The sequence below is a fragment of the Bos mutus genome, chromosome 19 (genome assembly GCF_027580195.1).
Source record: "Bos mutus isolate GX-2022 chromosome 19, NWIPB_WYAK_1.1, whole genome shotgun sequence".
Taxonomy (NCBI): Eukaryota; Metazoa; Chordata; class Mammalia; order Artiodactyla; family Bovidae; genus Bos; species Bos mutus.
The window spans coordinates 53310203-53371405 of record NC_091635.1 but is presented as its reverse complement, the minus strand read 5'-3'; the positions used below and the strand labels follow the sequence as shown (position 1 = coordinate 53371405).

The 61203-nt window shown below is 43.1% G+C and overlaps 2 protein-coding genes across 11 annotated transcripts; both read right to left on the bottom strand.

Moving 5' to 3' along the window:
- Positions 1-13462: 13462 nt before the first annotated feature.
- On the bottom strand, positions 13463-29700 carry VEZF1 (vascular endothelial zinc finger 1). Of its 10 annotated transcripts, XM_070357257.1 has the most exons (9): positions 28832-29190; positions 27240-27334; positions 26812-26919; positions 26036-26256; positions 23416-24110; positions 22588-22651; positions 21364-21565; positions 20096-20248; positions 13463-16850 (listed from the first exon to the last, which is right to left on the bottom strand). In XM_070357257.1, the coding sequence occupies exons 4-9, from the start codon at positions 26039-26041 to the stop codon at positions 16423-16425; spliced, it is 1548 nt and encodes a 515-aa protein (XP_070213358.1). In that variant the 5' UTR covers positions 26042-26256; positions 26812-26919; positions 27240-27334; positions 28832-29190; the 3' UTR covers positions 13463-16422. The 10 variants fall into 10 exon arrangements, with proteins under 10 accessions (XP_070213358.1, XP_070213362.1, XP_070213360.1 ...); XM_070357261.1 differs by lacking the exon at positions 26812-26919; XM_070357259.1 differs by lacking the exon at positions 27240-27334.
- A 15099-nt stretch (positions 29701-44799) lies between these two features.
- On the bottom strand, positions 44800-48563 carry SRSF1 (serine and arginine rich splicing factor 1). The gene is made up of 4 exons (XM_005911403.2): positions 48250-48563; positions 47652-47836; positions 47117-47289; positions 44800-46914 (listed from the first exon to the last, which is right to left on the bottom strand). The coding sequence occupies exons 1-4, from the start codon at positions 48441-48443 to the stop codon at positions 46720-46722; spliced, it is 747 nt and encodes a 248-aa protein (XP_005911465.1). The 5' UTR covers positions 48444-48563; the 3' UTR covers positions 44800-46719.
- Positions 48564-61203: the final 12640 nt, after the last annotated feature.

Genomic DNA, 61203 nt, shown 5'->3' with positions numbered 1-61203 from the left:
CCTCCTCCAGGGCATCTTCCCGACCCAGGGATTGAACCTGGGTCTCCTGCATTGCAGGCGGAGTCTTTAACTCTGAGCCCCCAGGGAAGCTGCCTCCCTCTCCTACTCCCTTAGTTTCCCTGCTTGGCCCTGGTTCAGGCCCCTGCATCTCTGTGCATCACAGCACAGGAGAGATCCCTTGGCTTTCAAGCCCTTGCCCTGCTGCCTGCCTCAGGAAACCTACTGGTCCTTTCTCTCTCTCTCTCTATTTGCTTCATACCTACAAATGCTGCAGAATGTGCCCTGATAAGAAACCCTCACCCCAACCTGCCCTCAGGCCATTGCCCTATTTCTCTCTTGCCCGTTTATCAGTAAACTTCCTCTGAGAGAAACCAACCTTGCATCCCCTCTCTGCTTCCTCAGTCCCTTTACAACCCTCAGAATCCAGCTTCATTCCCCATCATTCCAGAGTCACCTTTTTCCAGGAGGCACCAGCCAGCTTACAGTAATTTCAACCCATGGGCCTCCTCCCCACCCGTCTCTTGCTACTGAGGTGCTCTGACCACCTTCTTGAGGTGATTCTTTCCCCAAGGCCTCCTTGGTTTTTCTACCAATTCATTCCATCATTTCTTCAGCTCTGCCTGCCCTAGGGACATTTCTAGGGCACAGTCCTCTCCACTTTTCCATAAATCCCGCCATGTCCAGGGTGCTCTCACAGACACCAAGCCCTGATCACCCCACCTGTTGCTGTGTGACTCTGGGTTGCTTATCTCCCTCTGTGCCCTGATGGGTATTTGGAGCTCACAACAGTGCCTACCTCAAAAGACTGTGGGGAGGATCATACAAATTCACACACGTGACGTGCCCAGAACAGTGCCTGGCACCTTAAATGTTCAGCGAGTGCTGGTGACGTCCATAAGGAGTGTGTTGGACTTCACGGGCAGTCCAGTGGTTAAGACTCTGAGCTTCCACTGCAAGGGGGGCAGATTCCATCCCTGGTCAGGGAACTAAGATCCCACCTGCCCTGTGGCACGGCCCAAAAAATAAATCTAAAATTTTTTAAATTAAAATATAATGTTAGGAAAAAAAGAGTGTGTTGAATGTCCGTTCCTGGGTCTGCCACCTCTCATGAATTCCTGGTTGGACAGGCTGCCCCACGGCCACCTCCCCTTCAGCATGGCGGCTCTGGGATCCTTCATCTCTGCCTCTCCTGTGGCAGAGTCTCTACCCAGAAGAGCGCACCTCCCATTCATCCCAGTTACCACTTCACCCACCGCCTTCCTGCTCCCCCACCTTCACACCCCCAGGCGCCTCTGGCACTCCCCTTGAACCCTCTTGCCTTGCATAACAGGTTGCCCCCACGGACTCCTTCTGTCCAGCCTGCTGGCCTCTATAGAGCGCACAGTATTGTGGCTGAGCTCAATGAATGAGCTCCTGGGAGGTCAGTCGTGTCTTCTGTCTCAGTGCCCACACCTTCCAGCCCAAGGCCTCGCTGGTCCCATGAGTGTGTAAATATTTGCCAAAGGACTTACTTGGGTCGGGTCGTGAGACCTGCCTGGTGTGCCCTTAATAAAACCAGGTTTTCCCTTCGCTGGTAACTGTTTGTAAGGTCCCGGGCCCTACCTTCCTGTACGGAGACTGTCAGCTTCTCCTCTACAAGGTGATGGGGTGGAGATTGTTCTTGTTTAGTCCCTCAGTGATGTCCAACTCTTTTGTGACCCCATAGACTTCAGCCCGCCAGGCTCCTCTGTCCATGGGATTCTCCAGGCAAGGATACTGGAGTGGGTTGCCATGTCCTTCTCCAGGGGATCTTCCTGACCCAGGGATCAAACCCCCATGTCCTGCATTGGCGGGCAGGTTGTTTACTCAGCCACCAGGGAAGCCCCAGGGGTGGAGATTAGGTGTAGATAAATGGAATTCTGTGCAACCATTAAAATGATTTTTAGTCATTACACTATTAGATGTGGGGTTGGGAGGTGGAAGGGAGGTTCAAGAGGGAGGGGACATATGCACACCTAGGCTGCTTCATGTTGATGTACGGCAGAAACCAACACAATATTGTAAAGCGATTATCCTCTGATTAAAAATTTTTTTAAAGGAGAAAAAAGAATATTACATGTCTACGAAACTATTCAAAATATTATATGGGAAAGGTAGGCTACAAAACAGTATATTCGGAATCTGCGGTGGTTCAGTGGTTAAGACACCATGCTTCCACTGCAGGGGGTGCGGGTTCAATCCCTGGTCGGGGAAGTTCCACATGCCTTGTGGTGCAGCCAAAAAAGAAAAGAAAAGAAAAAAACAGTATATGCAACATGAGGCTATTTTTTGTTTGTTTGTTTTTTTCTTTTAGTTAGTTATAGGTCTAACTATATGACAACATGTTAACAATTATTGGATGAGGGTTTATAGATAACTTTTACTGCATTATGAATATTTCCCCAGATTTTCCAAACTTCCTACATTGAACATACATTCCTTTATTCATATATATATGTAGACTTCCAGATCATTATGTGTGGGGATTTCTCTGGTGATCCAGTGGTTAGGACTCTGTGCTTCCTTTCCTGGGGGCATGGGTTTGATCCCTGGTGGACTCTAGCCAAGGAACTTAAATCCCACATGCCAAGAGGTGCAGACCCTCCCCTGCAAATCATTACGTATGATTGGAAAGAGGAAAGTGAATATAAGTATCTTTCCTTCATAATTTTGTCTAACTTAGGCTATTTCAATCCAGTTCCATGAGCATTTTTGTTGACTTCCCATATGCCCATACTGAGATCCCAAAGATGAACAATATGTAGCCCCTTTTCACTCCCTCAAATCAAAGGGCAAGGTGGATTTGAAGCAGCTAGCAAAATAATACAAGGCAGAGTGTGACACTAAAATTAAGGTGTAAGTAGAGGACTCTGAGGCTACCCAGGAAGCAAATGGTTAATTCTCATGGAGGACCCATCAGAAGGCCGCTTTGAAGAGCTGGCTTTCGTGCTGTGCCTTGGAGATGAAAAAGGTTTTAACTGAGGATAAGGGTGTTCCCCATCCGAGTGGCAGAGCATAAGAAGAGGCACAGAGGTGAGGACATTGAAGCATATTTGAATGTGGGTGAATGTCCACAATGGCCAGAGTGTGGGGTAGGTGATGGATCATGTAGCCAGGTGAAGCTGGAAAGGTGAGGAGAGTGTGCAGTGGAAGGCCTGGCACACCACACCAAGGAATCTACAGAGAAGGCACAAGCTTGAATCTAAAAATAGAATATTAACATTCATTTTTATTTTCTTGACAATTCCAAGACTTGAGACGATGAGGTCCACCCGTCCTGCACCAGACCAGCTGCTGGGAAAAGCCAGCTTGGAGTTAAGCATTTGCTACAAAACATTCACAGAGGTTAGAGGTTCAATCCCAGCTTGAAGTAGCAGATTGCTTCTTCCTCCTGATCTCCCTCTAAACCCTTAAGTACAGTGTAGCAGCTAAGTGCCCAGACCTTCGTGCCAGTCAGACCAGGGTACTAATAAATTCCTGCTGTATCTGTTTACAAGCTGGGTGACCTTGGGTGAATTACTTAACCTCTCTGAGTCCCTCATCTCTAAAATATCACCTTTCTCCTCACTAGATAAAAAATAATAATAATAAATTTTCTTGAACATTTACAATGTCTGGTCCTGTTTTAAGTACTTTTGCACACTTTAGCTCATTTAGTCTTCAGAAAAACCCCAAGGTGCAGGTGTTATTACCATATCTATTTTACAGATGTGGAAACTGAGACACAGGGAGCTCAGAAGTGTTTCCAGGATCCAACAATAAGTAGAGCAACAATCATCCAAGACATGGCCCCAGCCTGTGTCTCTGGAGCCCACGCACTTCACTGTACTCCTGGAGATAATTACAAAAACTAGGGACTTTCCTGGTGGTCCAGTGGTTAGGAATCTGCCTTCCAACGCTCGAGACCCTGTTTATACTCTAGGAAACTGAGACGCAAAGAGATTAAGTAACTTGCCCAAGTTTCTTCACAGAGCCAGGAGAGGAGCTCAGGTGGTCTGGCTGCAAAGTCTATTCCTTATCACTCAGATACACTTCATGAATGATGACAATTTAACTTATTGTCATGCTTTTCATTCCAAGGGGGCTTCCCTGGTAGCTCAGCTGGTAAAGAATCTGCCTGCACTGCAGAAGACCTGGGTTCGATTCCTGGGTGGGAAGATCCCCTGTAGAAGGTAAAAGCTACCCACTCCAGTTTTCTGGCCTGGAGAATTTCGTGGGCTTGTGTAATCCACAGGGTCGAAAAGAGTTGGACACAACTGGGCGACTTTCACTTTCATTCCAAGGAGGCCTGCCTGTGATCAATTTCACCCTGATGTTCAGATCTGATTCTCTCCAGGATGGAGATCCATGGAGGATGTTGGGGATGGGGCAGGATGCATATGCCTGGGGGCCTTGGGCAGCAGGGCAACAGGCGGAGGAGCCTTTGGGCCTTGCTGTCCTGGGGAGGGCTCCTTTGTGCTTTGGGGAAGGGACCCTTTGGAGCACCAGTAAATGGCCAGGAAAAGGAAGGAGAGGAAGCAGACACTACCTCTAGCCCCTGTGCCGGGCTCTGGGCACTAGGGGAAATGGCAAAAATGTCTTCTTCACTGGAAGAGACTCCCTGGATACAGCTGTACATACCACAGCTAGTTCCAGGGTGGTGAGTGGAGGACCCTAAGGGGCTGAGTGATTTCTTTGAAGGAGATTTCACTCACCAGGTGTCTCTTTAAAAAAAAGACAGAAACCCCTCCCTCAAGCAGGGCTGAGCCCCTTGGGGCACGAGGACCTATGGCAAGATGGGGTCCTAGGGTCCAGACCTTCAGCTCAGGTCCCGCACTTGAGGCTGTAAGGCCGGCTCCCCTTGGGGCTCAGTTCAGCTCCATTCCCCAGGGAAATGTCACATGGTGGTGGCTGGTCCGAGCTGGCGAGAGGGGCACAGCTGCAGGACCCTGCACACACTGCAGGACCACTTCGCCAGAAAGCAGAACTGAGAGTTCAAGGAGCAGCAGGATGCACTAATTCGTTTACTTATGCAGTCATGGATCCTTTCTTTTTCAAGAGCCTACAGATATGTATATATATGGGCTTCCTGTGGGGCGCTGGTGGTGAAGAACCCACCTGCCAATGCAGGAGACATAAGAGATGCGGGTTCAGTCCCTGGTTTGGGAAGATCCCCTGGAGGAGGGCATGGCAACCCACTCCAGTATTCTTGCCTGGAGAATCCCATGGACAGAGGAGCCTGGCAGACTACAGTCCACAGGGTCATAAAGAATCGGACACAACTGAAGTGACTTAGCATGCAGGCACATGTACATGTATAAATATATACATATATTTATACATTATATGTATATGTATTTTGGGCCCCACTGCATGGCTTGTGGGATCTTAGTTTCTCGACCAGGAATTGAATCCCAGCCACAGCAGTGAACGTGCTGAGTCCTAACCACTGGACTGCCAGGGAATTCCCAACAGCTTATAATTTATTGTTACTAATATTTATTTTGATGCATAGATTGCTCTGAATTTGGCCATTTGCTGACTCCTGTGTTCTTTTTAAAAAAATATTTGAAAGTGAAAGTCGCTCACTTCAGGTCTGACTCTTTGTGACCCTGTGGACTATAGTCCATGAAATTCTCCAGGCCAGAATCAGTTCAGTTCAGTTCAGTCTCTCAGTCGTGTCCAACTCTTCTCGACCCCATGAATCAAAGCACTCCAGGCCTCCCTGTCCATCACCAACTCCCGGAGTTCACCCAGACTCATGTCCATCGAGTTGGTGATGCCATCCAGCCATTTCATCCCCTGTCGTCCCCTTCTCCTCCTGCCCCCAGTCCCTCCCAGCATCAGGGTCTTTTCCAATGAGTCAACTCTCCGCATGAGGTGGCCAGAGTATTGGAGTTTTAGCTTTAGCATCAGTCCTTCCAATGAACACCCAGGACTGATCTCCTTTAGAATGGACTGGTTGGATCTCCTTGCAGTCCAGAATAGTGGGTAACCTATCCCTTCTCCAGGGGATCTTCCCAACCCAGAACGCAGGGTCTGCATTGCAGGGAGATTCTTTACCAACTGAGCTTTGAGGGAACCCCCCCCAAAAAAGTATTTATTAACTTATATATTTGAATATACTAGGTTTTAGTTGTGGCAGGTGGGATCTTCAATCTTAGTTTTGACATGTGGGATCTAGTTCCCTAACCATGGGTCTAACCTGGGCCCCCTGCATTGGGAACATGGAGTCTTAGCCACTGGACCACCAGGCAAGTCTTTCCTGTGTTCTTCTGATACATCCCATCTTCTTTGATACATTCCCATCCTGACTTTCTTGCACAGAGATGTTTTCACCATCACTGTAAAGACTACATCAGACCATCCATCAGTGCTAAATCTAGGGGGACGTGTTGATGAGGAGGAGGATATTCGAATGGTCTTAAAGTGCTTCTCCACAGACTTCTTATTAGTTGCAAGGGGGAAAACAATAATTATACAATGGAGAAACTAGGCAACGCCTTGACTGAGTGGTCGTCATCTTGGAAGGACAGAGGCTGTCATGTGCCTGCAGATATGATATCCCAAGGAGACGTTGCCTCGGCAGGATTCCAGCTGAGAATGCATAATATCAATGTAATCATGGGGGACATCAGACAAACACAAAATGAAGAATGTTCTATTTTTTTTTTTTTTTTAAAGCAGGGGTCTGTAATTAAAAAAAAAAAGTCCAGCTATATAAATGGCCTAGGTTTAAGGAGATTAAAAAGACAGAGCAACTAAATGCAACACCTGACCCTAAACTAGACCTCGTCCTAGGAGTGAAGATGCTGTCAAGGACATAATCAGATCATGACTGAAATATGGATTGTAGATTAAATAAATGTATTATATAAGTGTAAATGTATAAAATTTCAGAGAAGTACTTGGGGGAAGGTTCATGATGTATAAAACCATGGAATGGTTCAGAAAAAAAAAATGTAGAGAGATAGAGCACACACGTGAATAAGTAAGGGATAAAGTGTTAGCAATAGGTGAATCTGGTTAAAGAGTATAAGGTGTCTCTTGTACTATTTTCACCTTTGCAACTTTTGTAAGTTTGGAATTATTTCCAAATAAAAGTTTTCCAAAGCTGTTTCAGGTTTACTTTGTGGCTTTTGCTGCCCAAGCCCTGCAATCAACTTTTTTTCCAGTAGAGCCTGGGGATCAAGAATATTTAAGCACATAAAAAAAAAAAAAAAACCCATATATTGGGAGAAAATATTTGCAAATAATAGGACTGATAAGGGATTAGCCTTCAAAATTTATAGTTTATGACACTTAACAGCATCAAAACAAACAGCCCACTCAAAAAATGGGCAGAAGACCTGAATAGACATTTCTCCACATGGCTGCACATGAAAAGATGTTCAACATCGCTAGTTATTAGAGAAATGCAAATGAAAACTACAATGAGATATCATCTCACACTGGTCAGAATGGCCATCGCCAAAAAGTTCACAAACATCAAGTTCTGGAGAGGATGTGGAGAGAAGGGAACCTTCTTGCACTGTTGGTGGGAATGTAAATTGGTACAGCAACTATAGAGGTTCCTTAGAAAACTAAAAATGGAGCTGTCATATGACTCTGCAGTCCCACTCCTGGGCGTATATCTGGAGGAAAAACAGAAAGGATGCAAGCACTCCAGTGTTCATTGCAGTACTGTTTACAACAGCCAAAACATGAAAGCTACCTAAATGTCCATCAACAGAGGGATGAATAAAGAGGATGTGGTACATACATACAATGGAATATTACCCAGCCATTAAAAGAATGAAATAATACCATTTGCAGCAACACAGTTGTACTTAGAGACTGTCATACTGAGTGAAGTAAGTCAATCAGAGGAGAAATATTGTATGACATCCTTTATATGTGGAATCTAAAAAGAAATTACGCAAATGAACTTACAAAACAGAGAAAAGGACACAGACTTAGAATAGGAATTTGTGGCTGGGGGAGGGGAGGAATAGTTAGGGAGTTTGGGAAGGTCATGTACACTTATGTATTCAAAATAAATAACCAATAAGGACCTATTGTATAGCACATGGAACTCTACTCAATGTTTTGTGCCCGTCTGGGTGGGAAGGATGTTTGGGGAATATGTATAGCTGAGTCCCTTCGGTTTTCACCGGAAACCATCAAGACATTGTGACAGGGCTATGTGTGCCTGCGAGCTGCATCGTTTCAGTCGTGCCCTACTGCGTCTTTAAGTCGTGCTGCGACTCTTAAGGACTGTAGTCCACCAGTCTCCTCAGACCATGGGATTCTTCAGGCAAGAATACTGCAGTGGGTTGCCATGCCCTACTCCAAGGGATCTTCCCAGTCCAGAGATCCAACCCGCATCTCCTGGGTCATCCTGTCTTGCAGGCTGTTTCTTCACCGCTGAACCACCGGGAAAGCCCGTTAATCGGCTATACTCAAATACAAAATAAAAAGTTGAAAAAAAAACCAACAAGAGCAACAAAAATAAATGAGAAGGAAAAGCACCCCTACCATGTAGAACAGCACGACAGAAGGCAGGGAAATGTGAAGTGTAAGTGTAGATGATAGAAAGGGGAAATGCGTCTTCTGAAAAGCTAACCCAACAAACGGCCCCCAGGTAAGCCATAGCCTCGCCCGGGGGAGACAAACCGCAGCCCCCAGCATCTTCCCGCAAGCCTCTCCCCACTCACCCTCACGTGTGTGATTTAGAAATAGGATACAGCAAGCTGACAGATTCGGCCATCCTTCAAGGGGCCAACGTTATATTCGGAGGCACATTAGAGAACTTGATTTTATCTGTTTACATACAAGGTGGTACAACTTTTGTGCAGAGTGCAGAAAGCGAAGCAGCGTTGGGAACTTCCAGCCCGAGTGGAGCAGCGCTCCCTGCGAATGAGCACCCTCCCCCGACCAACCAGAATACAGGCGACATCAGCCAATCCCGACTCGGCAGTGCCCTGGTCGGGGCGGGGCTGACACGCCCAGAGTTGTTTGTTTGCCTCGGCTCCCCACCCGTCCGGCTCTAACCCTAGTCTACCCCAGGGAGGAAATCGCGGAGACGAGGCCGGCAAAGTAGATTTGGCCAAACTGTGGAGGGCATCGGACTTTGGGCACTGCAGTAGGTGGACAGACCCAGCCCTGCAAAAGCCACATTTTCCGCGCGCTCTGCAGGACGCCTCTCAGAGCGCTGAGTCCAGGCTACCTTCAGGAGAGCAGGTGGAGCCGATGAGGGCAGGTTCGGGGGCGAGCGAGCAGGTCTGCGAAGGATGTCAGGTTTCTCCCCCACATCCTGCCTGGGTAGGTGGTGGCCCTCCCTTTCCTCTTGGGAAGGAAGGAGGTCAGGCCCGTGCCAGGCTCGCAGCAAGCTATAAGAAGAACAAACTCTTTGTTACGATGGTTCGGTTGCCTAGGGAAACTGTACAGCCAGTTTCTTTGGATATGGCGAATGCTGGTAAATGCAGTGAGAAGGAACGACTTCTCTGAAGCACGATGCACCATCCCAGAGAGGCACACATGCTGACATTTTTCCAGGTCTCCCAGCCTGGTTATTTCCTCGGTGTAACTGGAGCCCTCCCTGCCACATATTCGGCAGGCTTCAGTTAGAAGCGGTTTAGATGTGTCTCCCATCTAACTTTCTCATTCCCTGAGATGAGACTCCAGTTCCTATGCTGGATGCCAACCCTCAAAATCTCAGCGTCTGAAATGGGGAAGTCATGCAGGAAGGCAGTCGGCTCCTTTGCTCTTTGGGTGAACGCAGTTGGTGCCTCTGAGTGAACTGATGGTGCTGTTACTACATAGGGTATAAGACACCCAGGTGCAGGTGGGGGATATTGAATTTGAGGCTCTTTCTTCTCTATCAGGAGAAGGCGATGGCAACCCACTCCAGTACTCTTGCCTGGAAAATCCCATGGATGGAGGAGCCTGGTAGGCTGCAGTCCATGGGGTCACCAAGAGTCAGACATGACTGAGCGACTTCCCTTTCACTTTTCAGTTTCATGCATTGGAGAAGGAAATGGCAACCCACTCCAGTGTTCTTGCCTGGAGAATCCCAGGGATGGGGGAGCCTGGTGGGCTGCCGTCTATGGGGTCACACAGAGTCGGACACGACTGAAGTGACTTAGCAGCAGCAGCAGCAACCTCTCTATCAGGCTTTATACAAAGCACTTTACACGAATTACATCTTCAAAATCTTTACCATATTGCAACTGTTATCCTCTTTGCTTCACAGCTGAGAAAACTGGGGCCACAGAGGTTACATCTCTTGCCCAAGGTCACACATTTCCAACTGGCATAGCCCAGATTTACACCCCAGGCCTGCCAGATTCAAAGCCCCTGCTCTCAACTGCAACCCTGAATTACAGCACCTCCCAAGCTGTCGCTTATGACAGGCCTCACCCTGCTCTGAATCTTCAGGGGGCTCTCTCACCTGTGGCTGCTGTTTCCGGGCTTGGTGTTCACAGCGCCTTGTTGTTTCAGGCTTCCTAAACACTGGGACCCACTGATACACAAGGGCAAGTCGGCAGCAGGGTGCCATGGTCCCACAGATTTGGAACCAGAGGTTTAGGGGGTATGGCAAAATTTCTGGAATATATAGTCCGACTTTAGAACTAGCCTCCCTTCTGTGGAGCTCTGGACTACCTCCACTTTATTTGGATATCTCCCAACTCCTCCTGTTATACCAAGGAGGAATGAACCAAGTGTCTAAATAAAAGTTACAGGGAGGGTTTCGCGGGGAGAAACATTAGATTTGCAGAATATCCAGGGGTTCATGACAGAGCACATGCGTTGGCGGGCTGCTTGTGGGAGGACATTCTAGGCCTAAGGGACAGAATATACAAAGATTCTCCTCCTTCCTCTTTCCACAGCGCCACCCTCTCCCCGGTTTTCTTCCTCAGACCTCCTTGACAGCCACAAAGTTTCTGGTGTTGACACAGTGGCAGGACTTCCCTTGCATGGGGCAGGCCACCCTGGAGTCAAGGCCTGCGCTTCTAAGATGAAGCTCTGGGATTCCAGGAAGGTGGCTCCCTACCTCCTCAGCTGGAAGTGGCTCCCGAGTGCCCACCACAGGAGGAATTCCCTACAAATCATCTGAATCTTGCCTCTCTCTTCAGCTACTGATTTTGTCCTTTTTCTGACCAAGAAGAGCATGTCTTCTTTTCTGCCCCTTGACTGGAGCTGAGATCGGCACAGCGGGCTTGGCCTCACAGCCTGTCTCAGGCCCTCTGAGGAATCACATCCAGCCCAAAGCAGACGCATGGAGAGGGAAGGGCGGGGTGGGGGTGGGGGGGGCACACCACAGGAAGCACAGGGCATTTTCTCCAAAATCTCTCTCTCTCCCTTCCCTGGGCCTCATTCTAACCTCCAAGTTCCCAGTTTCCCTTCTCTCCCTCACCTCATAAGCAAAGCTGATTTCCCTCTGGCTCTGTTCCCACCACTAACAAAGCTAGGAATTTCTTGGCTCGGGAGCAAAGGCCTTGAGGATCCAGGCTCTTTGGAGCCTGATCTCTAGTGGATCTAGGCTGACTCTATAAGAACTGTGGTGGCTTTGGTGGCCCACAAGGTTGACCAACATTTAGCTTCCCGTTCGTCTCCGGGGCTGGCTCCCCTCTGCACAAGCAGTCTCTGGAACTGGCACGTCTGCTCCCAGCCTGGGACCCAGGCAATGACTGCCAGAGCCGCTGCACAGTCACCAGAAGGACATGTTCTTTCCCTTCCCCTTGGTCTTCTCATCCTCTCCAGCGGCTGTGCCAAGTCGCTCCCTGGCAGAAGAGAATGGTGTCCTCAAATGTCTATCACTAGCCTACTAATTCTTACCCAGGCTCTTTACAGATGTACTGAGGGGAAAAATGAGATTCAGGTGGAAGGGCTGACACAGCCAAATGCAGGTGGACCTCACTTTGAGAAAATTCCATAAACAATGTAAACTTAGAGACACTCCACACAATTCTTCCTGCACGGTGGGCAGAAAGGATTCACTCCAGTAAGTGACTTCAAGTTCTTCTTTGTACTCTTCAAAGAGGTGTTTAAGGATTGGGAAGGAGGTGGGATATCAAGTTAAAGATCATCAGGGATGAAGAAAATTCCTGACGTTATGATGCAAGTCAGAGGTGATACAGAATCTGAAGTGTGAAAATCCATTCCCTTAGCATGACAGGCAAGGGTTTATAAAGGAAGAAAGAGTACTTGACCCTCAGGGTCCAGGGCCAAGATATGAGTCAAGAGCCTGTCTTGGGAAGGCGAAAGCTGACTAGCCACCCCTTGGTGGGGTGGTCCCAGCAGACTGCTAACCACACACAGACCTGAAGCAGAGCCCTAACCCTCCCTCCATTTCTTTCTTGGGAACTACGTGGACCTTCGACTGCCTGAAAGTGAGCAGCCAAGAGAAGCTGTAGTCCAGATCAGTGCACAAGCTCAGTCAGTATTCAGCCCTGAACCATAACACACTGAGGTCTGGCTCCCCTTTGTGACAGGACAGGAGGGTAGGGGGGGAAGGAGATTATCCAGTAATCTGCCAGGGTCAGATCAGCTGTGGGGGAGATTTATAGGCCCAGATGGGGACAAATCGCCTTCTTTCAGGCTACAGGACTCTTTAAGGAGGAAACGGAGAGAGTGCACAGCTGAAGGCCAGATTTTATTAGGGTTGGGAGGGGAAAGTTCAATGGTAATTCATGAACACATTGGACTGTCCTTTAGTCCAATGTTACTTGAGGATACTATAGGGAAAACCTCCTGAATCCAAGTCTCTTCAGAGAGGACCAAACTGCAGGACTCCCTGAGAAGAGCAGAAACACCTGGACAGTAAGCACTGTTAACTAGCAACTCAGTGAAATGACACTTCCCATTCCAAACAAAAGCAACGTAAGCTCCAGCTGTTTTCACTGGGTCAATAAAGAGACTAAAATCGATGATCAGAAGAAGTTTGGAAAGCCTCAATCATATACAAAACAAATGTAGGTATCCAAAGCTTTTTATTAAATGGTGTCAGATGCATCTTGATCTGCTGTCTGGAGATACTGCCACTTGGGAACATGGCGTTCTCTCTCTTAACAGCCTTCTTGGAGGCAGCCATCAGTTTTACATCTTTGTATTATGCCCTTTACTGCCTAACAGTGCCTGGCACATTGTTTGCACTCAGTAGACATCTGATGAACCTCGTGGAACACAAGTGATTAGGCAACCCAACCTAAAACCCCCTTCAGGTAAAGCAGCTGGATTTAGAGCATAAGAAAAAAAAAGTTTTAAAACCATCTTCTCTGGGTTTACTTTACTTCAGCTGACTGGTGGGGAGTAGTTTTCCCGCAGCCAGCCTGGTGCAGCCCCACCCTCTCGGCCCAGGGGTCACTAGTCCTTCCATCTCTCTGCCGCCCAGTATCAAGATGTGTACACCTGGAGAAGTGCTTCAATTTCTCTATCATCATGGGGAACTGGTGAAGCTTCTGAGGTATTAAGCAATCCATCGTAACATTTGTGACTGGTTAACTTTAATTTGTCAAAATAAATCTGCAGTTTTTGCATGTTAGTAATACAGTGCTGGTATTGACAGAAAAATCATCCATCTGCTTACATAGAAACCTTTGTTTAGGAGCACACCTTAGGAGGGAAATGGATACAATAAAAGGCAAAATGCAGGCCAAGAAGCGAGCCGTAGAGCGTAACAGGCTGGATGTCAGATTTGAGGATTATCTAATACAACTCTTTAGCTGCCAATCTGATAAAGGGGACGCTCTTAACCAGGTTACAACCAGAAGAGAAAAACAAACTCTGCTTTTTTGTGAGCGACGGCCGTCGTGCCTTCAACACTTGGTTGAATCAGTTCATCAGCATCAAAACTCAATTCCAGTTCCAAGACAGGAGAATTTCACCACAACCGACTTTGGCGCCCCCCACCCCCGCCCCCATTTCAGCCGCCCACTGCCACCTCCATCCTGCCAACTCTCCCTCCCAAAAGAAGACACGACGTGGCTTTACTATTGCAGACAAGCTTGAGTGAATAAAGGATGCATACAAAATAGCATTTTAACTGAAGTCATACAATGAAGTCTCACTCCTGTTTATTATACAATGAATTGATAAAGCAATCATTCTAGTATATATCTTTTTTTTTTTTTTTAAAGAACTAATACTTTCAGGGTTCTGACGACCACACTCTAGCCTGGGGGTAGGGTCCACACCTGCCCCCACTGAGGACTGCTCCTTGGGCCATTGTGGAGGAAGCCGGGCTGTGTCCATCCTGGAGGACTGGATTGCCTGCTCAGTCAGAGAGAGATGACACGGCCCATTAAGCAGAGCCAGAACCCCATCCTGGGGCTGCGTGCCAGGATACATGGGCTTCCTCCAAATGTGGCCACTATCTGCCCAATCCAGGCCTCAGCAGGGCCGTGCGTGGGCCTTCCCTACATGAGTCCTTCCAGTAGTCCACACATAATGCTCTACATATTAAAAACAAACCATCTTGGTACTGTGGATAGGAACAGTTGTAACAAAGTCATAGCTACATATTTTTCTCTACATTTTGTTTATTGAGACAAACTAATTAAAAGGCACAAACAGAGGGCATGTTTACATGGACATTATAACAAACATATACATTAAAAGTGTAGGAATGTGTTGCCTTCCTGCTAAACAGAAAGTTCCTAAGCTTTTATATATACAAAAGTTGTACAATTTAATGTCCTAAAGTACAAAAGATCATTTATAAAATTATTTTACACTAAGTACTATTTATTTTATTTTTTCACTACGTAGTTCAACCCCCTCGAACTGCTTTGTATAATGACACACAGATACCTGTCCCTGATGTAGGAAGTCTGCCTCAGACGCAAGGTATTTTGATGCTTGAACTGACACAGTGGGGCATAAATGGAAGTCATCCAGTTTGATAGTCAGTCCTGCAAACAGTTTGCAAGATTAACACAACTAATGTCCATTTCTCTTAACTGCAAGATTAAAAAAGGGAAAAAACCAAAAACATATTGCAACTTAAAAAAAAAAAAAATCACAGCATCTTGGTTTTAGTAATTTTTTTAAAAAACACAATGCTTTAAAAACATTAATGTCTGGCATGATGGTGGAGAGTATCTGTTTCCCTAGCTTTTGGTTTCTACTTTATGTACAGAGATAAAAACATCCTGCTAAGAAATAAAAAGCACATGTCTTAACGTGCACAATCATTGCTGGGTTTCTGCAGGGAGTGCAGACAGCTGTCTCCCTGAAAACCCCACAAAGCTGATACAAGTGTTTTCTCAAAGGAAAAAAAAAGTGATGTCCGTATTTACAAAGTTGAACAAATCTGCACAATACTTGATTAAGAAACGGAAGGTGAAATTAAAAAAAAAAAAGATAGACTCTGCTTGTTCTGAAGGGGCATACTACCTAGTTAGTGGTTAGAATAAAAACTGTATACAATTTAATATAAGACATAAACTCTAGTGAGCAACTAACACATCTTTCCCTGTTGAAACATCAACAGGCTCTGATTGGGAGAGAGAGGGGCATATCACATCCCAGTGCCTCCAGCGTCTTCCAATTTAAAGCAAATACATTTTAACTGTTTCGAAGTACTCCGTGACCCCTGAACAGGAGTCCCGCTGGCATCCGTTTGTTAGGAGTCTGCCTGTCCGCACACCTGACTTCTCCTCTGCCAGTAGCGGCCTTTTCTTACCAAAACACAATGTGTATATTTTGTTTTTGTTTTTTTTTTAATTTTTTAAAAAAGTCAACTACAATGCTGTATTTCATCAGGATTAGTATGCTGAGCAATATTTACATCTCCAAATATCAGGTCACAATCCCTATTATATGTTGAAGTTAGAATGATAAATTATCATATGCTTTGCATATCAGAGCTGGTATCACCTTTCCCATAGGGAATGCTGCCTGAAATTAACATATTCCCAAAGGTAAAATGCATATTCTCTGAAATGCATTTTATTATGACAATGCATGTATTTACTCATAAAAACAAACACAGACAATTCTACACTAGCTCTCAATCCATGGATTTAGAACTTCAGGTTAAAATCAGCCATCCACCTTGTTCATATCGGGAGAAGAGCTCTGCTAGTGTTTAGAATAAAATGATTTCTTGGGATTAGAAACAGTAATGCTGTTTTATTTTGAAACGGATTTTGCTTTTTTATGATTGGTTTTAATTCTGACGTTTCATCTTGCCAACTACTATCCTGTTTAAGCAATGCTGTCAGCTAAAAGGAATTTCTGATTAAACTAAAGTGGTCCAATGATAAGTGACATACATACCCTACTTTGAACAATCCCAGCCAAATTGGAGAAAAATGCTACTACACTATTATTAACTAATAAAATCTCCCAATTTCATGGTTTACTTTTTGCTTTAATAAACTAAAAGTAAGTTGCTGGTAAATATTTACTTTATCCCATATTCTGATTTTATAACACTGTTTACCAAGGTGGTGATGTAGGCAAAGCTTGGGGTAAGAAAGGCATGCTCTCTACAGGTCTCATTGCTATATTGAGAGGGGCAGCTAATGTCATAGGCGTGGGCAGGTTCATTGGAGACGTGATGGTGACAGGGTGTGCTATGTTCACCGGGGCAGTGACGGGGGTGGGCAGGTTGACGGGGGTAGTGAGTGTTAAAGGAGAGGTCATGGATAATGGACTGGTTATAGTCACGGGATGCCCGATGTTCATTGGGCTGGTTATGTTAACAGCGCTTGAAACATTGACTGGGCTTCTCATGCTCATTGCAGCTGCCACTGTGACTGGGTTTGACATAGTCCCAGAAGACACAGAGGACGTTATATTGAATGGAGTAGTGAGAGTCACAGGTGTCGTAGCAGCCGTGGAGGTTTGGCACAGGTTAGCAGCTTCTAAAATAAGAAGACAAAAGGGCCTTTAGACTCTAAACACAGTGAACACAATTCAGTTTCTGAATCAACTTCTTTTAATTAAAAAGGACAAACATTTAATAAGTTAAATTACAGTTTTCTACCCCATGGTCAACTGGAAAGGAGGCTCCTTCTGAGCACAAAATTGGGGGCCAGGAATTCCAGCGTGAGGGCAGTTCTCTTTTCCGACACTGGGCCTTCCACAAGGACTGAGGAAACTGGCTTAGCCTTGGTGCTTTTGGTTCCAAGTTTAGATTTACTTACCTACCTCACAATGATGCTGGAAGATCAGGTAATTTCTGCAAGGCACTCTGCAAGGCAGAGGTATCGAGTAGTGCTAAGTATTATCACTATGCTTCATGCGGCTCCGCTGAGTTCTACAGACTTTCCAGGGAAGAGCCCGGCACCCGCAGGCCAGGCTAGAAGAGCCTGCTTACACAGAGCTGGGCTGATGGTTACACAACGGATAATTGGAAAAACCTTCTAATAAGGCACACGTAACTAGCAGAGAGAGGTGTGTTCTCGATGCTATGTACTCTAAAGCTTTCTAAGAGGTGAAGCCACATTCTGTTAAGGTTTTAAAAATCCATTAGATAGGGATGGAAAAACAAGCTATTTTAATAATCATCTGTTTATTTCAGTCTTAGACAAATCATTTTAAATAACCCTGTTGTTTCTGCTTGCAGTTATCAATGACGTTAAGAAAGAACAAGCATCCCTCAGTAGGCTTATGTTCTCCTCCCCTCTCATTTTTCTCTTTCTGAAACTGACACAATCGCCTACTTCACCCCTAGTGTCATTTAACTGTACATAAGACAAACCACCAACCATACCAAAGGGGACTAGCGAGGCTAGCAGACCCTGCAGTGAGCTGGGGATTGTGGTCCTTGTCATCAGCAAAGCCTGAGCACTTCTTAAGGAAAACTTTCCTCTGGGGTGACACCCCCCTACTCCACCCCTCAACCAAAATTCAGCATCATCTGCTGGCGTGTCAGCAAAGAGCAGTAAGATGATGGATGGGGGTGCTGTGACTTGGTTGTCGAAATGCATTTGAGACTAAAGATGGAGGTCTGCCCGTATGCCACATTGGCTCAAATCGTCTCAGGTGGACCCTTGAGTCAATGAGCAGCATTTCCTTGATGAGCATGATGTACCCTTGGCACTGCTCCACACTCCTTATCAGGGATTCCCAAACCTGGCTGATGATCACAATCATTTGCCTAGGGAGCACTTTAAAAAAAAAAAACAAAAACTGCTCCCCAAGAAGTTCAATCTTGAGATTTAGACAGAACCTGGGAAATCTATACATCTAAGAAGCCCCTGAAATGATGATCTGATTGTCATCCACGTTTGGAAACTTATTTAAACCCAATATTTAAAAGTGACGTGCTGATTCAAGTTCAGGTTTTCAGGTCAGGAGTCTCTTCTCCCCAAAATGTGACATTTACTCACATGAACACAGAAGATTCTAACACCAGTGGCCATTTCCAAAGAGATTCACGTTACAAATGGGACTATAATAGCATTTTGTTTCATGGAGATCAGAAGATGAGCTAAACAACTGAGTCTTATTATGCAAGCACACTGAAATACAATACCAAACAGAAGAGTGCAGAAAGAAAGAAAGAATGAGGCAGAAACCAACTCATTTTTGAGGTGATGGCAGCACTGCTGAAAACATTCTCCTCCTGCTGGAGCCCGTGGATTTCCACTTCCCCGTCCACCATCTCCCTGCCTCCCCTACCATGCTTCTTTTGAAACGAACTCTGTCCTTTTCTGTAACTTAACCACTTTTACTTCTTCTCTGAGTAAAATATCCTTCATAATATGTTTTCAACCCACTATGCAATTACCATGGCATATACACATATATACATTTTCTCCTCTATCCGCCATTCTCCGCTCCTTCTATCACAAAACATTTTATCAAAATGACAATATTCATTTGGAAGACAGGAGTAAGCAGCACCAAGTGGAAAGCCTATCTGAACTGCTCCCTTCTTTTCCTCCAATGCCAGTGCGTGCTAAGTCACTTCAGTCGTGTCCGACTCTTTACGACCCTATGGACTGTAGCCCACTAGGCTCCTCTCTGTCCACGGGACTGTCCAGGCAAAAATGTCCTCCTCCAGGGGATGTTCCTGACCCAGGGATTGAACCCGTGTCTCCTGTGTCTCCTACATTACAGGCAGATGCTTCACCTCTGAGCCACCAGGGAAGCCCGCCAATGCCAGCTGATGCATGAAAAAGAATGCTATTCCTTTTATCTTTATCCAAGCACAGGCTGCTCAGAAGGGATCCGAGAGGAAGGGAATAGCTGCACTACATGAAAGCAGAGGACAGAAGAAGCTACACAGCAGAGGGATTCCGCAGAGCCCACATGCAGGGGATTCCTCAGGAATTTAAAATAAGACACGACAAGGGAGAGGGAGGAAAAAGGAACTGAGGACTCTGTCCTGTGGCTGATGATACTCTGACCAAATGATTTAACTGAAATGGCTGCACAACCAAAGCTACAGCTACTAAGTTAAAAAGCTGTGTTGAAAACTGATACTCCAACTGCTTCTTTATAAGATATATATGAGAGAAAAGCAAACCATTCTCAAAATTTCAGTAACAATTACAGTCAAGTCACTATCAACTGAAGTACACACATGTTAAGCTAACGCCACCCCAGTGACAGACTGAAAGAAATTAAGGGTGAGACTGAGAGAAAAGACACTGGCGTTACAGAGTCTGAAGCACGTACAAAATAATACAATTCAGAAACAACTCTGAAAAGCAGAAAATAGCACAGTTGTAAGAAAACAAACTTATGTACACAGAAGGATAGTTCATCTACCTCTAAGAGGGAGAATATTTTAGAAACAAAAAAAAAGGAGCCTTTAATACATGGAGGCTGACATAAAAAGAACATAAAAAGGAACTCTGAGCGTATACAGCAAAGTACCAAATGTGGCTCCAAATTTGTAAGGAAAAGTAAATCAAAAGAAAGAACATAAGAAGTACTGAGAATTTTTATTTCCTAGGAAAAAGAAAACTTTATCCAGAAGCTTAGAAGCTTTGCGGCTAGTAACTCAACCAGATACTTCCCAGCATAGAGTATCTCCATAAAGTGTTTCCATAAAGCAGGACTCTCTGAGCTGTGGCTATTTTCCTTTGCTACTTGGCATACACTAGATGCAAACACTTTTCTAGCCACGCTGCGGGCACTGGACACCTCATCTTACCTTTCTTTCTCGCTTTGACAGCTTCTTCCCACAGTCTCAATGTCTCTACCTGCTTCCCTGGCCAGCTTGTCACATGTTGTTGCTGCTGCTGCTGCTGCTGCTGTTGCTGCTGCTGCTGCTTCTGGTTGCTGGTCTCTTCACTCATGCACGCTACTCCAAAGACAAACCAGAAACACCGTATTTACCCTGAAAAAGTGTGGGCTACTTTTCCAAAATCCAAAACTTAGATACCTTGAGTCCTCACGCCTCCATGATCTTTATCATCTGACCCAATAACTTTTTTTACTCTAGTACACCTTTTGTGCAGCTATGTCTCTATTGGTCAAAATAGATAAATTAATAAAAAAAAAATCCAGAAAGCTAGGGAAAATCAATATAAAAGAATTCTTTGCTACATTAAAAACCAAGTATCTTTCAAAATCGAACTTGGGTAATATTAGCATGGAATAATTAACGCTCATCAAAATATCTAATATACTTAAGCTATTTACCACAATAATGTACATTAACAAAGTTTGACATGCTAGATAATAAACCCAACATACTTACAAAGACGCAAAAACAAATGACATTAAAACACATTAACATTCTTTCCTATTCACTTTTGGCCAGCTATTTTGAGAATTTGATGTTTCTGCCACATAAAGCACATATATAACAGAATACAGAATTAGGAAAACACTTTCTTCTGGTGGTTAGGGAGATCTTAAAGAAAAAGCCTGGGTAAATGCAAGTACTGAATTTTATCCACAGGTCCGTGGAATAGTCTATCTTCGGCTCTGAATTTAAGGTAAGCAAAGCATTTAAACATTCCAAGGGATATGATATCCCTTTTCTGTATAGATTTGGGTTTGGAAAGTAAAATTATTTAACACTGCTTTTATCTTTAGGTTATTGAGGACATGCTATTAATGTAATCAGGAGTTAGGAGGCACTTCTGCCACAATTCTCACACACTAAAGCTTTCTATTCAAACTCCGAAAGAAGGAACACACTGAAAAACAGCCGCAGGGAAACTGTGCTCCTCGAACATGGGTATTATTAGTAGACGGTGCAGGAGTAAAGGCAGAATTAAGCCTATTTCCAACACTAACGTACACTCTCCGCTGATGCGTACTTGTGTACTTTAGTGACAGGAGGAAACAAGATGAATATTAATACAGTCCTGAGAACCCAAGTGAAAATATCTTCAATATATTATGGGAAAAAAACCTATACTCCCATCGATCTGCAACAGAACAAGAAATGCGAGCCAAGGCGCTGCCTACTTTTACTGATGCCCTGTTTGCACGTGTTACAGTTGATGCTTTGGCTCTGCCCGTGCGTCTTCAGATGGCTGGTGATGTACGCTGCGCTCAGGAGCTTCCCGCAGATGTTACAGGACACCTTGCCTTCGTGGCGCACCATGTGCGTCCGCAGCCTGTCTTTGGTGGCAAAGGCAGCAGTGCATGTCTGCATGAGGGAGGAAAACTTTTTTTAAATATAGACTATCCTGTTCTACTCATTTTAAAGTACGTTATATTCTAAGGTATTACCCTACCCAGGTAAGCAAGCAGACTGAATCAGCTGGATTTTAATTGCATGTCTGACATAAAACTGTACTCAAAACACCTGGTCAATTTTGGACTCTTACATTTTGAGGGAAAGAAAAAAATATCAAACGAGTAGTGAAAAGATGTGAGCTGTAGAGCAAGTCAATCTTGGATTTAAATCCAGCTTCCTATCTCACTAAACAGTGTAATACTCAGCAAGCTAGCTAACCTATAATTTACTTCATCTGTAAAATGAAGGTAATACCTACCTCACAAAATTACTGGTAGATTAAGAGCCTGGCCCACGGCCTCATAGCAGGTACTCACTCAATGACACTAGTCTCCTTCCTCCAATTGGATTTTTCTTAGAATTCATATCATTTACTTAATAAAATCAGTTATTAACAAATTTAACTAAAAGGAGCACAAAAAGACTTTCTGCGTAAAAACAGAATTACTGACACCTAACACAGTCGTTTCATTAAGATTCTTAAACTTTTCATTACCACAATTTATGTCATTAAAAATGCTCCAATGTGGCAATAGCAGACAAAAATCCAGTAAGTGGTTACATTTGGGAAAACATTCCCATTTTCTTCTATTATAGTTAAAACCACCTCAACCATCAGCCCAGAAATTAATTTAAAGCACTTCATTCATTTCAAATACACAGTGACCTTTGCAAGACAATACATTTTTTTCTTATAACTAAACACTGCTGCCCAAGAAAAGGGAAATGTAGCTTAACAAAAACAACATTTAGTTACATTTTTAAATGATCTTGCCTCCCAGAAATTGAAGCTGTCATTTATGTTTTATAAAACTAGAATTCAAAAGGACCACATTTACTCAAGTCAGTGATTTTAAGACTACTCAAGAATGGTGAGATTTGATTGGCTCAGACCTTCTGGATAATGTGCATTAAGTGCTACACTAAGGATAAGTCATTTTAACTCTTACTTGGCATTTGAAGGGTCTTTCTGTTGAATGGACATGTTTTACGTGACAGCTTAAGTGGTCAGGCCTGTGAAAGAGAGAGTTTCAACAGAAGATGTAATGGAACACACATAGAGAAATGCTACTTACTGGGATGTTTACATGCTTGGCAGATACGGGTGGGGGGCATTTTAAAGAAAGCTAGCAGAATTACCAACTCCCCCATCCCCCAGTGCAAGCCTCCTTACCTCTCTTACCATAAACAAAAGTCTTAGTCCTTTACTTGTTAATTTTCTCTTCTAGTCAACATCAAATCATTCTAGGTCTTGACTCTTTACAGTTACAGAATACCCAAAATTTACTAACACTTGCCAGAGACAACTGCTATTAATATTAACTTTAAAAAGCCTTTACAAATGAAAATTAGTGAAATGTTAGTAACCACAGAGAAATGGAAAAACACGCTCTCTTAAAAGTTTTAAGAGTATCCAAGGTCGTCCCAACTTCCAGGATATGTTTCCTTGATTTGTGCAGTGAACCTCATGACCAGTCACCCAACTGAACTGAAAAGCACTGGTTCTGCAGTGATAAGAAGTATTGATGTGCTGAATAAAGGCCTGAGTCCACCAAGGCACTTCTTAAATGAAATAATTAGTTAATCCCTATGTCACACTTGTCAACCACACCTAACTGGAATTAGCCCTGGAGGTATAATACTTTATCTGTCACCAATCTCCTCTAATAAGGCAGGCCTGCACATATCTAACCTCACATAAACATTCTAGATCTAGAGATTGTACTGATACCATAATAGGAAAAAAAACAACCAAAGAAACAAAGCAAAGCGACTACCTGGAGAAGCCTTTCCCACACACGCTGCAGGTATAGGGCTTGGTGATGCCGCCTTCGTGAGACCTCACGTGGTACGTCATGCGGTCCTTTCTCTTGAAGCGCTGATTGCAAATAGGACACTCGAAGGGCTTTTCGTCCGAATGGGAGAGCTTGTGCCGGTTGAGGTGGTACACGTCTCGGAAGGCCTTCCCACACATCTCACATGCGTGGTTCTTCTTGACAGGCTTACTGGGTTTCTTGACAGACTGGGTCACGGGCATAGCTGTGCTGCTGGCGCTGCTGCTGGGGTTGGTGCCCGAGGAAGATGTAGTGACTGTGGACAAGATGCCTGCGATGGTTGAGACCAGCGAAGTTCGGCTGCTGTCCCCAGCGATGGTGGAGATGAGGGGAACCACCGTGGTGGGGGTTTTCTTTGGCCGGGACACCAGCTTGATGCCTGTGTGGCAGGACTCGTGGCGCCTCAGGTGATAGCTGTCCCTGAAAGCTTTACTGCAGTAAGTGCACACAAAGGAAGTTTTGGGCTTTTCTTTCTTAATCCCAATGGCATCCTTTAATGTTTCTGGAGCAGCCTGAGGTTTCTGAGTTATCGGTATTGGAAGCAATGGTTTCTGATCAGGGGGCTCCACAGCAGAGCTCAGAAGGGGCAGCAAACTGTTCTGTGCTGCCTGCTGCTGGTGATGGGAGGCTTCATGGGCCTAAAATCAAACATTCACACTTCAGAAACTTGGCCTCTAGCAACGACCCTCAAAATACAACATGCTTCAGACAACAGAGACCAGAAGAAACAATCAATGACCCTGTAAGCTACTCTCTGCGGCAGAGATCCAGCAACTACCTAGCTACTCTCAGAGCTCCCATTACAAAGCATTTAAAATCACTGCACAGACACAAAACTTTTGCAAATAAGTTGCTGACAGTGATCTTGCTTTCAAATAGCTGACTAAACTACACACCACCCTGGTTCATAAGGGACATACCAGCTGACGAAATCAGTTTGCGTTAGTCTGTCAGTGCTTAAACCAAGTTTAAATAACTTGTCAAAAAAATTACACTTCAGACTAAGTCTTTAACAGCACCTTACTGCAGTGATGCACAAACCACACACTCACACACATACACATACAGACATATTATCATCTACTTGTTTATTTTACCTAGGAAAAGACAGGCACTAGTTCTCTGAATATACATGCTAGCTGTTAAGTTTACTTTTGAGGTTTTCACTTAGTTCTACTAAAAGATTTGGCTGAAATGAAACCTGAAGGTATCTGTGAAGGCAGCCCCCAGCAGACACCTGCCAGTTGTTTTTCAGTTCATTTCACCTCATCCTTCAGCAACACTAGTTCAAACCCTAAACTCAAACTAGTAAGAGAAAACAAGATATAAATAATTTAAATTCCTTTCATTTTCATCTACTTTTAGTGGTTCTGCGGCTGCTAAGTAGCTTCAGTCGTGTCCGACTCTGTGCGACCCCATGGACGGCAGCCCACCAGGCTCCACCATCCCTGGGATTCTCCAGGCAAAAACACTGGAGTGGGTTGCCATTTCCTTCTCCTCTAGTGGTTTTAAGTCCTGTTAAAGTATCGGATATTTGCTGTTATAAAGTGCTTTCCACTCCTCCAAAACTGGGGGCTGGACACTGTTTGGAAATTTCCTTTAGCTGCACTGAAACCAACATTTCATTGTGGATCAGGTTCTTGGTATTTATGAGCAATTACTCTCTTGGATTTGATTGTTCCAAAACTGTCCATACCTCCATACTGATAGACATTTAGGAAATGATGGGAAAAAAAATTCCTGAAATAGTTCTTCCTAATATGTTGTACTCGATCAACATAAATTTTGAAACTCTTGACAGTAACCCTGAGCCCCTATGCTTGAGTTTTATAATCCTAAAAGGATATATGCACTCAGAGGTAAGAGTTCCAAATATTTTAAGCATACAACATCTTTGGAAGGGTCCATCCCATCATCTTAGAGACTCCAGACACTTATTTACCCTTCGTACTCTATAATTCCAAGTCCTACAGTTCACTCCATTAAGGAGAAAAAACCATGGAGACAGACAAGACACACTCACTCACACACACACACACACACAGCTCTTCTGATGAATAAGAACATCTACCACACAGCCCCATATTTACTTGATAGCAGCACAATAGCTAACTAAGCCTAGAACCAGACTCCCCTAAATCATCAGGAGATATTACTGAGTTACCATTTTCAATTTAATAATTGTGACTGAATCTTCCTTGTGTGCTTACTTATGAGTTCTCTTTCTGGACTTAGTGTTCATACTGAACTACAGTCCACTTTTAATTTAATTTAGGGAGCTCCTATAATTTTCAGGATCTACTCAAGTGACCTCAGTAGACACTTTTACAGATTTTGGACTCTAATCTTACCCCATCTCCAACCTGGCTGTAGGATACCCAAGCTTCCATATAGTATATAAAAGGTTAATAGCTGAAGATAGCTCAAGATACACAATTTCAAAGGCTATCAGATCAGATACTAGGAAACGCAAATCTTCTGGACAAAGCTCAGACTTATAGTGTTCAGAGGCATTTCTCAATCTAAACAGCCGTGAGTTCGAGGGAGTACTAAAAGCACTTACTGCCATTTTACCAATTCAGATGTCTGTGGCAACATAAAGTATTTTTACAGCATTGCTGACGCTCACTCTCACACGAGGGTCACACCAGGTCCCTGCTTCTCGGGTGAAATGCTGTAGAATGCCTCGACCACTACGGGAATCACTCTCTGAGGATTCCTAGGATCCCCACACTTCTATATGAAGCCTTCTAAGAGGGGAACTGGGTTTCCCCAACTTGTTCTCTGGGGAAGAGACAGAGTAAAATAACAACCATGGCCTGCCTTCAGTTAGGTGATTTTTAAAAATATATAACTTCTGCGTAGACTTTTTTTTTGACTAGCATCATCAAACCAAAATTTATCTCCCATCTCTTTCAATAGCAAAGCTTTTTTTCTTTTTTAAAACCCTGCCCAAGCTTTCTTATGGGGCTGGCAAAAACAAAACAGAAATGTTACTTCATCACCCAGGGTGGTAGGATATGGCACCATGAAATCTCCAGTGCCAGAGGGTAAAAGATTTTGTACTGAAAGAAATTAGCATCAGTGAGTCATATCTTGAATGTCCTGTTAGGAGAATCATCCATCAAACATTTTAACAGCTATGGCTTTCACTTTCCACCAGGTTATCTGGAAAGCAAGCAGGTATTAAAATTGTTTTAAAATATAAATTCAACAGGATGCTCCAGGAAACAACAAGAGAGTCCACCTCTCCATTTCCCCAGTGAAAATTACTTAAAACTGGAACTGAGTAAGTCTATTCATACCTTTCCAGAGAAAAGACTGAAATATTCTCTTTACCCATTCAACTGTCCTCGGCTCTAAATTATCACTGCACACATTGCCAAGCCCAGGATCAAATATTAGCTTTCACACTTCTCCATCAGGTGGAAAAAAAGATTTTAATAGCTGAAAAAAATTAAATAATATAAAATCTAATTAAAAAGTTGATCAATAAATGCTTGGCATTTGCTTTCCCCAGGAAAAGAATAATAAAAGTATTCCAAAAGATTTTTCAACAGTTTTCCAAAAAATCAGTTAGGGGGTTTTCTTTTACATAAAGAACTCTCAATTTCTTCCAATCTCCATTAAGAGAGAGCATGTTTAATACGGTACATCTAAATCATTCCTCATGTGGGAAATCACTTCAGTGGCCCATTAACCCCATATTTTAAAATGACCGTTTGAAAGCTTTTTCTCAAGAGGGCACTTGCCACCTTCACACCAACCTGGATGCAAGCTGGTTATATATCATTTCTTTTCCAATGCATTTTTAAGTTGACTTATCTCATTATCAAGCGCATCAAAGCACGTTAAAACAATACTAGATCAGAATGAGAAAAAGGCCAAGTTAGTGAATTCCATAATTTTGAGTATGCTCAATTTTAAGAAGCCTGAATATAATACAACAATTATTTAAAAAGCAAATTACATTCGAAAGAATATGTCTTCAAACAATAAACCATCTCTACACAATAGGAAACGTTTGAATTATCCAGTTCCCTATATTAACTCCACTGGGATGGGTCCAGGGGCTGGGAGGATTAATTTTGAAAATTCTGCATCCGTTCTTGGTTAGTCACAAAAGGTTTCAAGCACCCAAGCTACGCGTTTGGGATTTCGCGAAGTTATTCAAAGAAGGAAAATAACTCAAAGAGGCGGGAAGAACGCACTTAAAGTGACGAGCTTCCTAGCCTCTGGTTCCGAAGTTTCCCCGTGAGCTCATTACTACTGCCCACCAAGTGCTTCGTTTGCAAACAGAAACGGAGCAGGGGGAAAAAAGAAAAAGAAAAAGTTCTCGGTCTTCTAAATTGGGGTCCCCACCTCAAGTGGGCCGACAAGAGGACTGCCAACATATCGGCCACAGTCACCTTCAAGTTTCTTGCAAAAAATGAAGACCAACACCCCACGAATGACTCATCTGGGGGCTTTGTAAGCGGACTTTGTTTGCTCTCTCCACTTGCCGTCTCCCCCACTTGGCTGGAGGAGACGCTCGAGGTGGGACGAGAGAGAAGCGCGCCCCGGGAGAAGGTGGGGCCTCCCCGCGTCCTGGCCCCCCCCCCCCTCCCCGGCCGGGGGATTCCCCGGGCTGAATGGGACGGCGGGAGAGCTGGACAGAGGGAGCGGGTGTCAGCTGCCAAGGCTCGGCAGAGGCTTGCGAGAGAAAACACGTAAAGCCACTGAAAAAGTTTGGGGAGGGGACACACAGTCACAACACCCCCAACTGGGTAAACACGAGGGGGGCGGCGGGAAGGGGGAGTGGCGGGGAGCCCAGGGATACCCGCTATTCGCAGGGACGGGGAGGGGGGGTGTCAGAAAGTCAACACACGCACAAAAAGAGAGAGGCGGAAAGAACGGAGAACGAGCGAAAGACAGACCAAGTAGGGGGGACTGAGTGGGACCCAGGGACCCCCTCACCCCACGGCGTGGGCCCCGGCCCGGCGCGCCGCGGCCAAGCGGACCGCGCTCTCCAGCGGCCCGGCGCCCTCCTTTCTCCGGGCCGCGGGCGGTGACAGCGGCCGGCCTCCTCCCTTCCCCTCCGGGGCGGGAGCGAAGGGTGTGTGCGTGTGCGTGTGTGTGCTGGGGGGGCCCGGGGGTCACCCCGAGGCCTGCTTTCTCCCCCGCGCCCCGCGAGGCCGCCTCCTTTCCCCTCAGCAGCCCCGCTCCGCCGGGGCGGGCGGGCGGAAAAACAAAGGGGGATTAAGGCCGGGCCGGAGAGCGGGGCCGGGAGGGAGGGAGGAGGAGCGCCCGCCCGCCCGCCCGCCAGCCCCGGGCCCGGCCCCCCTGTCCCCCCCGTGCCCCCCCGGGGGGGCCCCAGTACCTGGAACAGGAACGCGGTCCAGTTGGCCTCCATGGCTGCGGCGGCCGACCCCCCTCCTCCCCACTCCCCCCGCTCGGGGCGCCTCCTCAGCCGGAGGAGGCGACAACAAAGCGGCGGCGGCGGCGGCGGCGGCAGCGGCAGCGGCGGCTCCTCAACATGGCAGCGCCGAGCGCGGCCACTTCCGGTAACCTCCGGGACGCACCACCGCCGCGGCGAGCGCGGGCGGGGGGGGAGCCCCGAGCCGGCCGCCGCCGCCCCCGGCGGCCCCGACCCCTCCCGCGCGGCCCCGCGGCCGGCTCTCGGCCTCGGAGCTCAGCCAGTGCCCGCCGGCGGTGGGGTCGGGGCCCCCGCGGCGGGGCCGGGGTGGGGCCGGGGGCGGGGATGGGGCGCGGCGTCCCCCCCCGCGGGGGTGTGTGGTGCTGCGGTCCGCGGCCCAGGCAGCCGGAGCAGGGGGAGCCCGGGAGAGAACATGGAGGACGCCAGGGTCTGGCGCGGCCTCGCTGGGCACGGCCGCGCCGGCGGCGGCGACGCGGGCCCGGCGCCCGGCAGCATCGCGTCCCCGGCAGGCCCTCGGCGGAAGGCGCGGGCTGCGGCGGTCCCGGGGCTGTCCGGTCCCCTTTGCGCAGCACGGCCCCTACCTCCAAGCTGGAGGAAGCCCCTTCGACTTGGAGTGTCTCTCCCGGCTGGTATTTCATCCCAGCGAAACCTCCGCACTCTTGGCGCAACACGCATCTCTGAGTGGCCTTCCAGCTCAAGCAGGGAATCCCACTGGGGTGCAGCCTCAGATCCTCCCTGTGCAGAAGGAAACACTTCCCACGCGCAGAGGTGTCATTACTGGGTTATTCTTGGGTGAAGGGCTGAGCTTCCCCATCCTCCTCCTAACTTCAGATACGATGTGAAATTCTACTTAACACCCCCCTCTCCCGCCCCCCCCAAATTTTTTTTAAAGAGAAACTATAGACAAGAAATTGTTTTAGTTCTTTAGTACAGTCTGCTTCTTCCCCCAACCCCCGCCCCAAACAAAAATCGAACTTCTGGTTGGACAGCGTCAGATGTCACTGAGGTGACCCCGGCCTCTGTTTGCAGTTCCAAGTCTTCCGTGTAGGCGTCACTGCTACTGGGGCTTTGCATGATGATGCCCTGAACGTATTCTATCCATTCCTCACATAGAGGTAGCTATTGGGAATAGCAGAGACAGGCTATTATTAAACAATTGCCTCCGGTCCTGTTAAGTCTCCTGTGGCGGGAAATGAGGGGGCAGGCTCTGTCAGTTTTTTTTTAATAAATTCTGGTTTAAAAAAAAAATCCTCAGTCACATTATTTCAAGACTTCAACATCTTTCACAATTGACTCTCTCTTATCTTATCCCCTCCATTTATTCCTCTTAAGTCACATTCTAATCAAGGTCACCATCTCCAGTTTCCCCCATACATACACAATAAAAATAATACGGTTGTGGAATTTGATTGGTAAAAGAAACTGAAGAGGCATAGTAATCTGACAGTCTGTGTTTCTTTTCCATCCACTACACATGTATACCCGCTGCCCACTCTCCTCTCCTCAGTCACCAGAATGCAGGGGCTGGCAAACGTTGGTCTCGTTTCTTTTAGAGCTGATTCCCTACTGGAAGTCTTGGGGACGAATGAGAAGTTCTGGAGTTTCAATCAGTGGCAGAAGCAGGTAACACATCAGGGAACCAGTCAGCCTAGGACAGGAGGGGACAGAAAATGAATAGTTTCTGATTACACTCCAGCTAAACTGCTACAGTGGCCCTTTATGTCTGCTAAAAAATGTCCATTAGTCTCTTTTGCAAAGAGAAATAAAATGGTTCAGGAAGCCTAAGCTTATATATACATATAAGATAAGGAAAGAACCAAGATGTAAACCTAAGAAATTAACTAGGTAAACTAAAACCTTTTGGCTCTGACCTGAGACACTGCACATTCTTTGGTTTTCATTCAGTGAATGCAGGTCTCTGCTTCTTTCCTGTCTTAACACACTGACTTCAAGGTCTCTGTACTACATCTCTCCTCAGTGTTTCTCCTCCCCTGTACAGCCTCTCCTACTTTGCTGCCTTTCAAACTGCTGAAAATGAAGCTTCAGGATTCTAAGACTAGCACTGGATGAAGACCATTTTTCTAATGACAGTGTTGCTGCACTCTCTTGAACTTCTTTCCCCAGAATCTAGAAAACCCTTTTTAGTAATCCTTCTCAAAAACCTCTGGAGAGGGGGTTCCCCACTACCACAAAGTAGATGTCAAGTGAAAACCGTCTAGTTCTCATTATGGAAGAGCGGGATTCAGAAGTTTCACTTTTCTTGAGGTAAATGGCTCATTTTTCTACCCATGAGATGAAACCAGAATTCCCAATTGCTCCGATTTTTCTTTCCCCTTAAAAAGAAAAATGAACAATCTTTTAAATTCAGATGAAATGTTAAATCTTGGGCTATATTCCAAAGAAACTATCCAAAAGTTTGGAGCAGTACTCAAAAATCAGCTCCAACTGTTTTGAAGAATATAATGAAATTAGGAAGATCAGATTCCATCCTTAGGACAGACAGAATCTTTAACTACAAACAAAATGAACCCCTCTCCTCAAGCCTGCTTCCACAGACCATACTGGGGCCCAATCAAAACATAGCAATGTCTAAAGATAATAAATTCATCTTGATTATTGTAAACAACTTTCAGTGAGTGCATCAGCGGTGTTACCTCCAGATATGATGATTAACTGAAATGCCTGGTGTCTAAGACAAAAGAAAAAAGAAAAGTACATGTGCCTATGCTATGCTATGCCAAGTCACTTCAGTCGTGCCCGACTCTGTGTGACCCCATAGACGGCAGCCCACCAGGCTCCCCCGTCCCTGGGATTCTCCAGGCAAGAACACTGGAGTGGGTTGCCATTTCCTTCTCCAGTGCATGAAAGTGAAAAGTGAAAGTGAAGTCGCTCAGTCGTGTCCCACTCCTAGCGACCCCATGGACTGCAGCCTACCAGGCTCCTCCGTCCATGGGATTTTCCAGGCAAGAGTACTGGAGTGGGGTGCCATTGCCTTCTCCACATATGCCTACATCCACCCAAATAAAATTCAGGTTTTTATTTCCCACCCTGTTCAGGTTCTTTCCCACCTTCTCTGCCCCAATGTGTATAACGTGTAACTTAATCTTTCAGGGCCTCAATTTCCTCATCTGGAAAATGACAACGAAGTAAATACCTACCTCACAGATAGGATTGTGGATAAAAGAGAAATGTAGACTGAAGGAGAAATGTGTATAAAAAGCTTAGAACATTCCCTGGAATATAACAGGTGCTAAGAAGGTATTTTTATTGGTGCTATTGAATGGTTCTAGATGAAGTCTGGGGCTGGGAATTCTGCATTAGAGCCCTGAGCCAGTTCTTACTTTCTCTCAGAGTAACAAGTTTTCCCCGGCGCCCCACCCACCCCTCCCTCAAAGAGCCCTAAGGTAAAGAGTCAAAAGGCTAATGACACATGACAAAGGAAGAGACCTATTAAGATTAGCATTTCCAAAGACAACTTTTAGCAAACATTAGAAAGTTAACACGAATCAAATCCAAAACTTTTCATAGAGACCATCTACTTAGGAGCAGCTTCAAATTGGCAGTTAAGAACTAATGCTTCATGTAAGAAAGCTGGAGCTAACAGATCTACTAGTAAAAATCAAGACTGCAATATTTACCAAAAATATCAGCTAGAGAAATGATACCTTTAACAGCCTCAATGCAACTGAAGAGAAAGGACACACACCAGACCAAACCAAAGGTAACAACCACCCCACCAACACCTCCCATCTCCACCCTGCACACCCCCCACCCCCCACACACACAAACAAAAACAACCAAGCTTCTCTGAGAAGAAAGCAGAAGTTAATCTGCCCTTCCCACCTCCCCACACTAAGGGCTTTAAGCCAACTGCCTGTGGCCCATGTGGTCAGAGTTGGGTTTGTGTTTCAATTCCACCACCTAAAGTGTCATCACTAGTTATTTCTGTCTTAACTGGTAAGGTGAGGAAGGGGAAACAACAAAGACTTTTCTTCCCCCTAAATACCTATTTAAATCCCTTAACAGCTGGAACATAGTCACGGAGAACAAAGGGACAGGGAACAAAGCTACCCATTTCCCTAGGAAGACCTACTGGTAGTTGAGGGTCCTAACATACTCATTTGTTTCTAAGAGCCATATGCCCCAGATACCCAAAACCTATCCAAAGCCATGGTAACACATTTATCACCTTTACTCTTTCTGAAAGAAGAGGCTACAAACCATGCTTAACCCGTCAGTTCCACCCATAAAACATCTGAGTAGAGATACCTTCCATTTTACAACTCCTGAATGGCTGACAGAGGACATACAACAGATAGCAAGCAAAACAGCATAGACACAAGAAGGAAAGAAACTAAGACAGGTCAAAAATACACCAAGTAAGAAATTTAATACAACTGGAAAACATACTCTCAGTCACCAGCATTTCTCCTTTAGACACCTGTTCCTCCCTGCCCTCAGATGCCCCAAGCCCAGGGTGATGGCTGAGCTTGAAAAAAGTTGACAGATCACACAAACTTTGTGGGCCTGAACCAAACTAGAAAGCTTAGTTCAGTGACATCATGCTAATAGTCAAAAACATAAATCCTTACATAAGCAGGCATGCTGGTACAAAGGAAAAGCTCTTTCCAGTGGTATAGCCTCCACCCCAAATATATTCCACGGCTTAAAACGGGGATATAATGACACTACACACATTGAGTTAGCAGTCATTTATCTCCATTACCGAAAAAATGATCCATTTGCAAAAAAATAAAAAATTAAAAAATGGTGCTTGTTAATGCCTGTCCAGATGCTCTTGTGAACACTGGGGCAGAGCAAGAACATACTGAGTAAACGTTCTTTACCCAAATTCCAATAGAAACATCTCAATTTCGTCTTCATCTCAGACTCCATAGTTCAGAATTCAAATAGGATCCTGTTTCTGTTAGTCTTCAAAGAGTTACCATGTTAATACATTGCAGATCTTATATTATGACTCCCTCTTTCTGAATTGGTGCTCCTTCCTCTTCCTTTCATTGGCCTAGATTAAAAAAAAGTCTCATTGGGTCAATTTGATCTTCAGCTGAGGATCCCTCTATTCTTCACAGTGAAAGAAACAGGAAATAATGACGCAGGTTTTGAGGAACCTATTCAGTATGTTCCCTCAGTGAGGGACATGAGCAGTGGTGACCTAAGACACTGAGGTGGCATCACAAAACTTAGACTAAGCTTTAGGTAGGTTGCTCCACTCTAGACAGCAATACCGAGATGGCAACACAAGGCCAGAACAGCGTTAAGATCTGGCACGAGCTCTAGATTTGCTTCTTTAAGGATGTTTCTTGACTCTGAGAAGTCTCTGAACTATTACAGAAGCTGCCTAAAGTTCTACAGTCAGTCATCTGGCCCAGTATATAAGCAGGTGCAGGGAACCTGGCAAGCTGGTCTTTAAACTATGGCATCACTGACGTGAGTCTGAGTGAACTCCAGGAGTTGGTAATGGACAGGGAGGCCTGGTGTGCTGCGATTCATGGGGTCGCAAAGTCGGACACGACTGAGCTGAACTGAAACAACAGTTGTAGTCAGCATTTAATCCTTAAGTTGTGTACTAAAACATAAAGCTTACCTGCTATCCACTAATACTATGTGAAGCATTTCACCCTTGATTGCCTGAACTGTGGCAGCAAGCTCTTTGCTAGACCTAAAGAGGACAATTCCTAGAGAGCAGGATAGATTCTGACTTGGTGAATAATTTACTATGATACACAGGGAAAATGGATCAGATTCAGAGAATCTAGATGTTTCCTCTGAAGTAATTTTAGTCTCCAAAACAAAGCACACAAGGCTCTACTCAACTAGTTGACAGAAGTTAATTAGCCTTTTACCCCTAGGCCTGACCCTGTCCTCTGCAAGCTGTTTTACTGACCTTACATTAAGTCCCTCCACAACTTCCTAGCTCCCAGCTGTTTCCTCTTATTTTTCCAGCTTCCTCACTCCTCACCCACCCCACAATCTCTCATTTCACTTTCTCTCCCCCTTCCTCCCCTTTTATTCAGCAGTGAATGCTGACAGCAGATGGCAAGTACTCAATTCAAGCCAGTGAAAATGCGTCCAAAGCATCAGGTAAAAGGCAGTCCCAGAAATAAGAATCCTGGGGGTTGCAATACACACACTCTCTACCTGTCACTGATTTATTCTTTAGATGGGAAAGGAATATGTTTATTCTTCACATATGAAGGAATTATCCTCAGACGAATTAAAACTAAATTAGATAACTAGTTTTGCTTAGTTATGCTTCTCAGGGACAAGAGGATTTTTTTGTTTGCATTAGAATTGGTAAGTTTTATTCCTAACTTGTCCAGGACCTACACAGTACATTTAGCAAAACTCATGAAGCCTTAGGAAGTCCCCACGTATGTTCTATACGCAAATTCATTTAGCTAAAGATCAATTACTCTGATCACTTAAGCAAAGCATATGGAAGGTTCAAGTTCATACAATCTGTGATTAGCTTTCTCCCCACAGAAGAGCTGAAAAAACTGAAAGGAAACCTCGACTACTAGAGGGAGGTTTGGGATTTGTTCCACAGTGATCTTAAAACCACAGGAATTTGGGGATGGAAATGTACCTGAGAAAACAGGAAAGGGAGAGGGAAAAGGCACCCAAGGCCACAGCTTCAATCAGAAAAGTTTAAGTCTCCCCCATGGTTCTAAGAACTCTGGTAAACGCCTAGTCCTAGAGATACTGCATGGATGCTATCTAAAGATAATCAGCTCAGCTTCAGCCCAAAATTCAGGCCGTGCTATCTCCAACCTAGAATGATATATTCTAGGTTTTGAAAGGCTAGCCAAGACACCCTAGGTACTAACTTTTCAGTTCATAATGTATTGGACAAAACAAAGACCTCCTAATGTGGATTCTCTCCTTAGAAAAATGGCTCATGTGTAGAACTATGCCATAACTATCATGCTTTTTCAGTAAGCAAATATTTATGAAGCATCTATTTAAGGCCAGGAACTGTACTAGTCAGTCACTGGAATATGTTTAAGAATCTCCTCCAATAGAGAAATCAAAACTGGAAATAACTATAGACTAGTTAAATGTTTATACAAAATGATTATAAGAGCACTGGGAAGAAAACAAAATAGTAAAGGGGCTACTTGTCCTGCTAAATGAGACTTCACTTCATTGGTTCTCACATAACTGGCAGCTTTGACACTGGGCTGTCATCTAGGGTTGAATATCACAACTAATGCCTAATAGGCTGTACACTCAGGACCAAGTATAACGCAGACTGTTACCGCAAACTGAAAGTCATCACACATTGCTTTTAAAGTTGATAAAGCAATTCAATCTGGTTTTGTGTATCACATCTATTTTGTTAATATGAATTTAAGTGTACACTTAGCTAACAAAACAAGCGCATGTTTACATTTACCCATTCTCAGGATCTTTTTCGTGCTACTATCCTCTGAGACTGTAGCTTGGTAAAAGTAGCTAGCCAGGCTCTGGTCACTGATCTGTTTTCTGTGGGCCAGTGTGACCGGAAAGGGTCAAAAGAGGGCAAGGGCTTCTCTGATGTTGGCTGTGCACTGCACACTGGAAAGCCAGGGAGCTAAGTACCCCACTTTGTACTGTTGGGCTCTGGGCGATGGCCACTGTGACAAAATGAACACTTTGAAAACAGCCCCATCAACCTGGCTAAGAACATGGATCAAAGACAGCACCACGGGGCACCCTGGTGGCATCAGGTGGGTATTACAGATAGTGATCACTTGGATGGAAGACTTCTCTTTCCCCGCAACCTCTCCACTGGAAAAAGGCCGTTTTTAAAAAGCAATATAGTAATAAAATAAACAAGAACTTGTCACTAGAAGACATGGACTCAAGTTCTGTCACTTTAACATCTTCGAATTCATTTCCTCCAATTCCAAAATAAGGCTAGAAACATTGGAGAATTAAAAGGAATCAAAGCACTCCAAAAAAAAACCAGCTACTATTTCCACCAAGTATTTGTCCTGTGTCCTTGCATTTTCCCCTCTAACTTTTCCATTAAGAAGGTAGAAAATGGCACAAACTCTTGAAAAGTCACTACTTTGGAAGTAAGCCCAATCTGACTGGAGGACCACACTACATATAAGATCTAAGCTATGCAGTTCACCTGCTGAGGACTTCATGACCGTATTTATACATAAACAGTAAGGTGAGTGTTGTGCACCAAGCACCTTAGAAAAAGTGTCAGAAAGTTGTTAATACAGATTTTGGTCTCTAGGAGTTTACCATGTAGCTGGAGGAAATAAAAACATACTTGAAATCAGACAACAGTTTAAGGGCAACATGCAGGTGTACACATTACGTGACACTATGTATGCTGAAGAAAAGCAAAGCACAAATACAATGCAACTAGTGCAAGAATGCTTTAGTCTTTAGCAGATCATGAAGGGAAGAATTCTCAAAGTAATGTGAGTGCTTTTAAGATTTGTGAGTTTGCAGAGTCTGTGGCTTTGAGAACTGCTTATGCTAGTTGATCCTCTATCAGCTTAAGGATCAGGGTCAGGGTCCTGCAGTAATATTAAGATTCCCAAACCAGTAATATACTACCCAGTTTCTTCATTCTATATATAAATCTCTTTATGTGTAACTACTAATAAAAAAGAACCAAAATAATTCAATCCTAATGAGAAAACTGTAGAAACTCATTGAGACAGGATTACTAAACTCGTAACTAATTTAAGGCTTCTTCTGTAAGAATTATACTTAATAATGGAAAATCCAGGAGAAAGCAGGGAGATCTGGGTTTGGAAGATCCCTTGGAGAAGGGAAAGGTTACCCACTCCAGTATTCTGGCCTAGAGAATTCCATGGACTGTAGAGTCCATGGGGTCACAAAGAATCAGACACAACTGACTTTCACTTTGGGAGAAAGCAAGAGAGGGAACCCCTCTGCTCCTTTAGGAGACACCACCATCAATTCTAGAGGATCTGTACTGAAGTGTGGCACATCTTACAAAACAACTTTTTACTTTGCAAGACTGATTTTGGGGACAACATTTGTTTTTACAATTATACATGGCTTAAACTAGCATTTACATTAGTAGACCCTGGAACACAGGCTTGACTATGCAGGTGCACTTGTATGTTTGGTTGCATCTGCAGATGCATTGACTGCAGATACAGAAGGCTGACTGTAGTTAGTTTTACACTGTGTGGCAGGTCAGCACCTCGAACATGAATGGTCAACAGTAATTTGCATTTCCTATTTTCACAGCTGAGAAATTATTTGATGCAATGTTAGGATTACCACTTTCTCCAATAATCTACCCAGTTAACCAATAGTTTGTGGACTAGGTTTCTATACCACTTTGCTTTTAAGGAGTACTAAAGTTCTTTCTCTTTGTCAATCAACATTTATTAAACTGTGCCAACTGGAGGTAGGCAACAAATCCAAATAGCGTCTTGAAGAATTCCATCTAGCAAGTAAACATTTGGCTCACTGGGAAATGCCAATACAACAAAAATTCTACTGGGTAGAAAAAATTAACATAGAAATTTCAACAGTAATAAAATTGTGAGACTAAATGCATCACAGGGAGAGAGCTATTTTATGGGTTTTGAAGCTTGCTTTTTATAGTTTCAGAAATTAAATCTAACTTGACAGTGATAAGGACTTGAAGCAGCAGAGTGACTGCTAATTAGGGCAGAAAAGTTTGAAAACATATATATATATAAGTAAAAACAATAATCATCAGTAAAAGATATTTACCAGGTCAACCAGAGCAGGGAAAATGTGATTGAAAATGGTGATAAATTGTAGACTACATTCCACTGTTTCATACTAGATGAGCAAGTTTTATAAGATGAGACTTGATGGCCAGGATGGAGGTGGCCAGTTAACTGGTTTTTCATTTCTTTAGTAATGATTTTGGGTGTACGGACAAAGATGTCAGCATGGCAAATGAAGTTGGGAGACAAATTCAAATAGCATTTTGAAGTACTCTATCTGGGAAGTAAACAAAACCTTATTCTTGTTCAAGTGACAGACACAAATGCACCGTGGCTAAAAACTGGTTATATTAAGACACAGAACTTGACTTTCACCACGCTACATGTTTACTATGTAGTGTCAGAGAACAAAGGAATCACTTTTTGTAGTGAGCTTGTTAACCAACAAGCACACTTACTGTCGTGTACACTTTAGTGTACTGTTAACCAACGTTTCACATCTTTAAGTTGTGCATGTGCATGCTCAGTTGCTTCAGTCACGTCCAACCCTTTGTGACCCCATGGACTGCAGCCCGCCAGGCTCCTCAGTCCATGGGATTCTCCAGGAAAGAGTACTGGAGTGGGTTGCCATGCCCTCCTCCAGAGGATCTTCCTGACTCAGATTGAACCTGCATCTCCTGCATTACAGGTGGATTCTTTACTGCTGAGCCACCGGGGAAGCCCCTTAACATTGTGGATGTCACTTACTTTGTAATTCAATTTAAGAAGCAAAATTCTCCAAAAATTGTTAGAAATATCAGGAGATAAAAAGATGGAAAATGTCTTAATGTTACTTAGCTTCTTCTGTAAGTATCAACTGGAGGACTGATTTCCAACTTGCAAATAGAAGAACCTGAGTCTATTTACTGGTTACTTACTCAAGACACTCAGAAAGGGAAGTAAAATAATTCAAATTTCTATGTTTCTCTTTCTAGGCAACTGAATTGAGTAATTATCTTTCGAGTGTCTAAGCAGTGCACAGCATTGTGCTATGTACCTGGGAAGAAAGGGGAAAACAGGTTATGACCTGTTAGAAAAGAGACAACAAACAACTCACTGACTAAAGGCACGCTGGCTAGTTTTAAGATACGGTAGAAAAGTGCTATGCAGAATAGTGAGGAAGGAGGAGTAGTGCTTTTTCAGTGACTATCAGGTGACGGACTGTCTTGGTTCCTTAGAAAATAAACTCACGAATCCGGATGAGGCAGATAAATGGATAGAACATGACATATGCCATAAGAGAGATACACAAAGTCTGTGCCAACACAGTATGGTGGGTGTTGTTTTCAGAGAGATGACTTTTGATACTGGGACGAGGTTATCAACAGCTTTAGATTCAGCCCAAGATTCCAAGTCCTAGTTAAAGGCTGTAGGTTATGTTTTGTCAACTGATGTAGTAGTCCATTCATAAGGATTAAACCTTAATAAACACAACTTGAAAGCTTATCTCAAACTTACAAAGGCTCTCCTAATACCCAGCACTTCAGGGTACAATTCTGTCATGCCATCTGGAACTTAAAACCACCTTCAAGTTTAGCCTTTTTCTTTCACAAAGGGAATTCCAAATTTTCAGTTGAGCAATTTAGGATTTAGTCTCTTCCCAAGTTAAATTAAGATATCAGAGCTAACATTTTTTGAAATGAAGGATAATTTAGTGCACTTTCAGTACTCAATCCAATTTGCAGCAAGGCTATCTCACTAGTTAGCAACTACCTTTGGTAGCCTAAACTTGCTACATAAAATGTGAGATTGGCAGGCAAGGTAATCTCTGTGTAAATGTGATTCTCTTCTAGAATACATTTATCCTTTTAGTGTCTTATTCTTCAAAGCAGTTTCTAACATTTGTGTCTGAAGCCAAGTGCTCCCATATTGACTAAATGGTATCACAAGTGGGCCTAAAAACTTATTTTTAGAGACAAAAAAGCTTGTGTCCTTTACATTTTTGTAATGTAAAGTTGAAGGGAGATGGGAATGACAAATGCTGAAGTGTTAGTTCCTAAAAGTCTGTACTGACATTTTGATCACAGCATACTCTGCCTGTTCTGCAGAACAGAAAACTTCTAAGTAGCCAACCTGATGAACAGACAGGGTTGTAAGACACTAACAATCACTCAAAGTCTCAGTAATGTCAAGAAATAAGACTTATCACTCCAGAAAGTGTTTCACACCATATAAACAAAGGTTTCTCAAAGGATACTCATTTTGTATATCACATGACCAATTTCATGGCTAGAGGGGGGAGGAGGGGGAATGGGTGGCACTCCTGTACCTGATTCCTACACTTCTGGCCTTACTATTACATACTTGGAGATGTACCAGGCAGGTAGAAAAACAAGCAGCTTCACATCTTCAGCATTTTGTCCTAAGTCCCAGAAGCTAGACAGTTTTGTGATTTATACAAGCTTGAAAGTGAAGTCGCTCAGTCGTGTCTGACTCTTTGCGACCCGGTGGATGGGATTCTCCAGGTAAGAATACTGGAGTGGGTTGCCATTTCCTCCAGGGGATCTTCCCTATCCAGGGACTGAACCCAGGTCTCCCACATTGCAGGCAGATGCTTTAACCTCTGAGCCACCAGGGAAGCCCTTATACAAGCTTGGTACTCATTAAGTATTATTCAAAACCTAAAGGAAAAGGCAAAGGATTTTGACCAACAGATGGAGAGGCAAAGGTAGAGTTACAGGAAAAAAAACTTAAGACCAAAAAAATTCTAACTTTGGAGCTGATCGAGGATTAAGTTTCCACCTTGCTGTTACCATTCTTTGCCCTAGGGTATTTCCTGGTTAATTTTGCATCATAGCACCCTCTAGTGGCTATGTGATTTTTTCCTAACATTTACTCAAATATGGGGAGTGGAATAGACCCTGGTAAACAAAATAACATCCCTCCAGACAACTCATTAGACATCTGGCATACCTTTAAAATTGTCTGCTCAAAGTATATTCGGTGAGTAGGAGTAAAGCATTCTATAGCTCTTAGTAACTACTATCTTTACACTGATAATTCTATCAGCAATTATAAAAAGTTAAAACATTTTAAGCTTTTTAAGAAATGAAGATGAAACACCCAGGATCTACTCAACTGTCTCTTCTGTTTTGCATACCTACATAAATGGCAATCGCCTTATGTTTTCTCTCTTGCCAGTGAGTCACCTATTTCAAAATGTTTGAGATTTTCTTCTAAGAAGCACCAAGAACTTTTGTATAAGAAAAAGATCTTTCTCTCCTTTCATCCCTACAAATCACATTAAAATGTTGTCAGGTATAGCCTTCAAAGTTAGAAGAAGCACCCCCCACCCCAATCTCAAGTATAATTACATGGATAAGCTCAAGTATACTGTAAGTTCTCGAATCTACATTTTAAGCAAAAGTTTTTGCCAGGATTACTATTTATTCAACAATCAGGAGACAAAATGAACACCTTTCCTTATAATCTCCCTTTACTTCATGCCAATCCCACCCTTTCCTATAGGATCAGATTCTTATTAAAAAAAAGTAGGTACTGGGAAAAATTACCCCCAAATAGAGTATTCCACTGTATACAATGGAATGGTAGAGTACTTATTTCCTTCAATGGAGAAAATTACAAGTCCACTATAGCAACAGAATATAAAAAAATGTGTCATACCTTTTCTGGTGGCTGCTTCAGCCTAAAGAGATGTGGGACTAACAGCTTAATAAAGAAATCAGAGTAACTGGGTTTGTTTTCACTCACACGCCCAAACTACACAGAAGCCTTCGCTCCGTGTATTCTGTAACAGTTCTACAACCCTTTATCCAAACTCTCTGGGGCAGATGTATTTGAAATTCAGAGCGTTTTGCATTTTATACAGGTTTCATATATAGACCCTTTACCACATTAACACTCAGCACAACCTGTGGCAACTGACATTAGTATTTCTTGGTCACACCAAGTACAAAACAAATGCACTGATTTTGGTCATATTTGACATTCAATTTGCTTAACATCAAAATATTCTGGAGTTCTGGGATAAAAGATTGTGAACCTGTTTTCTGTCTTTGCATTCTTCATACCGTGATAGAAATAGGTTAAACCAAAGAATGGTTATAAGAGAACTTCAGTCTAATAGTTTTTCTTTTTAATACTATTTTTATGGTAAATACAGACATGTAACTTGTGATTTCATTACAACGTCATGTACAAAGTAAGCAAAAAAGCACACAAATAATTCTTCACAGAAACTTGAAAAAAAAAAAAGGCCCTTAACAAGCAAGATATATTTCAAAGACAAAACTGATAAAGTTAAAATCTAGAATTATATTCAAGTTAAAGCACTACAGTGAGTAGATACATTAACATTCCAAACTATAAAACTTATAGGGGAAAAAAACATTTTAAATGAAGGAAATCTGTTCACATTCCAAACAGCATTTTAAAAAAATTACTAAATTTTAAAAATAAAATTCAGATCCCAAACAATTAGGAATCAGAAAATGGGTTTCTTACCTTCTGTTTCCAGGATGTAGGCTGAACAGCAAGGTGGGTTACTCAATCTGATGTTATGAGAAATAATTCTTAGAGACTTAAACTTCTCCTTGATTAGAAAATAAATTATAAGCTCCCTACAACATCTAAGGGGACATAAATACGAAGAAAAGAGCAAAATCCAAGACTGCTTTTTTAATCCCAGAAGTATGACTTTCTTCTAAGAGTTGCTAATATAGGTGGAGATTTAAAGTCCATTTCCTAAGACTCTTACATTTAGCTGTCTAGTCTACTCTTACTGAACTGGAAAACCTGGCCCGTCTTTCATACACAGGTTAAATCCTCTCTAATCTTAAACAGCCTACATACCAGGGAAGTAGTATTCTCCATCTCACTTCAATCTGGTTGGGACTACTAAAACTCCTAAAGTAGAGCTCATCTTTCAACTTAGCTTAAATGCACTCAACTTTTGAGTGAGGGCAATTTTCATCTTGGTCCTGTTTACAAAATAATGAAAACAAATGAACTCAGGGCCTGCTAAAGTCTAGCTCTTTACAAAATCATTTACTCTTTTAATGTCTTACAAAAAAACTTGAACTTTTTGGCCAACTCAGATGAAACAACCTAGTTTTACATATTGTCTACTCTTGAACACTGTATTTTGAATTCCTACATTAAAACTAGTTACTCCCTTAATGGATCTATACAAAGTGCTCTAAAAAATGGAATCCTAATCTTGACTTTACTATCCCTTCTCTTCCTCCAGACATTCCACAAGGTTCATTTAAATGTATTAGCTGGGTGACCTTATGCAAATCTTTAGGTTGTCTCCACTACCAAGATTTCTAGTGTCTCCTAGGTTTTAAATCACATCACCTGAATAGCAGTCTTAAATTCTGCTTCCAATTATAATTAACACTCCAGGGAAATCTTATGATTTAGCTATCTTCTAGGTGCACAAAAAGTGGTCTGATGATTGTGACTAGCTATTAGGACATCAGAAGAAAAAAGATCAGGAATACTAAGTAAAAACTCCCTCCTTCCCCCAACTCTAAATGAAAATTTAGCACCAAGGGGCTCCCAAGTAAAGATACAAAAACTAGTAGGTGACAAGATGTCATCACTGCTTTGGTATGTTTTGGATAGTAACTTTATGGTTAAGAAGAGTTCCAAGGCAAAATTCTAAAGAATGCCCAGCTTTTTATTAGCAATGATTCACTCAAATAAACAGTTAAATCTTCCAGTGGGCTATTCACATTTCAAACAGTAAATGTAATTTATGTTAATTATAATCTGTGCTGAATTTTAATACTTACCAATTTTTGAGATGAATTATTTTCATTGAGAAACTCAAATGCTAATAATACCAACATTCGCTAGTCATTACCTGATTTTACACAAAACTCTATGCTAATTACCAAAAATAAGCAGTATCCATAAACTTAGTCATTTTTAACCAAAGCTTTGAAGCTTATCCTCCAGAAACTAAATCACCCTTCATTTACCACATTACATACACAACTATCTTATTCTCACTTTTTATCTTCCCCGAAGACTTTTACAATGAACAATAAGAGATAACTAATACCATTTATTAGCAAATTCCTTTCAAGAACCTTTAATTTACTAACACAAACACAAAAATCAGAATCTTATCAGTTTTAAGTATTAACTGAGACTAGTCACCCAGTAAAAAAATCTTACAAGAGGAAAAAGGACAACCATGCATAGTTTTTTAAAAAATGTTTATTTTTTTCAAAGAAAAACGGCAACAGCCAATTGGAAACCTACTTATTCTTCAACTCCAATTTTGTTTTCTTTAAATTTAGAAGTGACTTACTGATTTACTATTTTAAACAAACCCCCCCTTTCCCCTTTAAATGTTTACCATCTACTCGTGCTGAATCCTTCCAAGGAGATTGCTCCAGCGTATATCTCCAGGTCCTCGCTTTGCTCCTTTTACCAAAAATGCAAAACACAATTCCATCGTGCATCTTAAGGGCTCCAATCGTCAAAAATAGGAAAAAAAAAATCTTTGGAATAGCCAATTAAGTTGAATAAAAAAAAAAAAAAAATCCACACGTATGCGGTTTGGTTGGGGCAGGAATCCACTCCTATGTTCCTGGTAATCTGATCCCGCTCCATGAATCCTTGTAATTCATCCTCCCTATCCTATCCACATTATGATTTGAATCCAATGATCCAGCTCCAAGGATTGGGATCCAGTGAGCCCTCTCCAATCCAAACCTTTATAACCAGCAAAACCAAAAAAGAGGAGGCAAAATGTTAGATACTGTAATCAAAAAAGGTTTCTGGGGAATGATGAGTTATGTCTGTCATCAGTTTAACAGATGTACATCAATAACTATCAAATTCCCCAAAACAAGTTTCTGAATGGTGTTCTGATAAATTTTAGAAACTTAATCATCATAGAGACTAATTGGAAGAAGCATTTTATATTTACAGTTCAACTGATAATGCCAACACTTGTTACTGTACAGCGTATTACAGGTTTTGTGGTTGCAAAAAGTTAAGTAGTTGAAAAGTTTACTGGTACTGCTACCCCCCTAAGTCTAAACTAAATCTAACGCTCCCATTTGTAATTTAATTTGTAAATTAAAAGTATTTTAAACATGAGTCAATTACAAATACTAGTTTAAAGGGGAAGGTGAGACTTAAAATTATTCCCAACTAGATTATCTACACCAATATGCTGGAATTCTATATTTTGCTTTCATTTTGTCTTTAAAAAATGAAGTAGCAACGCTATATCAGTCACACAGAGGACATGCAGATTTAGCAGTATTGATATTATACTCTATCTGGTTGGAATTAAAGACACCCTGTACCCACATGTACACCAACAGCAGGTCACACATTAACAGTTGTAACTAAGCATTATGACAAATTAGCCAGTTCTTCCCACATTAGTCCCTATTAAAACAAAAAAGGGAAGGGAGCAAAATAGTTACAAAATGGGCAATGTAATTTTGCCACAATTGCCAAGGTTTAAAGAGCAAAGCAATTGTAGCTAAAGGTAACTGCATAAGATGCTTACAAGTGTTTTATGGTAGATGTATACATAATCAATTTAAACCCTTGCCTTTTAGTATAAGGTCAATACTGCCAATTTCATCTGTGACAATAGCACTTGGAGTCATACCATTGCCTCCATTATTGATCTGATCCTCCTCAATCCTCCTTTTGACAATCCTAAAATGATTGAAATGTGCTCCACAATCCTTAATCCAAAGCATTCTTAATCCATCTCTTCAGATATGTCTACAGAAAGACACATGAAAAGCAAGATAAACATAAGAACTTCCCCAGGTAAGATAACCACAAACACCCCCAACATCCCAGTTCACACAAACCAGAGCAGAATAGACATTTACACAATATCACAGTCTGAAGAGCATGGAGAGTTAACTAAATTTAAACAATCCTGGCTATGACATCACTTAAAATACAATTTATCGACATGAGGGGAATGTAGATGTTAGGAGCAAGGGGTATTACACAAGAATGCAATTCAACACTTTAGCCCATTCTGAACAAAACAGTTGGAATTAAAAAATGAAAAGATTGTACTGAATAAAGGAAAACTGTATACAACATGGGTTCTACAAAAAAGTGTCACCAATCATCTTATGTACGAGAGCGAGATCTGCTATGACGGGGAGAATAGCGTGGTGATCCTCTGCTTCTCCTTGGGGAATAACTTCGACTCCTGCTGTTGCTTCTGCTACGGCTTCTGCTACGACTACGGCTTCGAGATCGAGATCTTCCATAACTTGGACTTCTGGGCCCATCAACTTTAACCCGGATGTAGGCAGTTTCTCCCTATTGAATAGACAGAACTTTCGATTGAAAGATCTAAGCTTTCACCTGTCTTCAGGCATGCTGAATGAATACAACGTATTTAAACCAGAGGCACTTTACTGGGTTTACTTGGACACCCTTGCCCGAATCTTACCTTCAAATTCCACAGTTAAGACCACTGTATCCAATTCTGGCCAATAAAAAGAATAAGTGTATAACCTACCTCATGAGATCTAAACTTAGTGTTATCCAGTTTTCGAACTGCATAGGTCATATCTTCTTTCCGTACAAACTCCACGACACCAGTGCCATCTCGGTAAACATCAGCATAACATACATCACCTGCTTCACGCATGTGATCCTTTAAATCCTGCCAGCTTCCACTTGGAGGCAGTCCTGAAAAAGATTTTTTTCAACAATTATTCTAGTATTTCACATAAAAGTTAAAATTTACATTAGAACCAAGACTACTTTAAAATTAATGATTAGTTTTAACATCCTAGGTTAAAGATTCAAAATTCTAGAATTAAAAGCCGCAAATTATTTGGAAAGTAACTTTCTTCATATTCTAGGCATTGCAATCTAATTCGCCAAATCTCAAATACAGTAATTCCTGGTTACTGAATTCATCCATGCGACTAAAATAATTTAAGACCTAGCATGAAAACTAGCATTTGTCAAACTGGTCATGCAAGGAAAGTTTAAAGTGTGGTATCTGTCCAAAAGTGACATCAACCCGCACGGAACGGTCAACTCACCAGAGACAACCACTCTGTTTTCAGAACGCCTGGATGGGGGGCCATAGCGGCCCCGGGGAGCCCCGCCACCTCCACCCCCGCCGCCGCCTCGGCCTGTACCACGGCCGCTTCGAGGAAACTCCACCCGCAGACGATATCCATCGTAATCATAGCCGTCGCGACCGTACACCGCGTCTTCCGCATCCCTGCGTGATTACAGAAAGCCGAAGGGTAAGAAAAAGGACCGGGAGGGGTGGCTAACTCCGTCGGGGAGCTCACAGAGCCCCGCACATGCGCACCGGGGGTGGAAGAGCCCACATGCGCTGCATAATAGCAACGGCCCCTCCCCCACCCAGAAGTACACCAGGCTCCCGACCACTACAGCAGCCCTCAGCGCCTCAGTTTCCCGCTCCGAGCCCGCGAGCCGGCTCTGGAGACGCCCGGGGGACCCAGTCACCAGAGAAGCCTCACCGCCTCGGCTCCTCGCTTCACTCGTGCACGGGCGATTCGTCTTGCTCCCAACCTCAGAGCCCACGTCCCCATTCTCTCTAAGGCCTTGGAGCATTCCCCAACTACTCCAACCTATATCCTCAAGGCCGCAAGTCCCTGGCCGCCTCACCGCGGGTCCTCGAACTCAACGAAGGCGAAGGGCGGTCCTCCGCGGCGATTCTTCAGGTCGATGTCGCGGATAGCACCGTATTTGTAGAACACGTCCTCAATGTCCTTGGTTCGGATGTCTGGAGGTAAGTTCCCTACGTAGATGCGGCAGTCGTTGTTCCCTGCCGGGCCACGAATCACACCACCTCCCGACATGGCGGCGACGAAAAGCGCGGACTCGAGAACAGGCCTTCCCACCAAGCCTAGCGAACGGCAGAGCGAGCCCGCCGCGACACCACGTCTCCCGCGGCCCCTCCAAAATGGCGCCTTTATCAGCTCGGCGCACGGATATGGGGGGGAGGGAGGAAGAGAAGCGGGAGGAAGCAGCTATTCGATCTCACTGCGCACGCGCAAGAGCGTAACGGGTGTGCTGCGAAAGGGACGCTGGCACACGCGCGACGTCACCCTCCGCGCGAAGGGAAAAAAGTTCCCGCGTTCCCGTTGTGCCGAGAGCTTTGCAAAGGGACTGACCAGCCGTGTGGTAAAGATTTAGGGCAGAGCACTTGTAAAAGAGGGTTATTAATCTTGTCGAGTCCTAAAGAATAATCAATTTTCCCAGGAATAAGTCTCTTAAAGCAAAGGCGCTTTGGAAGGATTTTATGAAACCTAGCCTATAGCTTTATCCCACCATGCTCTGCGGTGTTAACGGCCTTGGGCGGGAAAGACGCCCCCGGGGGCGGAGTCAAAGGGGGAGGGACCGGGCGGTTGCTCCGGAAACGGGGGCGTCTTAGGAGACTGCGCCCAGTTCGGGACTCGGCGTTGTCTGTGATTCTGTGCGGAGGCAAGCCATCATTTTGTGTTTCCGCCCCGTCTCCTGTGAACCTGTGCGCTGCCTAGAGGAGTGTGTAATATAGGGGAACCGAGCTTAGATTCCTCAGATTCTACATCAAGTACCGTTCTACCTTCGGTTCAGCACAGAGCTTTGTATATATTTAATAACTACATTCAACATTGCTTGTGTTAGTGGCGGCGATTCCTGCTCTGACCAATCGGTGGTGGTACCACCTGGGACCCAGATCTCTGTTTCTTTTTTTCACCGCCTATTACTAGGCCCAACGCATCGGAAAGGTGCATTGAAGGTTGCAGAATGAATTGTGCCTGTTACTTCTCCATCCCTTTTCAAAGAACGAGAAAAAACACGCGCGCCTGCCTGTGTGTATGCAGAATCTTGAAGTTCCTTCCTTTTTTGAACTCATTAGCAGGCCTCTCAAGTAATATGAATGAGCCCAATGAACTTGTGAGAACTACTGTGGCCGCTGAAGACCACAGTTGCTGCTCTGGACTGATCTGCTAGTGTACTGGTCTAGGGAGATTAGGACTTCCTACATTTTTTCCTATAGAGACATCTATCTGAAATCTGGATTTTTATATGAAATGCTGGGACCTTAAATTATTAGTGATGAATTCAAGTTAAAACAACAAATCTGCAGTCAATAAATATGCTAAAACAGATCTGCATCCTAAGTGTAAGGATGATTTTCTTCAGTTGATGTATTTATTTGTAACAGTCCGTCTCCTCAGGGATGTAAGGCAGTTTATAAAGATACTATAAAACATTATTAAAACTAGGTGGAGAAATCTAGGTGCCTTTGAAATTAAAAAAAAAAAGATTGTTTAGAAGTCATGTTTTTAGTTCTGTAAGTTGATTGAATATATTTTAGTAAATGTTTCTCAGTAATTCCAAAATACAAATTTAATTTGCTCTTCAGCAGATCCATGGAGGATCTTTGGTAGTCCTTAAAAATTTCTGTGATAGTTGACAAAATTTTGTGTATGTGTGTGTGTACTTTTTTGTCTGTCCTTTAAATCATCCTTCATTGACATATTTTATCTATTGCCTTTTTATTTTTTAAATACTTATCTATTTTTAGTTGGGTGATGATTGGTTTATAATATTGGTTTGATTTCTGTCATACATCGACATGAATTAACCATAGGTGTATACTTGTCTCCTCCCTCTTGAATCTCCCTTCTACCCAGTCCCACCCCTCTAGGTTATTACAGAGTCCTGGTTTGAGTTCCCTGGGTCTTATAGTAAATTCCCATTGGCTCTCAATTTACATATGTTAGTATATATTCATCCATGCTACTATCTCCATTTATTTCACCCTCTCCCTCATCTCCTCACCCTTGTCCATAAGTTTGTTCTCTATGTCTGCGTCTCCATAGCTGCTCTGCAAACAGATTTATCAGTACCGTCCTTTTAGATTCCATATATGTGTGTTAATATACAATATTTGTTTTTCTCTTTCTTAGTTACTTAACTCTGTATAATAGGTTCTAGGTTCATCCACCTCATTAAAACTGACTCAAATGCCTTCACTGACATATTTTTAAACTGGGCTTGTAATTTAGAAAGAGAAGACCCTGGGAATTCCCTGGCAGTCCAGTGGTTAGGACTCCAGCTTCCACTGCAGGGGGCACTGGATTCATCCCTGATTGGGAAATTAAGATCCCAAATGCCAAGGCGTGACCAAAAAAGAGAGCGAGAAGACCCTGATAATTTTTAAAATGAGAAGCTGACCAAAAGGGACACTGTTTCAACAGATGTACTCAATAGTTATTTACTGAACACAGTTTCTTTCTAACTTTATCCATCCATTTATGATTATACAGGTTGATTTTCTGTTGATTAATGTTAAATCAGTAATAACTGCAGTGATTTAAACATAGGTGCTTTTAATTTCAGGTATTTTAATTCCAGAAAATAAGAAAGCCACAAATTTAATTTGATTTGTTTTCATCCAGTTTGGTGGCTCAGATGGTAAAGCATCTGCCCGCAACGCAGGAGACCCGGGTTGGATTCCTGGGTTGGGAAGATCCCTTGGAGAAGGAAATGGCAACCCACTCCAGTAGTCTTGCCTGGAAAATCCCATGGACAGAGGACCCTGGTAGGCTACAGTCCATGGGGTCACAAAGAGTCGGACACGACTGAGCGACTTCCCTTTCTTTTCTTTCTGTCCAATTTAATGCAGTCATTTCTGATTTTGTTCAGTTTAGAGAAATACAAAGTAGAATTTAATAGAGTGAATAGAACATTCTTGTTTCTTTATTGGCCTGTTGTATTTGAGTAACCAAATTATAGGTTCTGAGGTCTATGACCAAGGTCATGGATGGCTGTTTATCAAGGTCTCCCAGGATGATACTAGCTTGGAGATTATTACATTAAGAGTGTGATCTTATACTATCAGTGTCCCAGAGTTTTCTGGCATGCTTTAGTCCAGAAGAGTAAAAAACAAGAAAGCAAGTAAACCAAACCATTTGTTCATTTGTTGGTGGCAGAGGGTGAAGCAGATTGATTTTTGGTAACGGGGATGATCAGATTGTACATGCCAAGAAAACACTTCGTCAGCTCTAGAAAGCAAGTCAGGAAGTTTCATAAGTAAGTGAGGAATCAAAACAAAATGAGGTGGATCATTTTGAGAGAGAGTTCATTCAGATCCTGGTGAAACCTGATAAAGGATTCCTGTCCCACGACCAAGTGTGCCTATTCAAATACAGGAAAAATCATACCCTCTAGATCTCTTGCCGGAATAGCGCTGCGTAAAGACTGGCAGTTCTCTTTCTGTAGCAAACTTTCTTTGAACAGTGTACTAGGCAATTGATTCGAGTTTACTGACCAAATGATAGCCACTTCATTTTGCCTCCTGAATTACATCCTCATCTTAATTAGGGGTTTAGAGTGTTTCCAAACTTCTCAGTTACACATTCACAGACAGTTTTATGGATTGCTCCCATAACCAGCTAATTTATTAAGTATGGATTTTACCATTTTAATTCTCAGAAGCTGCCTTATTTTCAACACTGTTGGTGTATATGTAAAGTTACTTCTTCAAAAAGAAACTCTAAATGCTTTCGATTCAATCCAGTAAGTATAAAGTAGTGTCAGCACTGTACTGTACCCTGGAAATAATTACTTGGGGGGAGAAAAGGAAAAGAAATTCAAAGAGTTAGTTACTGTAAGGGTTGAGATCACAAAACCTAATTTTTCAGTGATTTTCCTAATTCATAAAACTATACCTATGATGATAGTTATGTAACTCTGAACATATACCCCAAATCATTGAATTATAGAAGTAAAGCAAGTGAATTTTATGATGTGTGTGTGTGTGTGTAAGTTGCTCAGTCGTGTCAGACTCTTTGCAACCCCATGGATTGCAGCCTTTCAGGCTACTCTGTCCATGGAATTCTCCAGGCAAGAATACTGGAGTGGGTTGCCATTTCCTTCTCCAGGGGATCTTCCCAACCCAGGGATCAAACTCAGGTCTCCTGCATTGCAGGCAGATTCTTTACCATCTGAACCACCAGGGAATTTTATGGTATGTAAATTATAACTCGATAAAAATTTTTTAAATGACTGGGAAAAAAAATATCTTCACAATCAGCAAGATCTCTAGTACCATTGCTCTTCAGTTCAGTTCAGTTCAGTCGCTCAGTCGTGTCCGACTCTTTGTGACCCCATGAATCGCAGCACGCCAGGCCTCCCTGTCCATCACCAACTCCCGGAGTTCACTGAGACTCACGTCCATCGAGTCAGTGATGCCATCCAGCCATTTCATCCTCTGTCGTCCCCTTCTCCTCCTGCCCCCAATCCCTCCAGCATCGGAGTCTTTTCCATTGAGTCAACTCTTCGCGTGAGGTGGACAAAGTACTGGAGTTTCAGCTTTAGCATCATTCCTTCCAAAGAAATCCTAGGGCTGATCTTCAGAATGGACTGGTTGGATCTCCTTGCAGTCCAAGGGACTCTCAAGAGTCTTCTCCAACACCACAGTTCAAAAGCATCAATTCTTGGGAGCTCAGCCTTCTTCACAGTCCAACTCTCACATCCATACATGACCACAGGAAAAACCATAGCCTTGACTGGACAGACCTTTGTTGGCAAAGTAATGTCTCTGCTTTTCAATATGCTATCTAGGTTGGTCACAACTTTCCTTCCAAGGAGTAAGCGTCTTTTAATTTCATGGCTTGGAGGAGTTCCGAGGTAATTTGTGTTGAAATATGTCTTCCCTAATCTGGAAGTTCTGTTTTCAGTATTTGTATGTCAATCCCTACTGTCGTTTCTGGAGATATATGTTCATTTTACTAGGTAAGAAGAGACAAAGTTTAGGAATACTTGATTCCATGAATAGCAGTTGCCTCCAGAAACTGCTCACCTGAATCATTCGCTGTTCCCTTGCTCTCCTTGTTTTAGTGACTAATATTCTCTGAAAAAAGAAAAAAACAATAGTATCTCTTTTTATTTCATTTATATTTGTCTCATCTTCTCTAGTAAACTATGTTGACAGATTTCTGTTATAATTCACTTTATTACCAGTAAATTTGCTGTTAAAATGAATATTATTGACTTTTTACTGACTGTTCTTTGAACAAACTGGGACTTTAGATGAGGAGTATGTTGTTTCTATGGAAACTGTATCGTGTTTCTGTCAGTGGATAGACACATGGGTACAGTTGTTTTTCATTTCACAGTGTAGTAATGATGGCCGCTTTTCAAGCCCAAATAAACCATCTTAATAATACAGTCCCGGTAATCTTATTTTAGGACTGACCGTTCTCATTCTTTGATTCTTCTTGTTTTGTTTTTGGCTAATTCTGCCCATCTTCATTGTCACATTATGGATAACAATAGTATATGTTTGTGCTGGAAAACAGCTCTTGGAATGATCCGTTACAAAGAGATGTATCTTTGTACATGTATTTCATGTATTTCACCATGTCTCCCTTTTCCAATTAATACTATTGTTATTCCCTCTCCTTCGCTTCCTGCTTAGTTCTTTCTCTTAAAACATTAAAACTCCAGTTCATCATATTGTATATATCTTAATTGGAATAAATAGTTGTTTTAAGAATTGTAATGAAAATATAGCAGATGTGCTTTATTTGCTAAAAATGCTACCTTTTTGCCAGTTTTGTATTAATAGTGTGAGTCCTATATAAGTGTTAGCTATTAGTAGTAGAAGTAATGATGGTGTTATATGTTAATACTATTGTCTAGTATGTTAGAATAATTTCAATAAAAATTGTATTTGAAGCTTTGAGAATGTGACTTTTTTCCCCCCCTTTATTGGTTTAAAAGATTATCTGAAAACTCTCAGAATTACTTTGCTAAATTTGCTTGCAGAGTTCAGTAGTTGCAGCATAAAATACATGGCCCACAAGCCTAAAATACCTGGCTCTTTACAGGAAAAGTTCCTTCCAGCTTCTGGCCAAGAGAGAAAAACCTGCTTTTGTAATTCTTGCTTAAACCTAATTTAAAAATTCAGTTTTGTCATGTTCTCTCTCTCTCGTAGGTGTTTTTGATGGGTAATATCTTGAGTTGTAAGCATAAGAAATACACTTTTTCAAGTGATATGTTGCTTACACACACATGCTTCAGCAACCATTAGTACAGTTTAATGCTAAGGTGCCCTGTCAGCTTGCCCAGCTGAGAAGAGGAGGCCCTGCTCTGCTTGAACTGCATTTTTTTGTTGTCTCATTGACTCAAAATTGCTTGTTGTAAGAGTTCAGGTAATTGTTCTTGCATTGAAATAATGTTGCATGCAAAGAGCCCATAACAGGTTTTGTTCTAAGTAAGTATTACTGTCTACTCACTGTTTCATTTGTAGATGAAATTTCCAAAATCTGTGGATTGTATTCCCCAGTTCTGGGAACCCAGCAGCTCTCAGGCTGCTGCTGGTACCACCAGTGAGGCCCCAGAGGACTGCTCGCTGTGGATACCTGTGTAGTCCTTCCATGTCTGGTTCCAGCCTGCATCCATGTGGTCAGGAGCTCACCAACTGCAGTTCCTTCCAAGTCAATTTCTACTCTTTGTAGAATCCAGGTTCCAGGGAGGAAGATTTCTTTCCCTTGATTCAAAATCTCCATTTCCTATCTTGGGATTTATCTTTTATATAAGATGATTGAGAATGAGAATGTTTTCTTTTAAAGGAATTTCCTCTCTTTTCTGCAGGAGGATAACTTCTCCCTCTGCCTCCAATGTTTATGGGCAAACATTGATGTATTTTCCAAAGTCTGGATTGTTCACAGTTAATAACACATGTAGCATGTTCTCACTGCATAGTCAAGGTTCTCACCTCATCAGCCAAACATGGTCCAGTACATTTTTCTTTTTCTAGTTTCTAGTTCTAGTAAGTGATGAAAAACAAGCGTGAATACCTTTATGTGGTCTCGTAGGTCTCAGTTTCTGGTACAGTACAAGCCACAGCTTAAACAAACATATACACATCCCTGCAAAAACATCTACATCCATATAGAGATAAGTATTTTTATCTATATGTTCCTAATTCCCCATAGTAACTTTGCAGTGGTAAAGCATATCTTTGCTAAAAACAATGATTTATATGCCCAACTAATAATATTCAGCTTCTCAGTCTAAAATATCTGCAGTCAGGAAAGAGCTTTCTTTATAATTTTTCCCAGGTAAGTAGGTGTTATTTTAAATTTGTGCAACTGGAGAGCCCTATTAAGTAGGCTTCCTAACACAAAAGAGAAGAAATAGTCTAAAGTATTATTCATATTTTCCACCTTTGTAGATATACTAACTGCTTATCTCCTTAAACTATGTTTTCCTAGTTCAACTAAATCCAGATTTTTTAAAAAAAATTATAGGCATTTCTGTTAATGTTTTATCAAGTCACATTTCTTGAACTTTTGTTATAAATTTGTGGTTTGTGAGACTTCGGTGGTGGTCCAGTGGTTAAGAATCTGCCTTGCTGTGCTGGAGATGTGGGTTCAATCCCTGGTCAAGGAACTAAGATTCCACATGACTTGGGGCAATTAAGCCCATGCGCCACCAACTAGTGAAACCTGAGCGCCCTACAGCTCATACTCTGCAACGAGAGAAGCCACCACAACTAGAGACAAGCTCCTCCTCGCCACAGCTTGAGAAAGCTGAGTGCAGCAACAAAGACCCAGTGCAGCCAAAAATGAATGAATGCATGAGTAAATAAAGGCTTCCTTTAGAAAAAAAATATTGCTTTGCAAGTCCACTTGTGAATATTTGAGGCTCCAGTTACAGTTCCCATCTGACAGTGTACTCTTAAGATTCTCTAATTGCCCTTAAGAGAATATAATTGTCTCTCCCCAGTCAAGGAGACTGTCTCTCAACCTCCCTGACTTTGAAATTCCACACAATTAGCCCCCTTTTGATATGAGCTATAAACAGGGCTAGACCAAGCTAATTACTACCCCCAAAATAGCAGAAACATTACTTTGCCAACAAAGGTCCGTCTAGTCAAGGCTATGGTTTTTCCAGTGGTCATGTATGGATGTGAGAGTTGGACTGTGAAGAAAGCTGAGCACCGAAGAATTGATGCTTTTGAACTATGGTGTTGGAGAAGACTCTTGAGAGTCCCTTGGACTGCAAGGAGATCCAACCAGTCCATTCTGAAGGAGATCAGCCCTGGGATTTCTTTGGAAGGAATGATGCTAAAGCTGAAACTCCAATACTTTGTCTACCTCATGCGAAGAGTTGACTCATTGGAAAAGACTGTGATGCTGGGAGGGATTGAGGGCAGGAGGAGAAGGGGACGACAGAGGATGAGATGGCTGGATGGCATCACTGACTCGATGGACGTGAGTCTGAGTGAACTCTGGGAGTTGGTGATGGACAGGGAGGCCTGGCGTGCTGCGATTCATGGGGTGGCAAAGAGTCAGACACGACTGAGCGACTGAACTGAACTGAAATAGCTTATAATTTGGTGTGCCTTCAAACTGATGTTCTTAGGTGTTTTTGCACCAATTTGTATGCAACAATTAGAATACCAAAGCCATGCATGCCCTGGCAGACTCATGGTCTTCCCTGCAGAGCTTCAAGCACTTTTGAGGTCTTAAATAAAAGAAAGTACTTGTTTGGGGATGGCATAAAGTAATAGAGGCTCTCACTAAGCATGATTTGCACTGTACCATGTTATTAAAGTGGTTTTTAAAGCTTACACCACTATATTTAAAAATACCTGTACCAACCAACCTCTGTTAAGTAATGCTCCAATAATAAAATAACCCCCCAGATCTCAGTGGCTTAACAAAATAGCCAAGGATTACTTCCTGCTTATGTTACTTGTTGGCAACCAGGGGTCGGCAGAGGCACTTCCCTGCATATTTTATCCTGGAATCCAGCAATCCAGTGCACTGGAAAGATAAGCTTTGAATAAGATGGATTTTTGTTCAAATCTCCTATACCATTTACTACCTGTGTGGTCTTGCATAACTCCCTTAACCTATTTAAGCCTCTGTTTCTTCATATATAAAATAGGGGGATAATAATATTTTGGGGATTGTGAAGATTAAATGAAACAATGTGGGAATCAACTAGCAGTAGAGTGCTCTGCCCACAGAGGTGTTCAATAATTAACAACTTATTCAGGCTCTAAACGCCTATGAGCTTGGATTTTCTGGTTCAGGTGTTTGTCCACTTCGCTCCTCTTTGAGAGAAGGAAGAAATGAAACTCAGGTAAGTCTGTTTTGTGACTAACTTGATATTTTGGATGGATAGCTTAGAAAAGAAGATTGGAAGTCTTGCCTAAATTAGATTTTTGCTTTTGAGAGAGAAGGTCTGGTCTATGCAGCAAAGAAGTTGAGGAATCCTCCCCGTGGATCATGTAGGGAAAAGAAGGATGCAGCCATGCAGGATGCAGCCTCTGTTGTCGCTGTTTAGTCACAAAGTCGTCTGACTCTTTGCAACCCCATGGACTCTTGCACGCCAGGCTCCTCTGTCCTTCACTGTCTCCCGGAGTTTGCTCAAACTCATGTTCACTCAGTCAGTGATGCCGTCCAACTATCTCTTCCTCTGTTGCCCCCTTCTCCTCCTGCCCTCAATCTTTCCCAGCATCAGGGTCTTTTCCAATGAGTCAGTTCTTCACATCAGGTAGCCAAAGTATTGGAGTTTCAGCTTCAGCACCAGTCCTTCCAATGAATATTCAAGACTGATTTCCTTTAGGATGGACTGGTTGGATCTCCTTGCAGTTCAAGGGACTTTCAAGAGTCTTCTCCAGCACCACAGTTCAAAAGCATCAATTTTTCAGCGTTCAGCCTTCTTTATGGCCCAACTCTCACATCCATACATAGCTACTGGGAAAACCATAGCTTTGACTAGACAGACCTTTGTTGTCAAAGTGATGTCTCTGCTTTTTAATATGCTGTCTAGGTTGGTCGTAGCTTTTCTTTCAAGAAGTAAGCGTTTTAATTTGTGGCTGCAGTCACCATCCACAGTGATTTTGGAGCCCAAGAAAATAAAATCTGTCACTGTTACTGCTTTTTCTCCATCTATTTGCCATGAAGTGATGGGACCAGATGCCATGATCTTTGTTTTTTGAATGTTGTGTTTTAAGCCATCTTTTCCACTCTCTTCAAGAGGCTCTTGAGTTCTTCTTTGCTTTATGCCATTAGGGCGGTGTCATTTGTATATCTGAGGTTACTGTTATTTCTCTCAGCAATCTTGATTCCAGCTTGTGATTCATCCAGCCCAGCACTTCACATGATGTCCTCTGCATATAAGTTATATAAGCAGGGTGACAGTATACAACCTTGACATACCCCTTTCCCAATTTTGAACCAGTCAATTGTTCCATGTCTAGTTCTGTCAATTCTTGACTTGCATACAGGTTTCTCAGGAGACATGCCAGGTGGTCTGGTATTCCCATCACTTAAGAATTTTTCAGTTTGTTGTGATCCACGCAAAGACTTTAGCATAGTCAATGGAGCATCAGTTCAGTTCAGTTCAAACGCTCAGTCGTGTCTGACTCTTTGCCACCCCATGAATCGCAACACGCCAGGCCTCCCTGTCCATCACCAACTCCCGGAGTTCACTCAGACTCACGTCCATCGAGTCAGTGATGCTATCCAGCCATCGCATCCTCTGTCGTCCCCTTTTCCTCCTGCCCCCAATCCCTCCCAACATCTGAGTCTTTTCCAATGAGTCAACTCTTCGCATGAGGTGGCCAAAGTACTGGAGTTTCAGCTTTAGCATCATTCCCTCCAAAGAAATCCCAGGGCTGATCTCCTTCAGAATGGACTGGTTGGATCTCCTTGCAGTCCAAGGGACTCTTAAGAGTCTTCTCCAGCACCACAGTTCAAAAGCATCAATTCTTCGGCGCTCAGCCTTCTTCACAGTCCAACTCTCACATCCATACATGACCACAGGAAAAACCATAGCCTTGACTAGACGGACCTTTGTTGGCAAAGTAATGTCTCTGCTTTTGAATATGCTATCTAGGTTGGTCATAACTTTCCTTCCAAGGTGTAAGCGTCTTTTAATTTCATGGCTGCAGTCACCATCTGCAATGATTTTGGAGCCCCAAAAAGTAAAGTCTGACACTGTTTCCATTGTTTCCCCATCTATTTCCCATGAAGCGATGGGACTGGATGCCATGATCTTCATTTTCTGAATGTTGAGCTTTAAGCCAACTTTTTCACTCTCCACTTTCACTTTCATCAAGAGGCTTTTTAGGAAAAAAAAAAAAAGAGGCTTTTTAGTTCCTCTTTACTTTCTGCCATAAGGGTGGTGTCATCTGCATATCTGAGGTTATTAATATTTCTCCCGGCAATCTTGATTCCAGCTTGTGTTTCTTCCAGTCCAGTACTTCTCATGATGTACTCTGCATATAAGTTAAATAAGCAGGGTGACAATATACAGCCTTGACATACTCCTTTTCCTATTTGGAACCAGTCTGTTGTTCCATGTCCAGTTCTAAGTGTTGCTTCCTGACCTGCATACAGATTTCTCAAGAGGCAGGTCAGGTGGTCTGGGATTCCCATCTCTTTCAGAATTTCCCACAGTTTATTGTGATCCACACAGTCAAAGGCTTTGGCATAGTCAATAAAGCAGAAATACATGTTTTTCTGGAACTCTCTTGCTTTTTCCATGATCCAGCGGATGTTGGCAATTTGATCTCTGGTTCCTCTGCCTTTTCTAAAACCACCTTGAATATCTGGAAGTTCACGGTTCACATATTGCTGAAGCCTGGCTTGGAGAATTTTGAGCATTACTTTACTTGCGTGTGAGATGAGTGCAATTGTGCAATAGTTTGAGCATTCTTTGGCATTGCCTTTCTTTGGGATTGGAATGAAAACGGACCTTTTCCAGTCCTGTGGCCACTGCTGAGTTTTCCAAATTTGCTGGCATATTGAGTGCAGCACTTTCACAGCATCATCTTTCAGGATTTGAAATGGAGCATGGGTAGATGCTATGCTTGAAGCCTAGCTTGAAGGATTTTGAGCGCTACCTTGCTAGCGTGTGAGATGAGTGCAACTGTACAGTACAGTAGTTTGAGCTTTTTTGGCAAATGTAGCTAGAGGAAATGTGGTGTAGTTCTTTTGTCTTTCTATGTTTCTGAAGAATGTCTCCCTTGTGGAAAAGCTGACTGGATGATTAAAAACCTCCTGATGAATGGACTGCAAGGAGATCCAACCAGTCCCTTCTAAAGGAGATTAGCCCTGGGTGTTCTTCGGAAGGAATGACACTAAAGCTGAAACTCCAGTACTTTGGCCACCTCATGCGAAGAGTTGACTCATTGGAAAACACTCAGATGTTGGGAGGGATTGGGGGCAGGAGGAGAAGGGGACGACAGAGGATGCGATGGCTGGATGGCATCACTGACTCGATGGACGTGAGTCTGAGTGAACTCCGGGAGTTGGTGATGGACAGGGAGGCCTGGCGTGCTGCGATTCATGGGGTGGCAAAGAGTCAGACACGACTGAGCGACTGAACTGAACTGAACTGATCAATGTGATGCTTTTCTTTGTTGCTTGGGGCTTATCTATGTGTGTTTGGTTTTGTTTTTTAACCTAGTTAGAGAAACATCTCAGGTTCTCCCTTGCTAGTCTGGTGTGCTGAGCAGGAGCCTGTTCTTGGAAAAGTATGGACTTTGGGTTTAAACAGATCTGAATTTGAATCCTGACACCTCTGCTTACAACCTGT

Coding starts and splice junctions, on each gene's coding strand:
- VEZF1 (XM_070357251.1), bottom strand. CDS start 29,526: ATGAAATACCAGCCGGGAGAGACACTCCAAGTCGAAGGGGCTTCCTCC. Junction 24,111..29,469: donor GGGCTTCCTCCAGCTTGGAG/GTAGGGGCCGTG, acceptor GTTTGATTTTAG/GCCCATGAAGCCTCCCATCA. Junction 22,652..23,415: donor TGTGGGAAAGGCTTCTCCAG/GTAGTCGCTTTG, acceptor TCTCTTTCACAG/GCCTGACCACTTAAGCTGTC.
- SRSF1 (XM_005911403.2), bottom strand. CDS start 48,443: ATGTCGGGAGGTGGTGTGATTCGTGGCCCGGCAGGGAACAACGACTGC. Junction 47,837..48,249: donor GTTGAGTTCGAGGACCCGCG/GTGAGGCGGCCA, acceptor GTAATCACGCAG/GGATGCGGAAGACGCGGTGT. Junction 46,915..47,116: donor CTAAGTTTAGATCTCATGAG/GTAGGTTATACA, acceptor TCTATTCAATAG/GGAGAAACTGCCTACATCCG.